The 68368-nt window shown below is 38.8% G+C and overlaps 2 protein-coding genes across 3 annotated transcripts; both read right to left on the bottom strand.

Moving 5' to 3' along the window:
• Window positions 1-7477: 7477 nt before the first annotated feature.
• map1lc3b (microtubule-associated protein 1 light chain 3 beta) lies at window positions 7478-16167 on the bottom strand. The gene is made up of 4 exons (XM_058646360.1): window positions 15868-16167; window positions 12760-12815; window positions 9804-9910; window positions 7478-8982 (listed from the first exon to the last, which is right to left on the bottom strand). The coding sequence occupies exons 1-4, from the start codon at window positions 15905-15907 to the stop codon at window positions 8805-8807; spliced, it is 381 nt and encodes a 126-aa protein (XP_058502343.1). The 5' UTR covers window positions 15908-16167; the 3' UTR covers window positions 7478-8804.
• A 12782-nt stretch (window positions 16168-28949) lies between these two features.
• det1 (DET1 partner of COP1 E3 ubiquitin ligase) lies at window positions 28950-39989 on the bottom strand. 2 transcript variants are annotated; one of them, XM_058646508.1, is made up of 9 exons: window positions 39720-39989; window positions 38211-38542; window positions 37813-38079; window positions 37502-37714; window positions 35970-36193; window positions 33839-33968; window positions 32842-33032; window positions 30965-31156; window positions 28950-29745 (listed from the first exon to the last, which is right to left on the bottom strand). In XM_058646508.1, the coding sequence occupies exons 2-9, from the start codon at window positions 38457-38459 to the stop codon at window positions 29556-29558; spliced, it is 1656 nt and encodes a 551-aa protein (XP_058502491.1). In that variant the 5' UTR covers window positions 38460-38542; window positions 39720-39989; the 3' UTR covers window positions 28950-29555. The 2 variants fall into 2 exon arrangements, with proteins under 2 accessions (XP_058502491.1, XP_058502492.1); XM_058646509.1 differs by having other exon boundaries at window positions 39805-39989.
• Between the last annotated feature and the right edge of the window lie 28379 nt (window positions 39990-68368).

Raw genomic sequence — 68368 nt, 5'->3', positions numbered from 1 at the left:
TCTGTCCCCCCGGAGGGCACAGCGCGGGGACACGGGACGTTTATTTAAAAGTGGCAATTTTCATTGTTTATAAAAGCTTGTGTTTAGCTGAAACTTTATTCAGATTTCAATAGTGCGACTGCATTGAAATTTAACTTTGTTACTTTAAACATATCCTACCAAAGTACACTTTGTTTTAAGTTCTTTTTTTTTAAGGGAAAGACTCATCTTTTGTACGTTTTTTTGTTTGTTTTCTTGTTTTTATGAGTCTCCATCGTGCATGTGGCTTCATTTTCACTACGTCAGGTTTTATATCAAGGTTTCGAGTGTTTTTACGACGTTTTGGTTTCACGTGACAAAAGATTGTTTTGAGTAATAAAATGTTTTCTGCTTCTGCCTCTTGTCCACATTGTCCGTGTGTTTTATTCATGACATTAAATGTCCTTTATCACAAGTTCAACTTCAAAGTATACACATTTGAAAAAGGCTCTGCGATGAAACATCCAGTTTACGTAGCTCCAAGAAATGGAATTCAGCCTTTTTGATTGAATTAAAGATTTTCAATATGACATTTTTCTCTTAATCTTAAATTTAAACGTTTATCTTACTGTACTTTAACACACATTTTGTCTTTACCAACATTTTGGTATACAACTATGTTCCGATATTTTCTTATTCCATAAACCAACATATTCATGTCTTAAAAATGTCATATCTTACACGTGTAAAAATTATCATAAAATATATAGAAAATGTCACAGTATAGTCAGACAAATGTGTAATTTTTTATCTCATAATTTTGACTTTTATCTCATAATTTCTACTTTTTCAAAACGTGACAAAAACGTCATAGTTTATAGTATGTCTTCCAAAATGTGACAAAAACGTCATAGTTTAGTATGTCGTCCAAAACGTGACAAAAACGTCATAGTTTATAGTATGTCTTCCAAAATGTGACAAAAACGTCATAGTTTAGTATGTCGTCCAAAATGTGACAAAAACATCATAGTTTAGTATGTCGTCCAAAATGTGACAAAAACGTCATAGTTTAGTATGTCGTCCAAAATGTGACAAAAACGTCATGGTTTAGTATGTCGTCCAAAATGTGACAAAAACGTCACACTTTAGTATGTCGTCTAAAATTTGACAAAAATGTCATAGTTTAGTATGTCGTCCAAAATGTCGTAGTTTAGTATGTCGTCTAAAACGTGACAAAAACGTCATAGTATAGTATGTCGTCCAAAATGTGACAAAAATGTCATAGTTTAGTATGTCTTCCAAAATGTGCCAAAAACGTCATAGTTTAGTATGTCGTCCAAAATGTGCCAAAAACGTCATAGTTTAGTATGTCGTCCAAAATGTGACAAAAAAGTAATAGTTTAGTATGTCGTCCAAAATGTGACAAAAAAGTCATAGTTTAGTATGTCGTCCAAAATGGCTTAGTTTAGTATGTCGTCCAAAATCGGAAAAAAATGTCATAGTTTAGTATGTCGTCCAAAATCAGACAAAAATGTCATAGTTTAGTATGTCGTCCAAAATGTGACAAAAACGTCATGGTTTAGTATGTCGTCCAAAATGTGACAAAAACATCATGGTTTAGTATGTCGTCCAAAATGTGACAAAAACGTCATACTTTAGTATGTCGTCCAAAATTTGACAAAAATTTCATAGTTTAGTATGTCGTCCAAAATGTGAAAAAAATTTCATAGTTTAGTATGTCTTCCAAAATGTCATAGTTTAGTATGTCGTCCAAAATGTGACAAAAACGTCATAGTTTAGTATGTCGTCCAAAATGTGACAAAAATGTCATAGTTTAGTATGTCGTCCAAAATGTGACAAAAACGTCAAAGTTTAGTATGTCGTCCAAAATGTGCCAAAAACGTCATAGTTTAGTATGTCGTCCAAAATGTGACAAAAAAGTCATAGTTTAGTATGTCGTCCAAAATGGCTTAGTTTAGTATGTCGTCCAAAATCGGAAAAAAATGTCATAGTTTAGTATGTCGTCCAAAATCAGACAAAAATGTCATAGTTTAGTATGTCGTCCAAAATGTGACAAAAACGTCATGGTTTAGTATGTCGTCCAAAATGTGACAAAAACGTCATGGTTTAGTATGTCGTCCAAAATGTGACAAAAACGTCATACTTTAGTATGTCGTCCAAAATTTGACAAAAATTTCATAGTTTAGTATGTCTTCCAAAATGTCATAGTTTAGTATGTCGTCCAAAATGGCTTAGTTTAGTATGTCGTCCAAAATCGGAAAAAAATGTCATAGTTTAGTATGTCGTCCAAAATCAGACAAAAATGTCATAGTTTAGTATGTCGTCCAAAATGTGACAAAAACGTCATGGTTTAGTATGTCGTCCAAAATGTGACAAAAACGTCATGGTTTAGTATGTCGTCCAAAATGTGACAAAAACGTCATACTTTAGTATGTCGTCCAAAATTTGACAAAAATTTCATAGTTTAGTATGTCTTCCAAAATGTCATAGTTTAGTATGTCGTCCAAAATGTGACAAAAATTTCATAGTTTAGTATGTCTTCCAAAATGTCATAGTTTAGTATGTCGTCCAAAATGTGACAAAAACGTCATAGTTTAGTATGTCGTCCAAAATGTGACAAAAATGTCATAGTTTAGTATGTCGTCCAAAATGTGACAAAAACGTCAAAGTTTAGTATGTCGTCCAAAATGTGACAAAAATGTCATAGTTTAGTATGTCATCCAAAATGTGACAAAAATGTCATAGTTAAGTATGTCGTCCAAAATTTGACAAAAATTTCATAGTTTAGTATGTCTTCCAAAATGTCATAGTTTATAGTATGTCGTCCAAAATTTGACAAAAATTTCATAGTTTAGTATGTCTTCCAAAATGTCATAGTTTAGTCTGTCGTCCAAAATTTGACAAAAATTTCATAGTTTAGTATGTCTTCCAAAATGTCATAGTTTAGTATGTCGTCCAAAATGTGACAAAAATTTCATAGTTTAGTATGTCTTCCAAATTGTCATAGTTTAGTATGTCGTCCAAAATGTGACAAAAACGTCATAGTTTAGTATGTCGTCTAAAACGTGACAAAAATGTCATAGTTTAGTATGTCGTCCAAAATGTGACAAAAATGTCAAAGTTTAGTATGTCGTCCAAAATGTGACAAAAATGTCATAGTTTAGTATGTCGTCCAAAATGTGACAAAAATGTCATAGTTTAGTATGTCGTCCAAAATGGCTTAGTTTAGTATGTCATCCAAAATCGGAAAAAAATGTCATAGTTTAGTATGTCGTCCAAAATCAGACAAAAATGTCATAGTTTAGTATGTCGTCCAAAATGTGACAAAGACGTCATAGTTTAGTATGTCGTCCAAAATGTGACAAAAACGTCATAGTTTAGTATGTCGTCCAAAATCAGACAAAAATGTCATAGTTTAGTATGTCGTCCAAATTGTGACAAAGACGTCATAGTTTAGTATGTCGTCCAAAATGTGAGAAAAACGTCATAGTTTAGTATGTCGTCCAAAATCAGGCTAAAATGTCATAGTTTAGTATGTCGTCCAAAATGTCTAATAACTATGACATTTCTGTCTCATTTTGGATGACATACTAAACTATGACGTTTTTGTCACATTTTGGACGACATACTTAACTATGACATTTTTGTGATTTTTTGGACGACATACTAAACTATGACATTTTGTGATTTTTTGGACGACATACTAAACTATGACGTTTTCGTCACATTTTGGACAACATACTAAACTTTGACATTTTTTTCACATTTTGGACGACATACTATACGATGACATTTTTGTCAAACTTTGGATGACATACTAAACTATGACTTTTTTGTCACATTTCCAACGACATACTAAACTATGACATTTTTGCCTGATTTTGGACGACATACTAAACTATGACATTTTTGCCTGATTTTGGACGACATACTAAACTATGACATTTTTGTCACATTTTGGACGACATACTAAACTATGACATTTTTGTCACATTTTGGACGACATACTAAACTATGACGTTTTTGTCACATTTTGGACGACATACTAAACTATGACATTTTTGTCACATTTTGGACGACATACTAAACTATGACGTTTTTGTCGCATTTTGGAAGACATACTAAACTATGACGTTTTTGTCACATTTTGGACGACATACTAAACTATGTAATTTTTGTCACGTTTTGGACGACATACTAAACTATGACATTTTTGTCACATTTTGGACAACATACTAAACTATGACGTTTTCGTCACATTTTGGACGACATACTAAACTATGACTTTTTCGTCACATTTTGGACGACATACTAAACTATGACATTTTTGTCACATTTTGGACGACATACTAAACTATGACATTTTTGTCACATTTTGGACGACATACTAAACTATGACATTTTTGCCTGATTTTGGACGACATACTAAACTATGACATTTTTGTCACATTTTGGACGACATACTTAATCTATCACGTTTTTGTCACATTTTGGACGACATACTATACTATGACATTTTTGTCACATTTTGGACGACATACTAAACTATGACATTTTTGTCACATTTTGGAGGACTTACTAAACTATGACTTTTTGTCACATTTTGGACGACATACTAAACTCTGACAATTTTGTCACATTTTGGACGACATACTAAACTATGACTTTTTTGTCACCTTTTGGATGACATACTAAACTATGACATTTTTGCCTGATTTTGGACGACATACTAAACTATGACATTTTTGCCTGATTTTGGACGACATACTAAACTATGACATTTTTGTCAAACTTTGGATGACTTACTAAACTATGACTTTTTTGTCACATTTTGGACGACATACTAAACTATGACTTTTTTGTCACCTTTTGGATGACATACTAAACTATGACATTTTTGCCTGATTTTGGACGACATACTAAACTATGACATTTTTGCCTGATTTTGGACGACATACTAAACTATGACATTTTTGCCTGATTTTGGACGACATACTAAACTATGACATTTTTGTCACATTTTGGACGACATACGAAACTATGACATTTTTGTCACATTTTGGACGACATACTAAACTATGACATTTTTGCCTGATTTTCGACAACATACTACACTATGACGTTTTTGTCACATTTTGGACGACATACTAAACTATGACATTTTTGTCACATTTTGGACGACATACTAAACTATTACATTTTTGCCTGATTTTGGATGACATACTAAACTATGACATTTTTGCCTGATTTTGGACGACATACTAAACTATGACATTTTTATCAAACTTTGGAGGACTTACTAAACTATGACTTTTTGTCACATTTTGGACGACATACTAAACTCTGACAATTTTGTCACATTTTGGACGACATACTAAACTATGACTTTTTTGTCACCTTTTGGATGACATACTAAACTATGACATTTTTGCCTGATTTTGGACGACATACTAAACTATGACATTTTTGCCTGATTTTGGACGACATACTAAACTATGACATTTTTGCCTGATTTTGGACGACATACTAAACTATGACATTTTTGTCACATTTTGGACGACATACGAAACTATGACATTTTTGTCACATTTTGGACGACATACTAAACTATGACATTTTTGCCTGATTTTCGACAACATACTACACTATGACGTTTTTGTCACATTTTGGACGACATACTAAACTATGACATTTTTGTCACATTTTGGACGACATACTAAACTATGACATTTTTGTCACATTTTGGACAACATACTAAACTATGACATTTTTGTCAAACTTTGGATGACTTACTAAACTATGACTTTTTTGTCACATTTTGGACGACATACTAAACTATGACATTTTTGCCTGATTTTGGACGACATACTAAACTATGACATTTTTGTCACATTTTGGACGACATACTAAACTATGATGTTTTTGTCACATTTTGGACAACATACTAAACTATGACATTTTTGTCGCATTTTGGAAGACATACTAAACTATGACGTTTTTGTCACATTTTGGACGACATACTAAACTATGACGTTTTTGTCACATTTTGGACGACATACTAAACTCTGACATTTTTGCCTGATTTTGGACGACATACTAAACTATGACATTTTTGCCTGATTTTGGACGACATACTAAACTATGACATTTTTGTCACATTTTGGACGACATACTAAACTATGACATTTTTGTCACATTTTGGACGACATACTAAACTATGACATTTTTGTCACATTTTGGACGACATACTATACTATGACATTTTTGTCACTCTTTGGATGACATACTAAACTATGACTTTTTTGTCACATTTCCGACGACATACTAAACTATGACATTTTTGTGATTTTTTGGACGACATACTATACTATGACATTTTTGTGATTTTTTGGACGACATACTAAACTGACATTTTTGTCACATTTTGGACGACATACTAAACTATGACGTTTTTGTCACATTTTGGACGACATACTAAACTATGACGTTTTTGTCACACTTTGGACGACATACTAAACTATGTTTTTGTCACATTTTGGACAACATACTAAACTATGACATTTTTGTCGCATTTTGGAAGACATACTAAACTATGACGTTTTTGTCACATTTTGGACGACATACTATAAACTATGACGTTTTTGTCACATTTTGGACGACATACTAAACTATGACGTTTTTTTCACATTTTGGACAACATACTTAACTATGACATTTTTGTCACGTTTTGGACGACATACTAAACTATGACATTTTTGTCACATTTTGGACGACATACTAAACTATGACTTTTTCGTCACATTTTGGACGACATACTAAACTATGACATTTTTGTCACATTTTGGACGACATACTATACTATGACATTTTTGTCACTCTTTGGATGACATACTAAACTATGACTTTTTTGTCACATTTCCGACGACATACTAAACTATGACATTTTTGTGATTTTTTGGACGACATACTAAACTGACATTTTTGTCACATTTTGGACGACATACTAAACTATGACATTTTTGTCACATTTTGGACGACATACTAAACTATGACCTTTTTTGTCACATGTCATTTTAATAATATTTCTATTTTTTTCTTTTCTTGCATTGATATTGATTTTGAATAGGCTACTGTGATTTTTATACATCTCTAAAGTGTTCTATACCATATTTATTGCCAGTACTATGACTTCTTACTACACCTTTTTACCATGATATTTGTCAACATATATGTTTTTGGCCATAGTTTCCAAATCTGACTATATTATGACATTCCAACAATACAATGGCATTTTATACTTATTGTTTTTGTAAAATGTTCTATACTGTACATATTTTACATACAATTTTATTTTCACTTTATTTTTCATGACACTATATATATATATATATATATATATATATATATATACATATATATATATATAGATAGATAGATAGATAGATATACACACACACAGACACACACGTATGTGTATGATTGTAATGACACAAGACACTTTTATTTCCCATACTTTATTGTTTATTCCTGTTTTATTTGTTTACAAAATACCAACATAAATACATAAGAGGAGGCTGAGTGATATTGCTATTTGCATGTGGGTTTGCGAGTGAGAGCAGAGGAGCAGGCAGAGGAGGAGGGCACTGTAGCAAAGGCTCCGCCCCTCTGTCACAAATACACAGTGGTGAAAAACACTTCACGTACGGTAGACGGTGACAAACCAGGACATGGAAATGATATTAAATAAAAACAAGATGATAAAATGACTGCGATATAAAAACAGCTAAACATCAGGTCTGTTAAAGAGGTGATGATGAGGATGATGAGGATGAAGGAGTAAAACAGCAGCACACAACTATTGACTAACAGGACACTGAAAATAGTTTTTTTTAGAGTGCACTCCTTTAGAAACACACTGGGAAAGTGGAAGCTGGGAAACCTTCATCCATTTACAGCTCACACGTTTGTTTACCTGCTAAAAAATAAAAAAGGAGAAGCAACCGTGCCCCCCCCCAAATCAGCATTAACCATCCATCACACATGCAGTCACACCATGCGCCTGAACACTCGCCTCCAAACATCGACTTGGTTCCACTCTCACTGTATTCAAAGCCATAAAATCCACACTATCTGTACAGCATTCTATTCTTCTTCTTACAAACCTACAATCATGTGTTTCAAGAGCAAAGCAGTTTCCTAATAACTTTGTCCCCCGTTTACAGTTAAAGAAGACGTTTTATAGGCTACAAGGCAGGACACACACAGACACACAGCAGGGACACGCTGATTTACAAGGGTCGTGTTTACATTTTTCTCTGGCAAACGTTACTGTAACAATAATAATAATAATAATAATAATAAAAATAAAGAAAAAATAAAAAAAACTTAAACCTGTGATAAAAAGCTTCATTTAAAAACAACTGAATCTTTGAACCCTTAATTCTGTGGCGCTCGTCTCAAACTGCATCTGTGTGTATACTGTGGATCTATAGACGGCAAGTTTACATTACAGCCTAGGAGACACGTAACCATAACACTGAAAAAAATAACTGACACCACCAGCAGGCGGCGCTGCCACCGACTCAGCAGAAGAGGACGACGACGACACAGAAGCAGAGACACACAGTTAGAGAGTGTTGGCCCGAGTCATGGTCTGATTTGAGGGGGGGTTTTCTCTCATTGCAGAAATGATCGTTTACCGTTAAAGACTCGTGGCAAGAATCCCGGAGGTGTGGGCGGGGCTTAAAACTACAATTGTCCAATCGCCGGCCTGGTGGAAGAAGACGAAGACGAAGAAGGAGAAGAAGAAGGAGAAGGGCGTGGGTTCACTGGATGGTCGTGGCCGAGCCGAAGGTTTCCTGGGAGGCGTAGACCATGTAGAGGAAGCCGTCCTGGTCCCGCTCTCGCTCGTACACCTCTGAGATGGCGGCCGACACGGACACCATGCTGTGGCCGTTCACCAGCAGGAAGAACGCCTGGTTTGAGTTCAGCTGGAGGCGCCTCCTGGTGGGGGAAAACCAAATGAAAGGTCAATAAAATGTAAAAAGTTAAAAAATATAAATGAAGGAAATGAGGGAAAAAAAAGGAAAGGGAATTTAACTGGAGGAGATGGTGAAAGGAAATTCAAATTATAAGAGAAAAAAGGGATGAAAAGCAAAGAGGCAACAGAAAAGAAAAGAAGAAATACAGTATAAAGAAAGGGAGAGGAGAAAAGAGGAAAGGAACAGAAATTTAGACAAAGAGGAGATGGTGGAAGGAAATTCAATTATAAGAGGAAAGGGGGAAGAGGGGAAGTAAAAGAATGGAAGTAATACAGTATAAAGAAAGGGAGGAGATAGGAAAAGAGGAAAGGACATTTAGACAAAGAAGGAGGGATGATGGAAGGAAATGAAAGAGGAAAAGGGGAAGAAAAGTAAGGAGGGAAAGGAAGACAAAAAGAGCTAAAGGAGCTGGTATAAAAGAAAAGGTAAAGAGAAAAATATGAAAGAGGGGAGGAGATAAGAAAAGAGGAAAGGAAATTTAGACCAAGGAGGAGAGATTATCAGAAGAGAAAAATGAAGAAAAGAGACAAAGAGTTCAAGGAGATTGCATAAAAGAAAAGAACTTTGATTAAGATCTTTGACCAGTAGAGGGCAGCATTACACCTCTCAGTGCACAGCCTGTCAGAATATGGTGGTAATGATGAACAAGGAAGTATAAGAGGAGGAAGGAAACAAAGGAAGCAACAGAAAGTGATGGAAAAATCAAATGAGGCAAAAAGAAGAAAGAAACAAAAGGAAAGAGGAGAGGAAAGGTGACAAGGTGACGAGGTGAGAGGAGTTGACCTGATGATCTTGATGAGCTCACTCATGTTGACATGGTCCGGCACCAGGAACTTGGTCTTGTCCAGGATGGGAAGCTGTTTCTCTCCCTTATATCTCTCAATGATCACCTGCAGGAGAGAGACATCATCATCATCATCATCATCGTCATCATCGTCATCATCGTCATCATCGTCGTCATCAGTCAACTTTTCTATTCACTGTTATTAAAAACCTGATGTTATAACAGAATTGTTTAGTCAGCAGGACGTTTAAATCAAAACATTTGATTGAAATGAACCTTAACCTTCAGAAACCACAGACTGTTCCTAATCTCTGCCACGATTAAATCGATTATTAACCGATTTATCAACAACAAAGATTATCATTATCATCAATCATTTTTAGTTTGTGGACAACAGGGGCGGGTCAAAGTCAAACTATTGATTTGGTAATAAATCGTTGCCCTTCCTCGCGCAACACGATAGGATAGACGCTCTAGAGCAGAGGTTTCAAACTCGCGCCCCCCCCAATCAATTTCATGCGGCCCGCCACTTAATATCAAGTCATGTGTTATTTCTGTATGTTTTTTGCATCATAAATTCATTTATATTGTGACAGAACACTTTTATTTTGAAATGATGTGAAATATTATTATTATTTCCATTTACTAACCAAACTCGACAGTTGTTGGCCCCTAGGTCATTTGAGTTTGAGACCCCTGCTCTAAAGTAAACACTCGCCGGGCGTCCCTACTTCACGTCTCCTCACCGTGGCAGAAAACGGGTCAGATAGAAGCACTATTTTTTTGACAATTCTACAGCCATAAAATCTAAATAACTCCAGGCGGCCTGATTGTCATGATCAGGTCATAAGAGGGTTAACTAACAGCAGAGGTGGAGTGAAAGTGAAAGGCTGCAGTTGTGTGGAGGAACGCTGCGCCCTGTGTGCGCCCTGTGTGCACCCAGTGTGCACCCAGTGTGCACCATGTGTGTGCTGCATAAACCAAAGCAGATACAGTTTGAGCGTGGAGCGCTGTAATCAGCCTGTCTTGTTGGAGTCCTCTGCTCCTCCCTCCCCCACACTCCTGTCTGGATGGAGTTATGTTACAGTGACACAGCGCATCTGCCTCTGGTCTTAACTCCTCACCATGACATAGCAATTTATAACCCCAGGAGGGGGAACAGGAAACACACACACACACACACACACACACACTCTTTAAAGATGAGAAGAGGCCTAACATGGGGCAGCAGATGGAAGGCTGCTGCCGCTGCTGCTGCTGCTGCTGCTGCTGCGACACTCGTATCACAAAATGACAAAAGTGTCAGGTGAAACTTGAGGTGTGTTTGTTAATGAGCGGTTGTTGCTGGGAGCCGCATGACATCTGACATGTTAGACCCAGTTACACCCGTTTCTAATGAGCAAGAAAAATGTCTTGAACTAAATGATACAATAATGTAGAGCTGCAACAATGAATCAGCGATAAAAATGAATTGCCAACAGTTTGTTTTCCTGATTTTTCAGCTTCTTAGATGTGAATATGTTCTCGTTTCTTTGCTCGAGACATTGATAATAACAACAATAATGACTCTTGATGGACCGAACAACTCATCATCTAATCCATAAACATGTACTAACTCTCTCAATTATCATTATATCAAATAGCACTTGCAGTGCAATTATAATCACCATATAAACAAAATATCATACACATGCAGGTCATCAAAAAGTAGAGAAACTTTTGGATGAAAGAATAAAGTTTTAGTGCCTTTTAGCAACAACGTGTGAGAACAAAAATGCTTAGCGTGTTGTGCAAACAGCCTCTGTGACACAACGCATCATTGCAATGAATGTTTTGTCTTTAATTTTGTGTTCAGTAAGCAAGTACTTCTCTGTCTGATAACTGGTTTATCCAACTTTTTAAGAAAATAATTATCAATATTGACTGATTTTTTTTTTGCCACATTGCCCAGCACTAGATGGCACTTTATTTTTTGTTGTGTGTGTTTTATTTGTGGCAGAACTTTATACATGTGTATTTATATGTTATTGTAACATTAACCTACCTAGGGACTACAGATGGGAACCAGCCTATGGCTCCACTGTGGTACATTTACATGTGAATGTTCACTAAATCAGTGGTTTTCAAACCACTTTTAAACCAAGCAACACCATTGATGTTAAAATACATTGCAAAGCTGCAACTAACGATTATAATAAATTAATCTGTCAATTACTTTCTAATCAATAAATCGTTTGGTCCATAAAATATGAGAAAACCTTAAAAAATGTTGATCGGTGTTGGTCAAACCTGGAAATGATGATGTTCTCAATTGTCTTGTTTTGTCCACAAACCAAAATGATTCACTTATAATGATTTCTTTGTTATCCAGAGCAAAGAAATGAAGAAAATACTCACATTTAAGAAGCTTAAACAATCAAAAATCTTTTTTAATCATGAAAAAAAGCTTTCGACTGATTAATCGATTATCAAAATTGATGTCAATTAATTTAGTACTCGATTAATAACCGATTAATTGTTTAAGCTCTAATACAGTGGTATAAATAGGTCGAGCAAAATCAGCTACAGACTTTTCCCAGGAGGCAGATTTATTCCCAATCAGATAATTTGCTCTCTCATCCTCCTCCTCCTCTTCCTCCTCCTCACATATACTTGTGAAATGAGATTAAGATGGAGCGAGAGATAATGTGACTCTAATTATTATCATTTTTTGGTAATTTGTTAAATTTCCTACAGTCAAAATTCCTCAGCTCAACTTTGATCTTTGGTTTATAAAGGACGAGAATCAGAAAGTACAACCAGAGGAAGCCCGTGTACCACAGTTTGAGAACCATTGAACAAATGTGTAGTGTCCCTCAGTGATGCACATTGTGAAGATAAATTTCCTTTGGTGATCACAGGGGGATTAATCATCAGTGTCAGTGTGTGTGTGTGTGTGTGTGTGTTTAAACTCACAGGTATCTTGTTAGGGTGCTGCTCTCGGATCAGACGCACATCCTCGGCTCTTTGTTCTGCAGAGAAAGAGAGGAAAAAAAAACAAGTAAGGTTATTTGTTCTGAGACACACTGTCACTGACACAGACAACAGAGAGACAAGGACGTCAAGAGCATCAGCTGATAAAACACTAAATCAGGTCAACGTTTGCACAGAAGATACAGACACACACAAAAAGAAAAATCGTGACAGGAAACCGGAACAAACATGAAAAAATATATAATAATAATAATAATCGCATCCATTTTAACAACAGGTGTTAATGGGAAGGTTAACCTGTTCATCGGTGACCTGGGGCAAAGCAAACTGAGGTTTAACTGTATTTAAGTGCTTTGTAACCAGAGCAAAAATAAACAACAGATAACACAACACGTGCTCTCTGCACTTTGAACGGACAACATCAACTGTAACAGTGTTTCGTGGAATCAAAAGAGACCAGTCAAGAAAACATCAGCAAGTCAACATAAGTGATGATCAAAATGACTCAGTTTCAAACATTTCTTTGTCATATGGTGAAAAGAAACCACTGAAAAAAGAAGCTGAAAAGTCAGAAAACACCCACACCGATTAACAAGTAACTGTGTTTTAAGGCAAACTAAAAAGAGATCAGTAAATAAAGCTGATTTTAACACAGGCCCCTGTCATCTGTCAGACAGCTGCAGCTTTCAGTGACCAGTATTGTGTTCTGTGTGTTTGCAAAGAGGACAATCAGTGTGGCCACTGTTGGGATGTCTGATTCAATCTACTCATTACAAATGTTTATTTCTACATCTACTTCCCATAGGCGGCCATTTTCATGCTTTACTTGAGGAACAGTCTCAGCAACAAACAGCCTTTGAGTCAAGAAGGGTAGAAAAAAGGAAAATGCTAAATGGGAAGCAGTTGACCTGAAAGTCTGTGCCACGCACACACACACACACACACACAGAGACACACACATTTCTGTTGTGTCACAATCTGGAAATTAATCAGAATCACCTGACACAGCTGGAAGAGGCTTTGCTCTTTCCTTGTTCATGAAAATATGCGACTTGAACCGATTTAGGGGTGGAACTGTTAACTGAGGTTCAGAACACACAGGCCCTGCTGACAAGGACGACATCTACACGGACAACAATAATCCTGTATTAACCTGATTAAAACTCTTTTAGGACATAAAATCAACAGGATTTTTTAAAAACACAAGACTACAAAAAAGCCATCAACGCATCTCACATTTCCAGTAAAGGTTTTTTTGTTTCTCCTCCAGTGACTCATGCCTAACATCACGTAGAGAGCATGATGGTGGTTCCACTTTCACTTCAGTCCCGCTTTGAAACTCTACAACAACCGAACAAATGTAGTCGGCTGGACGATGCACATCGAGGCATCACAGTGGAGAAGATGCAGACTCCGTGACAAGAGTGGCAAAAATGACCACGGTAATCTGGGCGTCGGTCACAGCTGTAAAAACCTGGCTCTTTTGCAAACATGTGACCCAGGAGCCAAGTGTGTCTCGACAAAAAACAGATGTTATCGTGTATTTGCTTGTGTTCTTTTACCCAATAGCACAGCACAAAACAGCATAAAAATAATGTTTTAATAACTGGACAACAATAATCCAATTACTGACGTGAGTCGCTAGTAAAATATTGTCTTCCTAATTCTCTTCACAAATAAATCGACCGATAAGGACGTCATAATGGGACTAATATCAGAAAACTCCTCATATCTTCTGTCTGATCAGTACACATTGAGTCTAAGTACATAGTCACTCTGTAGCAGAATAGACAACCTGATCCTTCACTGTAACCCAATTTGTTCAACGCATGTGCAGCAGTGCTGCTACTTCCCATTACTGCCAGTGTTACCGCCAAGGAAAGAAGAAACCTAACTGGGGCTCAAACAACGACTTGATTAATTAAATATGAACTCATTTTTTGGTTTGTGGACAAAACAAGACATTTGAGAACATAATCATTTCCAGTTCTGGTAAACACTGATCAACACTTTCTGACATTTTATGAACAAACAAGTACTCCATTAATCGAGAAAATAATAAACAATCGATTATGAAAATAAACATATCCCTAAACCCATCCCATTGCGTGTATTTATTATCCAACTGCTAAAACGAAAACAATATAATTTTGTTTAAAAACTCCACAACTGTCGACAGGAAGTAGCCTGTTACGACAGGAAGTAGCCACATTTCAGTTATGGATCGGGTCGCTAGATCCAGTCTTTAGGAGTTACAACTTTAATTGTGCGTTTTATTTTTGACTAAGTGAGATATTTAGTGGAAGGGGAAGTCGCTCAGTCACCGTTAAGTTTTTAAACGCCTCCTCGTGGATCATGAGTCCGTTACAGCAACTTACGTAAGGGACGTGACACATGGTTCTCCAGCCCTCACGTGCACTGCTCGGGTAAATTCGGACCCATAACGTGAGAAAACGGAAGGTTTTTTTTTGAAAGTCACGCTAAGAAAATGAACACCTTTATAAACAAAACTAAATTAGTGACACATTTATGGTCTTACTGTGTACTAAGAGGTAGATGTTTCAGAAACAGTGCTACAGTACGGAAGCATGTGGCGCATTTATTATGAAACCACAGACTCGAGTTTAACTTTAAATGTGTTTAAACTTTAGATTTAAAAAAGCTGTCTAATGTCTGTGTCCACACAGATACTCGGCCCCATCCCCCAATCCTGCACCTCCTGCATTTCGACACCAACACTTTTTTCCCTCTACCACAGCTGATAAAAACATCATAAACACACTCAGTGTGGGACACAAACATTCTAGTCTTGAAGCTGAGTGTGTGCAGTCATGTTATGTAGTGTTGTTCTCGTCTGTTTGACATGTCAACACAGACTGTCTTCTGTGTAGAGACACACACACAAACCTACAGTGTGATGTTTACCGAATTAGCATTAGCACTCAGAGCTAACATCGCTTCTCTCCTCCGGGACAAAGGCAGCTTACAGCCGTGACTCGGCGATTAAAAATAAACCCCCAGCGTCACAAAAGACGTCAACTATCATAAAAACCCAACTGTTTTTGAGTGTGATATTAGGTGACACCTCACCGTATGTCCGTCTTTGTTTGAAGCTTTTCTCTGAAGGCATCCTGCGTCAAAGTCAGAGGCTGCTGCTGCTGCTGCTGCTGTTGTTGTTGTTGTTGTTCTTCTTCTTCTTCTTCTTGACGGCTGGGACACAACAACTAAAAATAAAATAAACGTATTATATAAAACGCTAAAATAATTCGAAGAAGAAAGGAGATCCGGGGTTAAAGACGTTGCCGTGGAGGGCGAAAGACAAGCCGAGGACAGCTCGTCAGGAGACGGGTGTTTTAATGTCGCTTCCTTCCTTTGCCTGTGTTTTTATCTCGAGCGAGCAAAACAAACCAGGTCAGCTGACCTGTGACGTCACCCTGTGAACCAAAGACTCCACAGAGGGACATTAATAAATTCCACCTTTTTTTTAATTAAAAGACTGAAAATTAAACGTCGCCATAAGTGTAAGAATGTATCATAGAGATGTAAGACTCATCTTTTTTTTCTGTGTGTGATGTCGCCCTTTGATAATGCGTGTGACGTCACCAGACTGGCTGTGAGTCAGAGGCTTTATTTATTTATTTATTTTATTAAAGTAAAGCACTTGTTGGGAACTGCTAAGTCACTATTCCCACTGGAAAATCTAGGAGGATATAGCAATTAAACAAATATGCCGACTCAGCATTTCCAACTTTGAAAGTATGAGGATAAAAATCATCTGAACAGAAACAAAACAACTTTGAGCACTGCTACTGCTGCTGAGAGCTCAAATAAAACAAGAAGAAAAATAAGGAAAAGTGCACTGTTCAGTCCAAATACACTGAAATACTACAATTAAATAAGAAATTATGATATGATAAGTTGTGGCACATCTGAGTAAAAGTACCAACTCTGGTCCAAATCAATTAAAAAATAAAGGAAATAAAGGAAATAATAGAAGAAATCCATTCCAATTCAAATAAACTGAAATACTAGCATTAAATTTAATAAGATTATGATAAGAAGTTGTTATACTCTTGAGTAAGAATACCTACTTCAATCCAAATCAATGAAAAATTAAAGAAAAAAGAAGAAATTAAGAGGAAAAGTGCATTTTTCAGTCCAAATGTAGTGAAATGCTAAAGATTATGACAAGAAGTTACAGTACTTTAGTGCAAATTAATTCAAAACTAAAATACAATGTAAAGTAAAAATACTTTGACCTACAATTGAATTAAATGAATAAACCTGATTATTACATTTCTTTCATCTCACCTTTATTAGACCCAGGTTCTGATTCACAAGAGAGACCTGTATACCTGTATATTGGTGATTTAGGTCCAATGGTGACTCTCACTGTGACCTACATTTAACATAGAAGAAACAACAAGATAGGATAGAAATCCACACAATACCACACGACAATAAAAGTATGCAATTTCAAGATCAGTGGTTTGAAACTCATGGCCCATGGGCCACACGTATATATCAAGATATAATAATGAGCCATTTCTGTATTTTCTTTAATTAATAGATTCCTTTTGCATCATAAATATGTTTTTTTATTATTGTTGCATATTAAACAAGCTTTTATTTTTAAATGCTCCAATTCAACCTTGTTTTTACTGTCTTTATATTCTTCTTTAATCTAGAATAAATAAAGGACATACAATCTCACACAAGGCAATAAGACACATAAAAAGGAATACAATTGGCACAGTGTTATATAATTTCATGTATTACCAAGAATCTTAATGTCGGTATCAAAAAGTTCAATTTCTCACAAATAAGAGGAAGTGACCAACACAATATCTGTGTCTGCGTTTGCAGACACTGTCATATCTGAGCCGATACGGAGGAGGGTAAATGATTATAAATAAAATATCCTTATTTATTTATTTATGTATACAGGGGAAAAAAAGGAATGAATGAATACACATATGCAAAATGAAATTTTTTTATAAAAAATAAATAAATGCATAAATAAAATAATAAATGAATGAATGAATGAATAAAATATTACATTAATTCAGAAATATAGAAATGGAAGGTGCAGTTCTTATTCTTGTCCAGCAGGTGGAGTGCTTTGATCATATGTTGCTGTCAGTGTGCTGCGCTGTAAGTTTGTAATAAACCCTTATCCTAACATTAACCATTACAACTAAGTGACTTAACTTAACCCTTACACTAGCTCTAACCTCAACCCAATTCTAACCCTAAAACCAGGTCTTAACCCTGACAGAACATGAGGACCAGTCAAAATGTCCTCACAAAATACCCAAAAAAGAATACACACACACACACACACACACACACACAGACTTGTTTTTATATCTTAATGAGGACACATCATTGACATAATGCATTCCCTAACTCTTTACCCCAGTGGTCAGCAATTGGTGGCCTGTGGGCCAAAACTGGCCCGCCAGCATCAGTATCATGGCCCCGGCAGATGATTTAACAAATCTGATGTTAAATTATTCCGAGTTCAGAGCTTTTCTTCTGAAAAAATATGAACTGATTGAAATTGCTAGAATTGACAGTTAACCTAAACTAAACGTTTGGTTTGAAAACACTGCTGTTGTCATGGTGACAGCCAGGTTGGGGGACTGCACTTGTTATGGCTTAAAGGAGAAGAAGCAGTAATTCTTAAAATTGAAATGATGCACAATAAATATCAACAGTAACAATTTCTTTGTAACAAGCTGCTGATTAAAAACAACGTCCACATTATTGTTAGTTTAAGGCAGCAAACGTGCGTTGTCGGAGCTATTTATTTATTGTTAGTATTTAGTGCTGTTTAGTTTAGTATTTAGTTTATTGAGTATTTAGTTTTGGTTATTCTTAATTATCTTTAATCAATTTATTTGATTTAATTATAATTACCTTTTTATTAGTATTCTAGTTTATTATTTGTGTTTTAGTTTCATTTGGGCATGTTAGAGTGGGACCTAAGGCTACATAGGTAGGCTGTCGGTAGGGGACCAGCATGCACCTGGGTGGAATGATGTTTTTTTTACCGCTGAGCGGGAGAAACATGGGACTTCCTTTTGTTCTTTGTTTGCTTGCACTTTTGGTTGAATAAACCACCTTTTTGTTGACTTTGGATATTCGTTTGGACCTCATGTTTTTTCCGATGCGCGTACACCACAACCCATGGTGCATCAGGGGCCTTTTGATTGGGATAATTTGAAGTTTGATTTGATTTTCATTCAACTACATGCGTTTTTACCCAAACCTTAACCATTACACCTAAGTGCCTACACATAACCCTTAACCTCACCCTAACCTTAGAACCAGGTCTTAACCCTGAAAACTGAAACAGCCCTTTAAAGGTGTGAGGACCAGACAAAAAGTCCTCACAGGTTTGAATGTTTTTTTAGACCTCACAAAGCCAAACACACACACACACACACACACACACACACACACACTGTGATGCAAGCCACAGGGACTATGTGTGTGTGTATGAAGCTTCATTTCTTTCCAGCTTGATCATCACTGTAGTTACAGATAAAACACAAAAATGTGTGTATGTGTGTGTGTATGAGTTGGGGGGGGGGGGGCCTCTACCCTCCCCACTGAATCAAATATTTGCTGTCAATATTTGGCCCCTCTCTCCTGTTCCTCCTCCCCGAGCCTCCGCCTGCTCCCTCCACTCATTAGGTGGCAGCGTTGTGATTCCTGGGCTCTCACCGGGAGGCTCCTCGAGAGCCGGCGTGGCCCGCGTGTGTCTGTGCGTGTGTGTGTGCGTGTGTGTCTGTGTGTGTGTCTGTGCGTGTGTGTCGACGCCTCGAGTGCTAATCCATGTGATATGAAATGTTGACACTGCTACAGTGTGATATGTTACAGGAAGTGCGGTCGATAACAATAACAAGTGAGGGATATGAAGGGGCCAAAGGTGAAGTCTCTCAGTGTGTGTGTGTGTGTGTGTGTGTGTGTGTGTGTGTGAAATAATGCATCCTGCACATACACCCCTGCTTATTCAGTACATCTAAATTAATTATTGATTATACAACGTTCACACTAATCACAAACATAGCAACGATTTACCCACCCCCCCATTTGTGGATGTAATTACTATCAATATCTGTTTTTAATATAATTAATATAAATTTACTGTTATCGCCTGATAATGAAGCCGTATATTCCCAGTGAGATTATTCAAAGAAAGGTCTGTGGATTATCAGCAAACAGCAGCTGACGGAAAGTTTTAGTCCTGCGAGGAGCACAAAACAAAAGTCCATTTACCTCAGATATCTCAGAACATCCGGAATGTTTTGTTTCTCACTACGACCGACGACAAATGCGGTGAATTTCATGTTGGGAATATGTTTTATAATCCCAAACATCAGGAGGTTGAGGCTCCTGAAAAAGGTTAAAAAGAATGAAATTGCAATGAAAGTATTTGTCCTTACAAACAATCGCAATATTCATCAAAAATTATTACAATTTTAAACAAAAACAGAGCGAGATCCTGTGTCCATGTTTACAAATACATATCATACATATTAAAATGAGATTATAAGATTATTCTATGTGTGACTTGTCATTTAGATCAACCCCTCACACCCCAGAACAAAGATTAAATGCTTCAAGGCCACAAAAGTGAATTTTGTAACCTACTCACTCTCCTGCACCAAACTCCATAGAAAAAAATCAGCGTTTTTAGTTCACAGGGACACAGACGCTGCTGTCTCACTGCTGCCTCACTGCTGTCTCACTGCTGCCTCGTGTGGTTAAGTTTAAGTCACTCGGATAAAACGAATATAAAATTTTAAATGCCATCGTCACATAAATAACACATTTGAACTCTGCGATGGAGGCAGCAGTGGATCATCGGCTCCTGCGTGCTGCGATGTCAAATCACAGATTTTCTCTATGAGAGTAAGGGGTTTATAAAGAGACTTAAAGAGGTTTTCCTAAGATAAGGCATTAAGGGTAACACTTTACATTACACAACAAGGGCAAGGACAAAAAGTTATCCATTTGGCAACCATTCACCACGAAAAAAAAGGAAGTAGTCTGTGACTCTGCCTCGAAACTTCACATGTGACACAAGAAACCAACTGTGAACACATTTAAGTTATTGTTCCGTGGCTTTGCGGCCTTGGTATACGTCTGCGCACATGCCGCACACGCTGAAGTGCGTAACGCATATTGGGGACGCGTCAGTGTCCCGTCGTATCTGACTTCACCATCGAGGGGCGGTACAAGTCTTGACGCAGGGAAATAGGACGCATTCCTACCAAAGAAGAAGAGAACAATGCTACAGCTCGCTGTTCTAGACCATGAAGAACAAAAAAGTCGTCTTTGAATTTGGCCATCCATGTTGGCGATTTGCACCCTACGTAAATGAGCGAACTCGTCCGAGCATGTTTGTTATACCAACATAAAAACACTCCAATTTGTACTCAAAGGTGAAAAGTTATTGAAAGGTTTTGCGGATTTCAACCATTCGCCATGAAACAGGAAGTGCCATATAAATTCGGCATACATTGAGTTCTACCGAATTTCCTGAAACTTGGTGGGAAAGTGTTACAGACAATGATGGAAAAAAAAACGCCGACCGTACCCATGGCAGTAACTCAACAGGAAGTCGGCCATTTTTAATTTTGGTGTCCATTTTGGCGATTTGTACATAAATGACCAAACTCGTCTGTGCACGTTTTTCGTACAGAAATAAAAAAGCGCGCCAATTTGTACTCGACACATCGAAGGTAAAAAGTTGTTGAAAGGTTTTATGGATTCAAAACTGCATGGCCACGGCAACCCTGGGCATTTTGGCAAATTTTGAACATTCACCACGAAACAGGAAGTGCTTTATAACTTCAATGGCCTCAACAACTCAGGAAGTCGGCAACTTTGAACTTTGGCGTCCATTTTGTTGATTTGCAACCTACGTAAATGAGCTACACACATCAAAGGTGAAAACTTGGCGATTCAAAAGTGAGATTAGGGAACTGCTGCACTCTCCGACTTGCTCAGGGACACTTGCATCTGGATGCGAGGGCCCTATCATGACTGCATGCAGTCCTAGTTATTATCATTAATATTATAAACCAATTTGAGTGCTAGAAATGTATAATGGAAAAGAAAACCCTTAACTATCCCTTTAAAGGTCTGTCATATATTGTGTGACAAATATTCACAGGGCCCCTTCTGTGTGACAGTACTTCAGCTTTCTCTACTTTACTTCAGTTTTTATTTGACCGTAAATATCACAAGAAAACAGAGAAAACAACACAAGCCTGATGTTCTTTTATGTTGTTTTCATTTCAATGTTAAAATAAAGATTTTTACAGTGCAGGGCCATGTGTGCTGTTACTACGTCTGCGTATGTCAGTGTCGACCCTGCCATTAGTGTCCTCCAACAACAAAAAGTGCAATGACCTCAAACTCAGCGTGTGTCCGCTTTTTTTTCATATTTTACCTACATGATCAAATGTGTGTGTGTGTGTGTGTGTGTGTGTGGCAGAAGCCGAGCCACTGCAACACAAAACACTTAGGACTGTGGCCTTTTCTAGATTACATTGCTTGCGCTGTTGCCAAGACGACAGCAATTAGAAAAGACTAGGTTACCAAGCAGAGAGCGGTTATGTTTCCGTAGCAACCAAGGTCAGGGAGAAGGCTCTAGGTTGACGTGAATCTTAGGAATAAGACAGATGCAGCATTTTTCTTTTTTCTTTGTGTGTGTGTGTGTGTGTGTGCGTTATTGTACTTTGAATGTATTTACAGTGGAGGAAACACTGTAACGTCGTCAAAACACTTTATCTACTCATTGTCACTGTATATTACTCTTTCATGCCTCCTCATTGTGTAATTATCTAGATCATATTTTTCACAGTATTTTATTCTATAATCTTGTTTCTGGCTTCTTCTTTTTTTCTGTATTTTTTATTGTTTAATGAATTTGTATGGTTTGTATTATCAAATTTTACTTTAAAATAGTTTATTCTATTCATAGCCACGTGAATTTCCGTTTGCCGATCAAAAAGAAGACAAAAGAAAAGGCCACAACAGTTACTGCTTTTGCTTCTTTGCCTTCTTTTTTAAAGTAGGTTACACACGTCCATAAAGGGACATAGGACATAATATAACATAAAGAGACATATAACATAAAGAGACATATAACATAAAGAGACATATCACATAAAGAGACACATAACATAAAGACACATATAACATAAAGAGACATAACATAAAGAGACATATAACATAAAGAGACATATAACATAAAGACACATAACATAAAGAGACATATAACATAAAGAGACACATAACATAAAGAGACATATAACATGAAGAGACATATAACACAAAGACACATAACATAAAGAGACACATAACATAAAGAGACATATAACATGAAGAGACATATAACACAAAGACACATAACATAAAGAGACATATAACATAAAGAGAGACATAACATAAAGACACATATAACATAAAGAGACATATCACATAAAGAGACACATAACATAAAGAGACACATAACATAAAGACACATATAACATAAAGACACATATAACATAAAGAGACACATAACATAAAGAGACATATAACATAAAGACACATAAAACATAAAGACATAAACATAAAGAGACATATAACATAAAGAGACATATAACATGAAGAGACATATAACACAAAGACACATAACATAAAGAGACACATAACATAAAGAGACATATAACATGAAGAGACATATAACACAAAGACACATAACATAAAGAGACATATAACATAAAGAGAGACATAACATAAAGACACATATAACATAAAGAGACATATCACATAAAGAGACACATAACATAAAGAGACACATAACATAAAGACACATATAACATAAAGACACATATAACATAAAGAGACACATAACATAAAGAGACATATAACATAAAGACACATAAAACATAAAGACATAAACATAAAGAGACATATAACATAAAGAGACATATAACATGAAGAGACATATAACACAAAGACACATAACATAAAGAGACACATAACATAAAGAGACATATAACATGAAGAGACATATAACACAAAGACACATAACATAAAGAGACATATAACATAAAGAGAGACATAACATAAAGACACATATAACATAAAGAGACATATCACATAAAGAGACACATAACATAAAGAGACACATAACATAAAGACACATATAACATAAAGACACATATAACATAAAGAGACACATAACATAAAGAGACACAACACAATCCACTATCACACACATGTATGTAAATATAAACCGTTTATATTCAGAATCCCGTGTCTCTCTCGTCCCAGTTCAGTTAGCACAAAACCCCAGAAACAAACCCTGAGCTTGTGTAAACAGTCTGAATGGAGAAGAGAACATGAACACATGAATGTTCTCTGCTTTTCATTCTCTGGTTGTGGATCCAACCTGCACCTTACACCAATTCTCTCAGCTCTGGAGCTGATAATTGACGAGGGGCAAAAAGACGGTTTTTGAAAAATATTTTTTTTATACATAGGAGTCTGAAAAAAGAGCAGTGCAGCAGCAAATGTACAGAAGTAGGACATACAATCGATAGAAATAGATGTGGGAATAGAGAGAAAAGAATATACAACATCAGACTATATTAGAGAAATGTATTTCATTTAATTTGAAGATTAAATGACAGACAGTGGAAATCTATTGCTCTCAACTCCCTTCTCTTTAACTGCCACTGTTTTACTTTAATTTATTGTTTTATAATCTGTTTCTTGTATTTGTGATATTTATTAACCTTTAGAACACAGGCTTTAGGCTGCTTTTATTTCCATTACTATGTTAAAACGTATATACATAGGCTATAAGAATGTGCAATGGAGAGTGTCTTATATTCATCTGTCCAGCACAACCTATAGGCCATCTGATGAAATTATTTTTTCACCAACTATATAAACACGATTTTTGATTTAGTCTTGAACAGTTTCCAAAGCTTGAAATTGTTAAAAACATTCATTCTGACACTGAAAACCTGAAGAAATATATTATTACGGTTGTCTAAACACCAGGTCTCAAAGCCATTCTGCAAAACTCTCTCATGCATGCTACTGAAAAAAAAAATAGATAATAGATAAAAAAATATATAGATAAAGTGACAATATATCAAGGGTGTGTCTGCGGCACAGCTCTGTGCCACGTGAGCACTAAAAAATTAATAAAATGTACACACTGAAAAGGTACAATTCTTTTTTTGTTATTTTTTTTAATAGTTGTTCACACAATAATCAGATTTCGTTCATAAAAACTGTGACGTATTTCCAAATTTCACAAATTTCACAAAATTTTGTTTTTGTAATTTTGTTTCAGATTGAGGAGATAAGACACTCCCATATAACACAAATAGCCTCTGTATATATATATATATATATATATACGTTTTAACATAGTAATGGAAGAAAAAAGAGCCTCAATTCTCTATGTTCTGAAGGTTAATAGACGTTGTAGCCTCTGAAATAATCAAAAGCTACATTTCTGGCATCTCCAAGCACAATATTAGTACTGGTGAGAGAACTTTCTCCAAATGTCTACCTTCAGGTATAGAAATGTTTCAAATATTCATATATTTAACACTTGTAAATCAACTCACACTGTTTTTTTCTCTTCAAATTTGATGCAAATGTAAAATGCTTTGACATAAACACAATACTTTGCTTGTTTATTGTTTGTTCTACTCTGCTCAAACACGCGCGCACACACACACATACACATTTCTTCCTCCATCTCAGTGGTTCTCAAACCTGTTCCACCAAGTATGTGGTATAAGGTTGTGCAGTCTTGTATAAAGTATCTAAAAGGAATACTTGAGTATTTTCTGGTAAGTATCCAGAAAACGACTTTGGTAGAAGTTGAAGTCACTTTTTTTAATATAATATTATTTAAATAAAAGTCTTAAAGTATATGACATTTAAAAGTAGTGCCACCAGAGGAAGCCTGCGTACCACTGGTGGTACACGTGCCCCCACTTTGAGAACCGTGCTTCATCTAATCCAGAACTGAGCTGATCTAAGAAACACATTTTCTGGAAAATATGTCACGAAACAATCACAGAATATGACGTATGAAATAAACTGCTACTTTTTTTTATCTACTATGTCTGTGTGTGTGTGTGTGTGTGTGCGCGCACACAAGGACACAGCGGTGCGTCCTCCAGTACAGTATGTAGGACTGTACGTCCCCTGTCGTGTGCACCTTCCTGTAATTAGCTGATTATCACAGCGTGTTGTCACTCAGCAGCTTACACAAACAACAATGACACACAATGGTCCTCCTTAAGCCTCGATCTCGCAGATAGTATTCACCGTGCTTATGTAAGACGGAGGAGCAGCAGCAGCAGCGGCGTCACACACACACACACACACACACACTCGTCCAATCCCCCTGAAGACCTCCTCCACCTCCCTCTGTCCTGTTTCTCACCAACTGTCCACTCCTTTTTCATCTTTCATTTGAAAATACCAGTTTATCTGTCTCTTTAACACACACACACACACGCCGTCCACTCAGGTGTGTAACCAGAAGCTAGGAGGACACTTAATCCCACAGCACCTGCCGTCCGTCGGTCAGTCCATACCTCCATGACCTCTCTGCAGCTGCCTGTGTGTGCTTTTATGTGTCTTTAAATCTGTTTATTACACATGTAAACATGTTCCTGTATTCATAATTGTGCGTTTATATCAGTTCTAAAGGAGGATTATGGTCAATTTGGACACTTCGTGTGGGTGTTTGGTGCTTTGACATCAAATTACTGCAAAATTAATCCCACAGATTGGGTCAGGACTACAGCCGCACGATTATGGACAAGATGGTTTATTACTCGTGAATTTGGACTTGACCAATACCATTTTTTTGTGCCTGACACCGATATCAAAATCTTGAGTATCTACCGATACCTACAGTATATTATTGCGATACAGTCGTCTTTGAACATTTATGAGCGTATGAAGCTGTTAACAACACATTTGTGTGTGAGTCATTTTTGAAGATATAATTCTCCAACTGTGTAACAAATATTGTTCTCCCAAAATAGAAGAAACAAACAGCCGAAACATGACTCAGCTAAAATTTGTATTTACATTTTACAGTCACAGTGAATAGTGAAGCATGTGATATATAGGATTATTTTTGGATTGTATCGGATTTTATGTTTTTATCTGTCCAATATCAGACCAGTATCGGAACGATCGAATACAATATCATCACAATATTTAAGTCCCAATACGATATTATCATGATATTTAAGTCACAATACGATATCATCACGATATCATCACAATACAATATCATCACAATACAATATCATCACGATATTTAAGTCACGATACGATATCATCACGATATTTAAGTCACAATACAATATCATCACGATATTTAAGTCACAATACAATATCATCACGATATTTAAGTCACAATACGATATCATCACGATATTTAAGTCAAAATACGATATCATCACGATATTAAAGTCACAATACAATATCATCGCGATATTTAAGTCACGATACAATATCATCACGATATTTAAGTCACTATAGGACATTATCACAATATTTAAGACACAATACGATATCATCACGTATTTAAGTCATGATACAGTATCATCACGGTATTTAAGTCACAACACAATATCATCACAATATTTAAGTCCCAATACGATATCATCACGATATTTAAGTCACAATATGATATCATCACGATATTTAAATCACAATACAATATCATCAGGATATTTAAGTCACGATCCGATATCATCATGATATTTAAGTCAAAATACAATATCATCACGATATTTAAGTCACGATACAATATCATGACGATATTTAAGTCACAATACGATATCATCACGATATTTAAGTCACAATACAATATCATCACGATATTTAAGTCACTATATGACATTATCACAATATTTAAGACACAATACGATATCATCACGTATTTAAGTCATGATACAGTATCATCACGGTATTTAAGTCACAATACAATATCGTCACAATATTTAAGTCATGATACAATATCATCACGGTATTTAAGTCACGATACGACATTATCACAATATTTAAGACACAATACGATAGCATTACGATATTTAAGTCATGATACAATATCATCACGATATTTAAGTCACGAAACGATATTATCGCAATACTTAATACGGCCACTGCGTTGAAAATAGCTGGCAGCCAATGAAGTCGTAATTCTTTTACCAAACGTATTTCTCTTGAAAATAGGTGAATTATTCATAATCCATTTAAAGTTAAATTAGGTGTTACAGAAAAAGGGGTCCTCCATTTAAGAAAAAAAAAAAAAAAAAAAAAGATTTATGAAATAACACATGCACAAAAAGCATGTGATTAATTAATCAGACCCGGATCTCTTGAACACTGTATGTGAACTATTCACAATCCGGTCGAAATGATTTGTGCTCCCACTCTTATTTTTAAAAGTGGTCAGAATTATAGCCTACACTCACAGGGACTTATTTTATTTCTTTATTTCTTTATTACATGTTCCAAAGGTGTGGACAGAACGCTGTGCAGCTTGGAATGATTGGAGAATCTTAAAGAGATTAACGATCTGTGTATTTTGATAATTTAATCATTCTGTATGTTATTAATATTCTATTAACGGCATCATTATTTGTAGTTGTATTACTATTATTATTATTATTATTATTCTTTGTTTTGCTCAAGAAGTCACCTGGAACAAAAAAAGAGATTTTTCCTCGTAATAATGCTTTCTTGGTTAAGAAACGGCAGTAAAAAATAGTCCAAAACGTTCTTTTAAATATGCTCTTGTCACAATTTTGTGTTAAAAATGTGTAACGCTTTGGGAAACACTGCGTTCAAATTAAACACGATGACACCTTCACATTTAAAGTTCATTATAAAGGCACATGACTGCTGTCCGGTGTCTGTACAGCCAGTGTGGACTGTGATGGAAGCTTGATTTTCTAAATTTGTGTGTGCAAAATAAGACACAATAAAAAACCCTTTTTGTTGAGTATGAAAGCAGGAAATTCACTGTTGAATATTTGGAGGTGGGAGGCAGAAAACACCAGGATTCTCCCTGTTCTTATTGGCCAATTAAAAACAAAATTGGCGAGTACAATTTCAACAATTTTATTGGCGTAAAATATATACAGACAGTAAAATGTAAGAAAAAAAGAAAGCAGAACAACAATATAAAATTACACGTTCCTTGGTTCCAGGAAAAGCAATCCTGAAATGAATGCACAGTTTCAGAGCTCGGAAGAAAAAAAAAAACACCTTTGGTTTCGTCTAAGAAGTCTGGCTACCTACAGCTCCCTCCTCTGTTGCACATCAATCACCCGCTCTACATCTCCATTTACACTTATTCCAGCTTCTCCTCCCCACAGGTCCCTCTTTGTTCTGCGGAGGAAGTGGGGAAGAGGAGGAGAAAGGAAAAGGCAGAATTGCTGCCTCCTTGCAGATGGGGAGGAGGGGCGGAAGCGGAGTGACCACTGCGTGATGGAAGGAGGAAAGAGAAGAGAAACTGTGGCTCCTATTAAACAGAGAATGACTGCTGTTTTTCTATGGAGGAGGAGGAAGAGGGGCCACACACTGTTTTGTGCCTCCTGATGGAGGACATGTTTGTTGTATTGTCACCAGTAACAATCTGAAATTGTGATTTATTTTTTGAAGTATTTTTAAGTATGGAAACCAGACACACACTCACACAAAGTGGCTCCTCACGCGCAGACATGCCTCATGTGGAAGTTGACCACATACTCGGCGTTGGTGCGCTGCACAGAGATGGCAAAGGGCTCAAAGGGGTGGAAGGTGAAGGCGACCAGGCGCCGCACGGCGTGATTCACGGGCCGGCCCAGCAAACCCGCCTGGATCTTGAACTTCAAGAGGCCGGAGTCACGTGCGTAGAACCTGGTAGAAGAGACAGAGAGAGACAGAGAGAGAGACAGAGAGAGACAGAGAGAGAGAGAGAGAGACAGAGAGATGTTTTTTTCCATTTGGAGTAACTGCTGTGCTTTTTTTTTTTAATCACAGGAACAAGACTACGTATGCTGAGAAATATCTGAGGTACAATCGATAAATCTGTTGGTAATTTTCTGGATTAATGGAGTGGTTGTTTTCGGTCCACAAAATAAAAGAAAAATTTGAAAACTGTTGCTAAAACCTCAAAATACTGATGTTTTCATATGAAAACAGAAAATATTCACATTTATGTTGCTGAAAAATCTGCATATTTGTATTAAATATTAAAGTGGCAATTCATTTAAAATCGATGAATCGTTGCAATCGTTTGTTTTAAAAATCTATCTACAAATTAAAGTGAGCAAAAGATTATAATGTTGTTTCATCTGTCAATAACAAATAACAGCACATCTTGGTTTGTTCATTTAAAAGTATTTGTCATCGACTTCTTGGGCCACATTTTTCTGACCGAGCCCGTCACAGGTCCAAGATTATTTTCATCTGTGGCACAGGTGGTTTCTAACCTTTATTCGTAGTTACGAGACGGGACGGAAAATTATTGTTGATATCCAGGAGGACACACAACATGAGTTATCATTGGTTGACGTTAAATTCAAGCACTTTCCAGGACCATATTGCCTTAATTCATAGGCCGAATGTGCCGACACGGCTTAAAATGGCAGGGCAATTTAAGAAGAGCCGCTTTGCCCCATGATGGAGTCCACTTTTGACTTGCAGCACGCTCTGCATCTGGACAAGGGACTGTCCTTTTTGGGATTTTGGGACAAAGTCAGTGTTTGTCATTTTATTTGGTGAGACAGAGATCGTGGGATTTTCATTTCCCAGGCGTCACGTCGTCATTTGCTCTCTCCTGCTTAACTTCACTCGCTTATTGTTCTGAATGGAATCTCACGTCAACGGCGGAGAGAGGGACAGTGGTCAGTGTCCACAACACTAATTATAACTCCATGTTTGTTCTGCGTAGGCCTAGTTTACGTACATCAAGCAATGCAGGGCATGGAACAGTAGGTGGCGTTGTAACAAACATGGGAGACATTTACCTAAATATCAACTTCTTCCTTGCACAAAACTCAAGCACTTTCAAGGACCAGTGGGAACCCTGATTAGAGCTCTGAGGTGAACAGACATTTCCAGGATGAGTTAGTACCTGATGGGGTGGTCTCCGCAGGTCTTGGGTCTCTCCATCACTGACACCCACTTGTCGTCGTAGCTGAAGAGGGAGAGGTCGAGGTAAGGGCTGCTGCTGTACGACTGCGCGCTGATGGGCAGCTGACCCAGCAGCCGCCGCACCGCCTCCGTGTGGCCGCCGTATTTGGCGTTTACTATGGTGTCCTTAAATCTGAAGGCACAGACAGGTGATGGAGGGAGGGGTGTGGGAGGGGGGGACATCAAGTAAAATTAAAAAAAGTTGATAATCATCAAAGCTCGAGCTTTTGCTCCTGATGTTTGGTTTTGAAAACAAAGCTCCAACCGTCAGTTGTAACATGACTTAGGTCGGAGATTTTCTTCTTTTATTCAAGATTTTTTGCTTTGTATTTAAAACGTGATAAGCTTTAAACATGTCAGGTGATTTACTCAGGACACCCGTGTGTGCAGTGTCAACTTTGACTGTGTTTGGACGAGAAATGATGAGCGATATCGCTAAAAAGGCCGATTCCACCCACTCTCCCACAGAAACGATTGAATGATTTCATTCTGTCATTACATTGTTATTATATCAGTATTTCAATACCAACATTTTGTTGTGGAATTGTAACATTGACCATTCAGACACACAGAAATACACAAAGAACAGGCACAGACACGGCACTAGCATTTACAAAACACTCTTTACCTGTTTTCTATTTTGGGCTGGGCAATAAATTAATAATCAATATTGTGACACACGACAAGGTATAATCTTAAATGTTGGACAACGTGGTTTTCCTGGTTTTTAAAAGCTGCCGTAGTCCAGATATTTATGATATTTAATTAAATATCAATAAACACAAATATTATATGAGGAAATCTTAGTCAGCAATGATTTAAAAAGCAGAATGTGACCACATTTATAGGCAATGTTAAAGTAAATATCCCTAACTAAATACAGTGAAATGCACCAGATATCATCTTAAGTTAAACAACTGTATTTGAAGTACGTAATGCAGACTGTGGATATTTTATTTTAGACTATACTGCTGTATTAAGGATGTTTTTTCAGTGGCCTTGAGCTCATTGAGACAGCCTGTGTCTGTCTTTATATTGAGATTTATCCAAATATATCTGCTGTATCCAGATATTATGTATAAACTTAATCACCCAGCCAAGTTTCCTTTTACTCGTCAGTGCTAGATACGTCCATATTTTTCCTCTCACCTTGTTTTGTGCTATAATATCTTCAGTCCTAAGGCTCTGCCTCTTTCCTGCCTGGGAACTGAGCTTCGCTCTCTGCAAAGTTGTAAGTGACACAAACATGGTTTTCTCAAAGTAACTGCCGGCTTTCCCTTCCTCCAGCTCCTCCTCCCAGCATCAATTTGAACGCTCAAATCCAATTCTGAGCTCTTTTTCCTCAGTCGAACCTTTCTCCTCCTCCTCCTCCTTCTCCTCCTCCCTCAGCTCACTGCCTCATACTCTGTGCTCCTCTCTCTTCGCCTTCCACTGAGGATAGTGTCACATGCGCTGGTGAGTCCGCAGAATTCAATCACAGCTCTGCTGCTGCCACACTGACCACCTCAAAATCTCACTTCTATATCCAGATTAAGTCCTTAAACTCCTTCCTTCTCCTGCAGGCGATCACCGCTGATCTACTTCCCCTTTCTAACCAGCCGACTTCAAATCCTTCCTGACATTTAGCTGCACAACATCAGGCTTTTTTTCTCCCCTCCCTTTCATACAGCAAAAAAACACCTGACTCGGGTGGTTTGTCCTCAGAATTAAAGTCAAACTGGGATGTTTTCAGTGTGTTGGTTTCGTCTGCAACAATAATGTGACTCTATAGCACAGGGGGGGGCGTCGCTCCTGTGCGTTCTCCTCTGCCGTCCGTACCTTCTCTGGACCTGCCGAGCGTAGTTGTTGGACGAGGCCGAGCAGGGGAACTGCACGGCCTGGCTGTGCAGCGTGGCGTTTCTGAAAAGGTCGCAGAAGTTTTCAAACAGCTCCAGCAGCTGGTCGGAGGTGTTCTCAAAGACGGCCAGCACCTCTGTGGACACCATGTTGTACACGACAAAGAACGACGGCTGACGGAGAAAAGTGGGACAGGGAGGAGGAGGAGGAGGAGGTGTGGAGAGGGACACAAAGAATACATATTTTGTTGGTTCTTGTTGTTGTTTTTTTCCATCCTGTAGGTAAATTATCTCCAACCATGAGCACAAAAATATATATTTATATATTCAACACTAAAAAACAAACAAAAAGGGAAAGAAAATGCAGATGAATGCAGAAACAATTACTCGATTTGAGGATTTTTTCCATAATTAAACAAAGTTTTCTGATTTTTCAGCTTCTTAAATGTGAATATTGTCCTGGTTGTTTTGCTCCATATTACAAAGAAATCATTAAAAGTGAATATTATTGGTTTGTGGACAAAACAAGACATTTGAGAACATTGTCATTTTCCAGGTTTGAAAAACACTGATCAACATTTTATTGACATTTTATGGACTGAACGATTATTTCGAAGATACTCTAAAATTAAAAATTAAAACAAACACACAGTCAGTCCAGAGACATTACAACTAAAAAAATATAAAAAAAATATCATGTATTTAATATTCATCATTTGTGAGGGCGTCTAAAAAGCTAAGATCTTATCTAAATAAAACGAGGATTAATTAGATCTATTTTCCTGTCACCGGGAATGAGACACAGGACTGAAGAGAGTCCTTAGAAGAGACGTGTCCGTGGAAACCTGAAGAAAGAATCTCTTTCATGCAACATGAACGACAAAAGACACGAGAGAGGCAGGGGAAGGCAACTGAGAGAGCAGGGGGAGGAATTCAGCGCACGCACGTGTGCATGTGTGTGTGTGTGTGTGCGCGCCTACCTGCGAGGGGTCGGTGACTCTGAGCGTGACCACGTCCTCGCTGGTGTATTTAATGAAGAGGTGATGCTCATCCAGCAGCTGCATCTTCCACATCCTCAGCCTCCTCAGCTGATCAAAAAACTGGAAGAATCTGACGAAGAACACGGAGAAACACGAGCGAAAGATGAAGAACGTGTGTGAACTGAACTCATCGGTGCGTGAACGTACCCGTGAACTTACTACCCCTGCAGTTTATGTTTGTAGTGTATATGTTGGTAGCTTGAGGAATAATAAGTCTTTTGAATGTACTTCAGAGCAAGGTTCTGGTTTTTTGTGCCGACATATTTCTACAGCTTCGCTTGAACAGAAAAAAAAGCAGGTGGACAGAGGGTTATGCATTTTGAAGCGAAAAGCTTTCTACGCAAACAAAGGACGGCGACATACTTTCTGGTATGCGAAGGCCACCGTAGTTTCACCGACACAAAGCAGAAAGAGAGGAGTGTCCAGCTTTTCTACAGACTCACCACGTTAATTCTTACACATGAGGCCTTCAAAAAAGACTAATTGTCTAGTTACTCTATGAACAAGTTACCAGTAGAACTGAAATCAGCACCAAATGTGACTACTTTTAAATCTCAGCTCTGTTCTCATATCCGTCTATTTTTCTGTATTCATTTCTATTACAACTAGGTTTTCTTGTGTCTCAAGTCTTTTTTTATTAGAGCTGATTGACATGATCATACAGATGCACATAGACATGGGTTTATATTGCATATGCTGTTACAATATGCTCTATTTTATGAACGCTGTAAAAAATAATCACTAAGGAAAGTGTATAAACAAAAAGACAAAAAAAACAAAAATCAATTATTTAGACAAGTAGGTTAAACAACTAGATTTTTAATATTTCCACTTTTTAACTGTTATTTTGTCTATATGTGAAGAGTCTACATTAAATATTGACAAATTTATAAATATAAAAAATGGAAATTAAATAACATGATTTGTCAGTTAACGGAATTTTTTTTCTTCTGATTTTTAAATCCAACCAGAAAAACCTATTGGCAATAGTTTTGCAGAGAGAAGGATTAAGAGGTGCAGATGGCAGTGAAAAGACCATTAGGGAAATTACATTATGTATTTAAATTGGAAACAACATAAAAAAAATATATATTTATAAAGAAAAAAGGCATATGGAAATCAAATGCAGTTGTGAATATGATCTAATGAGCAGCGATACACCAGCAGGTAACAGCCAAGCTCATTTATAAAACTCTCTCACTTTACAGTGTCTTTGTTAATGGGTTTTTCAAGGCTGCTTTACAGACGGAGGACAAGGGAAGTCTTAATGCATTTTCTCTGCACGGCAGTAAAACGTCTCCTCACATTTATAACACTGTAAAAAAAAAAAAGCAGCTCTGCTCTGCTGATGCATTGACAGCCCGGCATTAAATGAGCCTGAAGGAGACACGGACACAGGTTGATATGATTTCCTCGGGTGTAAATCTGCCGCTGGTTGTTTTCCACGGCAGTTTGATTCGTTCGGGGATGTGTAAATACTGCAGTTATTCTCAGGCACGACCCAAACACAACATCCACATCATTTCGGTGACAATTTTGAGTTCAGCGGTCAAGTGCACATTTACTGTCTGGCCCCTGCTCCTGACAAATGTGTTCCTACTGCAGTGATGTACTTTTTTTTCCCTTGGAGCTGATTCATTTTATCTGAAACTTTGATGCGTTAGCTACGTTTTATGAGGTCTTTCTTGGGGCTGCTGTCAATAAAACTCAGACTAAACACAGTCAGACAGTGGGTTGGAGGGGGACAGTGGTGAGGACTGTGAACACAATATGTGATTTATTATCTATACAAGCCATTCTATAATTCTAATGTAGCACATAGTGTATATATTGTAGATACATATTCCCATATAGAGTTGCTCAATAGAAGTCGAAATTAAGTACAAAATGGTCCTAATTCATTTTAGGGTCATCTTTACCACAACGTATTGTATCAGCTTTTTGTTCTACAGAAGATTCAAGAAGAAAATATGTGAATACGCGAGGAATAAATACATACATGAATAAATAAATAAATAAATAAATAAATAGGATTGCAAAGAGGAGTGTAATTTTGTGTCATTTTTCATACCTCCTCTTGGCGGTGGCGCTGCCGTCCTGCTCGGCTCTCCTCCACAGGTAGACGAGCAGCCGGTGCTTCAGGGAGTTGATGGTTTTGTCCGTGTACAGGCGGGGGAAGCCCGGCTGGCTCTCAGCCTGGGCCTCTGTGTAAACTGCTGAGAGAGTGAGGAGGTCGTCCTCATAACAGAAGCGCCCGATAGTCCTCACATCCAGGAACGTTCCCTCTGGAGTCACCTGGTTGAAAGCAGAGCGTGAAGAATTTAAATTCTGGATTTAAAGAGATTCAGAGATGCAGCTGCTCACATTTAACACCGAAATGTTTTCTAAAAGGCAGATAAACATGTTAAAGCTACAGTGTGATTTTTGTTTTTAATGTTTCTATTCTGCATCATTCATCTGAAAAGACACCCCGCCAACAGTACTATCACACCTAACTGAGGGAGTTCGGTGTGTATACAGAGGCAGCACAAGGATGTAGGGGAGCAAGAAGCATTTATCCCGTGAAAATATTAAAAGATGCAGGATTTTTAACCCTAATTTAACAGCTTCGGAGTCATTGCCATGGTTAAATCGATGTCCCCACTCCCCCTACTGTCTGTTAGAGGAAAGCCAGTCTTGCAAGGAGTCCTCGGAATTAGGAAGTCTCGCGGGAAAAAACAAATTGCTTCCCTAGCGAGGTATCAGCTATAGAATCTAGGCAGTGAGCAGTCAGCAGTCTTCAATTCATCATGCAAAAAAGAAGAAGAGAAAACTGTTGTAGGAAGAGGAAACTGTTTGAATGAGCGGGGGGCCACACAAAAGTAAACGTAGGATCGCATTTTTCAAATGGCGAGAATTGAAAAACACAGAAGCTTGCATGCCCGACCGGCATGGCTTGGGTTTGCCATTGAAAACAAATGCACATGGTCAGGAGAGCGGAGAGAATTTACAACAGTGAGGATAAAGTGGTCGATAATGGATGGATGTTTACTGTGGTGTTAATAAAATATGTACTACAAAAACAGTAAGCGGAGCTCTATAGGGAAAAAGGTGAAAAGGTGAAAAAGCGGCCAGACTTGCAAAGATCCGCTCTCAATTACTGTGTTTTTTTTTGAATAGGAATAATTTCTGAAACCTTGTGTGAACAGTTCTTTGTGTCACACTGCAACCTGTCTGAAGACATTACGCTTGATCATAATTGACATCATCATTTACTTAAAACGAGGAGAGGCCACTTTTCTTTTTCAAGGTGCCAAATGCCGAATTACATTCAACATAAAGACATCACATAGTAAAAACAGTAAAATCCTATTTCATTTTCAAAAACATCAGGTAGAGACCCAGTCAATGAAATCACATATAATCACAGAAAAACAATCATTCAACTCATCAACAGCCACAGGGCCATTATTTGTATTATGTGTGCAATGTTGCCTCCGACTGTCGAGACATAAAACAAATCACTTCCTGTGTGCAGTACGGTAATATCCAAAGTCACGAGATCTGAACACAGCTATATTAAGAAACAGAGAGAGTGCAGAGACACTACAACACACTGCTCACCTGAAAGACGTGTATGGTCTGCTGTTGGACTGACAGCACAGCCAGGATGTTCCTGTAGAGGTAGAGGCCCTGGTTGTGGGACAGAATTATCTTGTCACACTTGAAGGACCTGGTGTCACATAGCCTGCCAGTGTGCAGGTCAATAATGTGGAGTGAGTAATCTTCGAGAGGGGACCGAGGATTTGGAGTCACAGACTCGTTGTTACGATACACCTAATGAGAGAATAAAACATGATATGAAAGAAGCAGTCTGACCCAGAAAGCTTAGTTTTTGTCTTTCGAGTTGACTCTTTCAGACCGAGTGTTGTTACCTCAAAGAAATATGGCGGCGGCTCCTCTGGGACGTACACAGCCGAGCCAACAATAACATATCTGCAGTCATCTGTAAAAAGGCTACACTCGCGGTTCAGGTGCTCTCCATTTGAGGCCACATTAGTAACATGGAGCAAAGAGAAGAAGCGCTCAAACAGACGGCCACGGATGTTGAGAGAGCGCTGGTCATTGGCTGTAAGAAGAGTTTCTCCCTCTTGGCCTCTGAGTAAGTCTTGAGCTGCCTGACAGCCTTGGTATTCATATATCTGGAACAGGAAAATTAATATTACAATATTTTCTCGTTGGTAAAACTGACTAAATCTGTCCAAATCTTCAGAGAAACTCTGTAAAAAAAAGGACACAAAGACACACAGCAGTGAGGTTAGTCTCCTCTTACCTCCAGAGAAGTCTGGTCAGAGGAGAAGGCGATGAAACAGCGTCCATCGGGTGAAAACTTCCTGAGGAAGCAGGGGGGCTTCTCCACGTTGACCACAGTGAAGTTGGGGAACAGGTTCTGATGGAAGCAGCGCACTCTGTACCAGTGTGCTCCCGGTTGACCAGAGCAAATCCTCCGCCTCTCCAGACGATAAACCACATTCTGATTCTGGATCCGCCTGGGTTTCAGGGTTGGGGTGTCCTCATCCATCGCTGTGATCAGAGAATGACCTCCTCAGGAGGCAGTCAGGCAGGTATGATGAAACGACTACATCACAAGAGGAGTCTCAGTACCTGTGGTTTCAGGGGGAAGTGAGAAGAACAAATAAAGACTCTGTTGCTTGAACTTTGGAACTGGGCAAATGTTGTGCATAAAAGTAAAAGATTAATTAATCACTTTGCCAAAACAATTAGTAATTAAATCAATTACTTGACTAAAGGCAAATTAATTAGACATGATCAATATTTTCAGATCAATCCATATTGTTGATTATTAAAATAAATGTCAAATAACTTACACAACTCAGGTAAAGTATTTCAAACATTCATATGTAAACGGATCCCACAGTGTGCAATATCCTAAAAATTAATATGATTTATATTAGGGCTGCAACTAACGATTATTTTCATAATCGATTAAGCTGTTAATTATTTTCAAAACTAATCAACTACTTATTTGGTGCGGAAAATGTCAGAAAATGTGTGTTTTCCCAAACCTGGACATGAATGTCTCGTCTTGTCCACAAACCAAAACAATTCAGCTTTAATAATTTTGTTGTTTTTTGGAGCAAAGAAACCAGAAACTATTCCCATTAAAGAAGATGATAAATCAAAGCTTGTTTAAATTCTTTAAAAAAAACAACACTCAAACCGATTATCAAAATGGCTGACTATTAATTTAGTAATCAATTAATCGAATACTAGTTGCAGCCCTAACGTATATATTTACGACTACTTGTGCAATAAGTGTTATTGTTTACAACTCCAGTTGAACAGGAAAGACAAGTACAGATTTAAATTAACAGGAGGAACACAGTTAAATATTGGAGTGTATGTGTGAGCATTTGTAATAGTTTAGGTTCAAAACCCAGGCAACGTTTAGACATAAAATGGCATTACAATAATGCAATGTGGTAACATAACCATACGGATGTTCTTGGCTGCTGGTCTGACTACACGCTGGTGCATCACGCCCACTAACTAGGACCAGGTTTTGGTTACCAATGGGGACTACTGGTCCTGACCAGGTCTGTAATTAAGCCAGAGAAGGTCATTAAGAGCTGCCAAATACAAGTGTATACACATACACACGATGAAAAGTACACAAAAGTGAGACTTTTTGCTCTGTTCACAAGAGTCTGATTGAACCTAACGTCTAAACTGAGGCTGTGGTGTTTGGACCATAGACTTTTACACACACGAAAACAGTCACATTTGTACAACATTTATAACACAACAAGCTGAAACTCACACTCTGGCTGACACAGAACTGTCCCACAACAACAGTGTGAGTCTCGTCCCTCCGCGCACAGATTCTCGCGTTAGCAGCGACAGACCTTTAAGTTTGCGTGAGGAGCTCGTCTGTTAGCAGCTAGTAGCACTTAGCAGCTGCCGCTACACGTCCCGCTGCTTCTCTTGTTTCGTAGAGTACAACATTCACTGTGAACCTGTCGCTTTACTCTAAACCTCGTTCCTCGACACAGGCAGCAGCAGTTTGTTTTTGTCAGCGGCAGCCGGTCATGGAGAAAACGAAGAAGACGGAGAAGAAGAAGAAGAAGAAGACAGCGGCGGGAAGTAAAGCACAGAGGTCGTATTTTTTTTAAACAGCGCCACCACAGCTTCCTCAGGTGAAAAGTGGTACTGCATCTTACAACACCTGAAAATTAAAGGAAGTGGAAAAGACTTACATACAGACACCCTTCTACATCATTGTTATCAATTAAATCAAATAAAACAATAAATAAATGAAAAAAAATCATCATTAATAAAATGTATAATAATAATAAGAATAAACGAATAAATAAAAGTAAAGGACACATTTTGTTTGCAAATTTCTGGGGATGGGACGCACAGTTGATGTAGTAATTATCACTCTCACCTTTGCTGCAAGAAGACCCAGGATCAGCAACATCTCTCTGTGTTCTCCTGTGTGACCTGTCCTGGATGTTTCCCCGCCTGTTACCTGCCAGCTGAGTATGGCACCAGTGCACCTGCAACCCTTATGTGGAGGATAAAGCAGTAGGAGACAGTAGGAGAGTGCCATGAATCCATCAATCGTACTTGACAGCACTACCATACAAAGTAGCAGAAGAAAAAGAAAGGACGAATAAAGATCTGGATTAAATTTTTTATTTTTTTTTTTTTACATTTCAAGTTGTTACGAGTCAAGTTCTTCAATATACAGCTCCATCTCCGTGGATTTCCTCTGACAACTTGAAACAAGAACTTCTGCCATTCATTATTTTGCAGAAGCTTTTCCTGCCAATATGGTGGAGTGAATGAGCCGTGTCACATGACAGCGCCCGGAGCTCGACAAAGAGACACATCTACAACATTAGTGGAAAAGACCGACCTTTCAAACTCTTACACCTATGGTCAATTTAGAGTGTCCAATTTACCTAATCCCCATATCAAGAATCAAGATTTTTTTTTTTTTTTTATTGCATGTTTTTAGACTGTGGAGAGAAAACCGTATATGCAGTTCCCAACCAAATCAAACACTCTTATTGTGAAATTGTGTGGAATATTGTCATGAATTTTGTTATCTTTCACTCCGACTGAACATTGAGAGCCCTGGTCAAAGATAAATGAGTTTAAACTGCATTTTGAATCAGTAAAAAATAAACATAAAACGCAACAGAAACAAATCATTCCATGTGAATTTGTATTCTTGGAAGTTGCTATCCCAGATTGAAGTTCACATTTTACGTTTTCTGAAGAGAGAGAGAGGAATAATGTCACAAGGACTCCACTGCACTATAAATACAGTTCTTTGTACCCCATGTGCCAATTTACTGGATACAGTTTTTTGGATAATTGCCATGGACTGAGGAAACTTGCTTGGTGGCCACACATTAAACAAAAGTCCACCTGCTGATCTCAGTCAAGTGCCAATTTACTGATCAGTAGGTGGGTTTGCAGGTGCTGCGGCAAACTTTGAACATGATTATAATTGCTTTCACTCAATTGGCAGAGGGGAAAAAATATCCCAGAGACCTTTTGGCCACCACTTTACCCACAGTGTATTTGGCTGTATTGTTTGTTTAGCCAATTTCGGCTAATTGATTTGTTTATGACGGCGTGCTTGAAAAAAAATCTCCGAACCCTAGGTGACTGGCTCTTTGCTCCCACTAATGACGGATAATTAAATTATGATTATCCTCTTTCTTAGGAGACATGTTCTTATAGATTGACAATGGCATTATAAAAAGAAAAGAGGGGAAAAAAGAAAAGAAAAAACAATAACGCTCGCAGTACATTGGTTTTGGAAGACTGCTAATGGCTCTTTGTGCAATTATCCCTGACCAAAGAGTCTCATTCAAATGTTGTAATTTTCCATAAAAGCACATGTAGTGGGCATAAAAGGCCAGTTTGAAAAGAAGAAATGAATGGAAGGAAGGATGTGAAATTATCCACTTAAAAATCTAATGGCATTTTCCTTTTCAACTATGTCTGATTAAACCTGTGCCTCATGACATGTGTGTGTGAGTGTATGTGTGTGTATGACTGCACATGTTCCAGCGCTGGCTGCCATCCTGTGCCTCCAGAATTGTGTGTCCTTTGCGTCGACGTTGCTTGTGTACAACAACAATAAACCCACACAGGAGTAATTCAGAACAGAAACTCTGTACTATCTTCTGGCTGTTCTGTTATTTTCCCCACTAATAAAGCGCTCAGTGCACAGGACCCTCGCCTCAGCTTTTAGCATCAGCCCATGAAGTAGAGGAGTGATGGAGTGTCCATCTGAGTGTTTTTACACAGTGTTTATTTACGAATCTCTCTTTTCTTCCTTCTCATCCTTTTTGGGCTTTTTGCAGCCCAAAGTGGACCGTTTCTATTCTTCCTCCTCTACTTCACATCTACTTGTGTCCGAGTGAAACAGCGGAGACATTTTCCCTCTTGACTTTAAGTTTTTGCTTCATGTTATTTTTTTCTGCTCCGAAATTATATCTTCAATGTCTCCTACTTTTAACATCCAGGAGTGAAAAGGGTGGTTTAAGAGAAAAGAAAGAAGAAAACCTCTACGAGTCTTTTTTAAAAAAAAAAACGCATGAAACAAACGGAGCTGAACTGAGTACAAAAGTCTGCAATTGCAGTTATTATCGTCATTATAATGAACAGAATGTTCTAAAAGAGCATTTGCATTAAGGGTCGTCATGGATGAAAAGCATAAAGCAAATTCACTGACACGATATAACTCCTATGTAAAAGCCACTTAGAAAAAGGTTATTCAAAGAGTGGAGAGTGAATAGAAATACATTGTTTTTAACATTTCCTCCATCTTATTTCTTCCCCTGCGCACACATTTGTGTTTGGCATTTAATAAAAAGCTTTTTAAGTTTTCTATGCGGCCTAATTTCAGAGCACAACAGGATGTTTTAACACTGTAACTTTGCCGTCCTTATGCACCTGAACTTCTCTTGTGTTTTGTCACAGTGAATGATTTGGAATCCCCCCCCCCCCCCCCCCTCTATTATTCAGGGAATTACAGTGATCACAGATGCATTATTGTAGACCAGTACTGCACCGCGGACTGTGAAGTGTGGAGAAAGTGGAGAGAAAGACGGGGGGAAGAAATGGCTTGAGTGGAATTTGCAGCTTTGTCTTTTCTCCTGCATGGACGGATTAATGATGGACCAGCGGGGGATCAGGAGATCCCACAGTTGTCTTTCTATTTTGAACTTGTGTTTATGTGCAGAGGAAACATGTGAATTTTAAAGTGCACATGTAAATACTGGAATTCGACATAAACAAGGAAGTTACAAAACCAATACACTGACAAAAAATCTGAAGATAAATACACCAAAACGTCACATGTTCAAGTATTAAAATGTACCTCTTCTTTAAAAAATGTTGTCAATTTTGAGGAAAATAGATAATATAATTGGACAATAGTGTGACTGAGAGCTGGTATCATCCAACATTGTTGCAGGTGACGTCTGTGAACTGTGAACTGTTTCCAGGACGTCAGTATGACAAGGGAAAAATGTCGCGATTCTGGAGGTTTTAAAACAGGAGACCTAAGACTTGGTCAAAACCTCCGGTCCTTCACTTTTGGCACTTTTCCACGATACATGCCGAGGACGAACTATGCAGAGCCGAGTCGTGCTTTGAAACTGTGAAAAAGCGCCATTTCTTTAGTTATGCTGCTCACAAACAGACAGACAAATGGACAGACGGGCAAAAACATAACTTCACTGTCCTTTTCTCCAGCCTCCTCTTGTTTACGTCAGATGAAAATGGTTCCTCAGCCTTAGCCGTAGATTCAGGGGTTCTTGAGTGTAATTGGTGACAAGGGAACTCTCCGGCTAAATGTCCCACTTTTTTTTATTTCAATTTACCTCAAGTGAGCACAGATCTGGAAAGATGGTCTCCACTTTACCTCTCATTATGGGGAAAAGTTAATATTATAAAGATGAACTGTTCTGCCAGAGTCAATTATCAAGCTCAGTCTCTCCCACTGAATATCCCCATAAAATACTTCAAAGAATTTGATTCACTCTGAAACAAGTTTTTTTGAAATGGTAAAAGACCAAGAATTCATCTGCGTAAATTGCAAAATCCTGTCGCGAAAGGTGGCCAGGGACTCCAAAATTGTTTGATAGATATGCTTCGTACACTGGGCATTACCTCCAGAAAGAGTACCACCTTGGTACGCAATAGAACAGTCAATGTGCATTTCCTTACCTCCATTGCTATTCTTATCGGCAAGAATGCCTCCGAATGTTCGATCCCACCCTGTTGTCTCTCATCTTTCAGGGACTATGGAAAAAAACTGTCTCGTATATATTTAAAATCAACCCCTTTCTAAGTTTATCCTCTGGTTTATGGGACAACCCCAAACTCCTTATTAATAAATTACCACCTATATGGAGGGAGTGGGTGATTAAGGGGGTACATACTCTGGGTGATCTTTAAAGATGGTGTCCTCAAGTCATTTGACAATTTGGTTGGACAATTCAAACTACCCAACAATCAATTCAGGAGATATCTTCAGCTGAGACACTTCCTTATTACTATGTTTGGCTCTACACACACACCACCTCAGGGCATGGACCTCATTAATGAGATTCTGTGGATCGCATAGATTGGACATAGGGCTTTCCATTATTACTCTATGCTTATGAGTTATGAACCATACTGGTTACCCATCCAACACAGCTCTGAAAACCCTATGGGAGAGGGACCTGAACATAACAATTGAAGAAAACGATTGGGATTTATTGTTGGGGTCACTGAGTCTCTAGGGATATCAAAATAGGATTCACTTCAAAATCCTTCATCGTTCCTATTGGTACCCAAGTAGGCTATTCAGGCTAGGTATAAAAGATACACCAGACTGTTGTGAAGGGGAGCTGGGTACCCACATGCCTTATGGTCATGCCCAAAGATTCATACATTTCTGAAAAGGGTTCATGAGATTATATAATGAGATCTATAATGTGTGTTTATATGTATGTATATATTTTCTTCTATATATCATCTATTTTATTATTAATTTCCTTATTGTTTGATTTTAGTGCCCGTACCCTTAAGAATTAAAAATCAATAAAGTTTGAGTCATAAAATCTTTTATTCACGAGTGAGGGACGGATGTAACGGGAAGGCAAAGCCCTCGATATACAGGTCAATCTACATTCCAACTCTCACCAATGGTCATGGGTTTTGGGTAACGATCGAAAGAACAAGATCGCAAATCGCCGGGCTCATCCTTATCCAAGATAACACGAGGAGCCCGGACATCCTGGAGGGGCTCAGAGGAGAACCACTGCTCCGCCACGTCGGGAGGAGCCAGCTGAGACCTCGGGGACGACCCAGGACACACTGGAGGGATTCTCTCAGTGGCCTGGGACCGCCTTGGGATTCCCTCAAAGGAGCAATGGCTGGAGAGGAGTTTCGGGCATATTCTTCTGGTAGGAGACCTCAGGGCCGACCCTGGAAACGCTGGGGGGATAATATTTTGGCCCTTGCTACGGCTGCTACCTGGACATAACCACAAAAACACAGTTAATGCTAACTGAAGGCTACATAGATTCTCCAAAAACACATGGAAGGGAAGGGTGAGGTACATGGAACTTTACTGATAAAGGCTGCCAAATTGTAGACACTGTACCTTTAATGTGATGGAAAATAGCCCATTAGTGAGAATGTGTGTGTGTGTGTGTGTGTGTGTGTGTAACAGTATTGATCATGATGAGCTGGACGTGGTCAATTCACTCCACAGGGACAAACACTCCCCTCTCTTGGGTCAGAAGCACAAGAGAAAAAAAAGACAGGGAGACAATAATACCCCCCCCCCCCCCAAAAAAGGTCACCTGAACCTGCCTCACTACCCTCTCATGCTCCTGATTCAGTCGGAGGCGAGCGGCCTTGGTGGGGGTTTGAGCGGCTGTACACATTACAGACAAGTCTCAACAGCTGGGCCTGTAATTTCTGCCATTTGAGTGTGTGAGCTGAAAAGCAGAGTGATGGGCACTTTTCTGTTATTATTCCTTTGGCAGAGTGCTGGCTGAAGGAAACAACCACGTTTTAAGAACATGTCCATCAGTCGCTGGGAGTATTTGGAAATGGTATTTGTAAAAAAAAAAAAGTAACTCTCCCATGTCGTATTGTTAAGTTTGAAAAGCATTTGCAGTTGCACGTTACAGCGGATTATATAGCAGCGTTATACGGCAGCGTATGTTGTTGTAGCACCACAGCATAATTTCAGGTTTTAATACACTTTGAGACCAAAATACTGGCCAGTTTGTCTGTTGCTGAAACAACCACGCAGCACTAAGACATAGTGAATAAAATCGAATCCCAAACAATCACCCCACCCCCCATCCAATTTTTTGTCACATCACATTTTGTGCTAGCGGTGGGAGTACATGAAAGTAATTTGTCAAACATGTTTTCAGTATTAGCCAAAACAAACATTTGAGAATAAATGACAGCAGGACTCCACACTGCATTTCTCTATAATTCATGCCATAATTAACTTTTGTGGAGTCTTGTCTCTGAATGTGGAGGCACGTGTATATTGAATTTTATTTTTGAAATTCACTGCATTTCATGAAAAGACTGAAACTCACTGATATTCAACTATAATTTGGAGCCACGAGCCACATGAAAGTACACACACACACACACACACACACGGTGGATGGAGGGGCAGTCAGAGAGATAGATAGATAGATAGATAGATAGATAGATAGATAGATAGATAGATAGATAGATAGATAGATAGATAGATAGATTAAATGGAGGGTTATCCAGAGTAGAACAGCATTTCTGATTTTCCACCAGAGGAAGCTCACGTAACACTGGTGGTACACGTACCACATCTTGAGAACCATGGGTGTATATAATTACTCATGTGGAATCTATAGGTACTTTTGCCACCTCTGGTGATGAGGTGTAAAAATATACAGTGTGTCATTTGGATGTTGTCATTATGATTGTGGTACCTCCTGTTGAGCTTCAGCTGCATGGCTCCACCTGCCTTTTCTTCCTCCTCCTCCTCCTCCTCCTCCTCTTCATATCATCTCTCACTTCTGGTTTCACATTTGCAGGTAAACGAGTTCTGGTGAGTATTAACTAAGATCAGGGGTGGCTATCTAATCAGAGCAGGTCACATGGAACAAAGACCTCTCCTGTTCCTGCAGCCACCTGCACTGACCACTGCAGAGGCCCAGAGACCTTTGAGTAAATGCACATGAGTGTGTGTGTGTGTGATTCATGTGTTCATCATGTGGAGACTCAACTCTTTACCTCTTTATTAGGACAATTACCTTTTTTTAAGTACCTTTAAGTAATGTATGATGTTTCGAGGTGAAGTTTATGGTTAGGTTTAGGTGAGATTGGGATGAGGATTAGGCAGGAAGTCTGTATGATTAGTCTCTAGAGAGTGGATGTGTGACGTGTGTGTGTATGTGTTGGTCCTCTTTAGGACTGTTTCTGTCATTAACACTGCCCTTGTTAGGACCAGTTGTCCTCATGGAGACCAGAAAACATGGTTCTAATGTAGTATAACCCAAGTTTAGGCCTAAGATTTGAATTGTGGTTGTGGTTATGGTTAAGGTTAGGGTTAGACATTGACTAGTGACTTCCAAATGAATCGAAGTCAATGCAGAGTCCTAAGAAGAATAGCTGCGAGCATGTGTGTGTGTGTGTGTGTGTGTGTGTGTGTGTGTGATACCTGCATTTTACACACATGTGACTAAATGTTCATGTAAGTATGTTTATCTATGTGTCTAACTCTGTGTGTGTGTGTGTGTCTCCAGGGCCGAGGGGTCGACAGATGCTGCTTCTCAGTGAACACAATGAATTACTTAAAGGTCGTTAAGCCAAACACGGCCGCTGTGGCTGCTGGTTTACCCAACACTGATAGGACCATCTGCCAAAGAGACTGTGGCTTCCTCGCTGCTCTTTACAGACACGTAACCAGACGCTTATCTGCCAGGTGGGGGTGGGGCCCACACTGCTGATTAAAAACATCAGAACTTCTACAATTGTCTGTGTGGATTTGTTCAGGTGTGTGTGCAGGTGTGTAGAACCTCCATGCCTTATGAAGAAAGAAGACAAACAATGTGAGGGGTTTGTGTGTCTGTCTGTGTATGTGTGTGTGTGTGTGTGTGTGTGTGTGTGAATTATTGTATTGTAAGTTGTTCACACCTCTCAGCTCTTTGATTATGTCTGTTTTGTGATTATTTATCTGAGTTTGTTGTTTGTATAAAGAAGAAGAAAGAACAGATGAGAAAACACGTGTAGGAAAACAAGATCCGAGAAGCCAAAATCAGGATTGTGATTGTAAATGTGTTCTTCTAAACGTCCAGATTTATCTTTAGCAGTCAAATTCACCTTTGAAAATGTTTCATGGCTGCTTTCAGCCACAGTCCAACAATAAAAGTCATTACATGCATGTTAAAAGTCCAATTTTAGTCAGACTAAGGTGATAATTTGGTTTTCTTAATGACGTTTGTCTGACTAGAATTGAGTCTTAGTTGGACTAACATACCTGGATAATGTAATTCATAGTCTGATTACTCCTGCATGTATACGCTTAGTCGGACTAACATACCTGGATAATGTAATTCATAGTCTGATTACTCCTGCATGTATACGCTTAGTCGGACTGGAGTTGGACTTGGTGTTCTGTGCATTCACCAAAAATGTCCTTGGAGGTCTTTGACCCAGAAGTAAAAGAAGACGTTAGATAAACTGTGGCAGCATTGGCACAGTGGTACAGCAGGTATGAAACTTACAGGACCACAGCACGAACCATCTGACCGTATAAGTTATGCACCAAAAATGTAATGTTTTAACTAGTTTAACCAAGCTCCAACACTAAAGTGGCATCGTAAGAGGTGCTGACACATAGTAAATGTTTTACATAGAGATGACAGTGGGCGGACATGTGCGACCTCAGTGAAACAACAGCAAAAAAAATAGATTCCCAGATTTGAGAGGCAAAAAAACCCTGCAATTTTAGCTCACAGGAAAAGGGAGCTCCTGGTTCGGTGTTGCCTGTGTCACTGAGGTAAATCTAAACAAAGGCTTTTAGACATTGCAGTAATAAAGTATAATTTACTGATCGAGGCCGCTGCAGTAAACCAACAACTCCTGAGTCCGGTGAGGTAAAATCTGCAGTTTTGTCTGGCCATTTTTCCTGTTGCTTAAAATAAAAGGGTCTAGGCAAGTTTATTTATATCGCACATTTTCACAAGGCATTTCAAAAGTGCTCTCTAATCAAAAGAAAGAGAAACAAAGCAGCAGCAGCAGCAGCAGTGTAGCGCACTCAACTGGACCCAGATGCAGGACGGTGGTGAGTAAAAAGTCTTTATCAAAACGATAAGCACAAAACAGGCTGACCACAACGAGGATCCTCAAATGTGCCCTCACACGCAGGCGCAGGATCAACGTGGGAATTAACACTGACTGTAAAAAATAAAGAAAAACAAGAAAAACTTCAAAATAAGAGAGGGACCTTCACAATAAAATGACATCGAAAACAGAGCATGACAAGCAGCAGCATAAAATATATAAAAGGTTTAATAAAACACAATAAAACATTTAAATAGAGAAGAAAATACATCAAATTACCCATGTTTAGTCCTGGTTCTGGGCACATAAGTGGTCTGGATGGTTCATAGTGAGTCTAAACTCACTAAACTAAACTAAACCATTTAGTGTTTAATTTTTTTTAAATCAAAATCAGTCTCAACAAAGTCTGTAGTAGAATTAAGACGTTAATAATAATGAGAAAGAATTACAAATTCATATGGTGTTTTAGAACACTATTCGATAAAAATAAACATGTTTTCAGGATGAATTCTTTTCTGTTTTTTTTTGCCTTTGTGTTTGGAGAGACAGGTGAGAGAGTGTGTGTGTGGGGGGGAGGGGCACACAGCGAGTTAAACAGGGGTGCGTTGTTATGAGTCGGTGTCGTATGTGACACCGACTCACAACAACGTTTTGTTTTTGTTTTTAAAAGAAAGAAAAAGTGCAGTAAAGCATTGAAAATGATGCCTGTAAACGGTTAATTAGTATCCTATTGTAAACGATAGCTTATTGTTTCTCAGTTTAGTTTCTGTTATCTCCTGAAGGATTTCACAAAGTTGTATTTTGCATGTGTGTGGGTGAAGTCTGTGTGTGTGTGTGTGTGTGTGAGTGTGTGTCTGTGAGCGTAGGTGTACAATATGCACCTGATGGTTTGGTATGTGAATGTGTGTGTGTGAGATATTTGAAGTGGTTGCTATGCTTACAGGTCCCGCTCTATAAATGGTAGAGACAGAGTTATAGATTTGGAAGGTCTCTCTCTCTCTCTCTCTCTCTCTCTCTCTCTCTCTCTCTCTCTCTCTGCAGTGCTGTCTGGATTTACTTCATATAATCTGCACTGCGGGCCACACGGTTGGTGTAGTGGTTAGCATTCTTGCTTTTGCCTTTGCAGCAAAAAGACCCAGGTTTGAGGCCGCGGTTGGAACAAGGGCGTTTTTGCATGTGTGTGTGCGTGGGTTTTCTCCGGGTTCTCCGGCTTCCTCCCACAGTCCAAAAACATGCAATATGGGGATTATGTAAATTGGACACTCTAAAGTGACCGTAGGTGTGAATGTGAGAGTGTTTGTGGTGGTTGATTGTCTCTATGTGTCCCTCTATGTGATGGACTGGCGAACTGTCCTGGGTGTACCCGCCTATCGCCCCCTATGTCAGCTGAGATTGGCACAGCATCCCTAGGATAAAGCGGTAGAAAATGGATGGATGGATAAACTGCACTGTCATGAGTATGAAGCGGTCTGTCGGCACGACCAGTTTATGAAACTAAAATTGACATTACTAAAGTAAACTCATAGGATTCATTCACAAACCAAAAACAACATTTCACGACACAAAACTAAAGAAAATACCTCACACCTCCACACAGGGCTGCTCCAAGCCTCTACGGGGGCCCTGGGCTGAATCAAAATTCAAGTCAACCCTATAGCTCCCACCACCTCATTGTAGCCGGTGCTTGACTCTTATTGATACAAACTTTAAATTGCATTAATTAGATCTTTGTTTTGTTTACAGCAAACCACTGTCACTGCAGTGTCCAAGTATTCATTTGAAGTTTAATGGCTTTGTTTTTTAAAACTTTAAAGAAATAAGTGAGCAAACTGCAAACTACAAACTGTAAACCAAATAATGTGAGTCAGCTCAACACTTAGATATCTTAATAAACTCTGTCTAAAGACATCTAGACTTCTTTAATATGTTCTCCACACACTACTGGGGCCCCCCCAGGGGCCACTTGGTTCTCATATTATGCCTTGAACTGACTTTGTGTCCACATGACTGAAAACACTTTTCACACTTTTAATGTTCCTGTTTTCTCTTCTCTGCAGCACTGGATGTCATTGTAATAGATACAATAACACTGTGTGATGCACTACACGAGAGGTGTCAAACTCGTGGCTCCAGGGCCATTAGCAGGCCACTGCTTAATAAGATGTTTTGTTTTCAGTAATATACTAATCATTAATCTTAATATTTTGAAATTCTGCAGAATAAAAAAAACACAACACAATTTTGAATAAATATCTAATTGCGATTGTGATATGATTGGCGATATCAGAGGGAATGCTCATTTTCACATGATTCTTCTCGTTTTCATGAGAAAAAAGCGTGTTAAAATGATTAATGTGTGATATTTGTGCAGATCTGTGAGAAATAAACACGTTGTCTTCATACTGTAGAAAAAAACGTGTACAGATCGAGACAATAATTCATCTAAAATGATATTTTTTGACATTTTGCACCTCCTGTGATTTGAAAATTGCAGTAGGCTATATTGCGATTTCGATTAACACTACTTTTTAATTTAATTAACAGTTAACAGTTGCTTTTGCCTAAAAAGTTCGATGTTTTCGTCACATGACCGCCCCCTACTGGCCAGACGAGATACTCTGAGAGGCCTGCACGACATCATTTTTACCACTTTTCTGTAACGTGGAAGTGTTTTGTGTTTTCAAACTGAGCTTTCTTCCTGCGCGGTGACACATGGTTGAAAATGCATCTCCCAAAACCGTCACTTTTTTACCTTTTTACTATTTCAGTGCCCACACGTGTTTGCTTTGTCATCCTCTGCCTCATTTTATTACCTCACTGTCAACATATAGCACGCTGCGCTTTCATGGTCATCTGCCGTGAGCCTCGTTGTTCTCTGCCCTCGCTGGTTAAACTACTACAATCCAATCTGAAAAGGGTTCAGACTTGACCTGGATGTATGTGAAAGGGAAAACTGAATAACAAAAACCACAACTACTCCCAAATGTCTGTGTAAATGTGTGTGTGAGTACAGACCCATTTCAAAATACACGCAAATACAAAACCCACGGGGGGGGGGGAAGCGCACACACAAAAACAAGCACTCGACAACATAATAGCGTTTCCCCACAATGGTTTCTGAGTCTGTGAAATTAGAAAGTACAATGTTGCACACCGCTCACAATGGCCTTACAAATCACTCATTTGTGTCTGAAAATACTCCTCTCCTTCACCAGGGAGACACGCGCTGACAGACTGTGCATATAGCTGTCATCTGTCGAGCGAGTAGAGCTCATGTGAAATGTGACATCTTTTTTTTCCTTCTTCTTCTTTTACTCACTTATGAGGCTGCTGTTTGAAGCCGGAGAGCAAGAGACACGTTTATATTTCTGCGAGCTTCATATAAATACATCTCAGTGCTGAGAAACGTGCAGTTTTAATACAATATGTACAAAAAAAGCAAAAAAAAAAGCTGATTTGTGCAGAATCAGCTGGTTTTAAGGTATTACGGGAAAATTATCCTGTGAGTAAGCGCTTTTGCCCATTTTTCCAAAATAACTTTCAATATTTGGCAGTTATTTACAATTTACTGCATGTTAAAATAGTGTATTAACAATTTTAAAATAAGGAAAACCAATGTAGTTCCTGAAACAGCGCGAGTGAAATTACAGTAATAACCACACGTCGGTTTTGACGTGCAACTTCTCAGCTTTCAGAAACCGTCACGTATTTATCACTTATTAAATCAGAAATAGGGAGTTCTTGAAAATTGGATATATTTTTTGTAAAATCATCAGTGGGAACATAAAAATGTCCGATAAACCCACACCAGTTATGTATATATATCTATACAACATGGTTCTCAAACTGTGGTACGTGTACCACCGTTGGTTCGCGAGCTCTACTGTATATATGTGATCGAGGTGTGTGTAGAAAATGAAGCAAATAACCATAAAATAATAATAATAAGTAGAGTGAACTTATTTCTTGCTCCATCTTAATCTAATCCCTCTACACCAGTGTGTGAAGTATATGTGAAGAAGAGGAGGAGGATGATGAGAGAGAGAAATTGCCACTGTATTTTAATGGTGATAATGGTGTTACAGCAGTGTTTTGTTTCCATGTCCGTGGAGACATTCCCTCACAGCAGTGAACAGTCGGAACATGGATGTAGAATCATCCTTTCTGAGAGCTCGACATACTCCCGGGGGCGGAGAAAGCCTGATGTCACCGCCCGCTTCCTTAGTCCCGCCTCCGCCTTTGCCTCAGCCTCTCACAGAGCTGGAACAAGAGAAGACGACGTGTCTTCCAACACTTCATGTCTCTTTTTCTAACGTCCAGCAGCTTGTTTTTTTGAGCTTTAGATCATGACATGAAGAAACTATGAGAAAAAGTGTCTTTGATTCTCCTTCTGAGAGTCACTGTCCCAGACACAGGCGCACAAGGTCTTCTTTCAAATCTTTAGAGACACCACCAGGCAGCACATTTAGACGCTCAAGTCAAGTCAAGTCAACTTTATTTCTATAGCACATTTAAAAACAACCAAGGTTGCTTTACAGAGTTAAAGGCACAGCAACATAAAAGGTATACAGCATAAAATCAATTTAAAAAAAAAGAAAAGCAAAATAGTGACATAATAAAACAGTAAGTAAGTGACTAGTTGGCTATTTTTCACCAAACCCCAGTTTTATCCTGGCCCTGAACCTTAATCTCGGACTTTTATTTTACCCCCTTCTCTGCTCCGAGCATCTAAATGCACTGCCGGTGGATTTTTATATTGGAGTCATTTGAAACTTGCGTCTCTTTCCGACGTGGAAGGGACACCTTGTGCGTCTGAAACGCTGCGTTTACACCAAACACACATTTTGACTCACGCTGTGCAATTCACCATTCGCCACACTCTGTGCTTTTTGTTTTGTCCAGGTATAAAGACTATGGTCCCAACTCACCTCGGCATTTTTTCGGTTGGTTTTCCACAACAAAATAGTACCTACTCAACGGTGGTGGAGTCATCACTTGAGACTGCTGTGACTTCGGTTTACACACAAACGAGTGAGTAGTGACTTGTAAAGCAGTTGTTTTCAGTGTAAGTGAATCATTAGGAGCATCTCAACAATGATTGGTCTTCGCATGATCGTGTGTCTTGACATTGGTGTGAATGAGTCGAGCCAAAAGTGGCCGTTTGGACAGAGCACGGCCGTATACGACGCTCTCAGATGAGAAACGTGTTGCTTTAATTGCCTGCTCTTCTCGTTCTGTGATACTCGTGTTCACAAGTACAAATTACACACCGGAGCTTTAAATATTCAATTATAATAAAAAGCAATTATGATAAACACTTGGCAAAAACTATTTTAGCCACTTAAAGGGCCAGTATGTAAGAATAAGTCAAATCAGAACGAAGACTCTGCCGCTCACCTTTCCCTTTTCATGGAAAGTTCCAGTGGACCTGATTTGTGAGACCAGATCCACTTTAAAACACACACTCTATTTTTTTGTTTGGAATTCTGTAAAAACATGCGCCTAAAGTGCTGTACTGATTGAAGGCTACAAACCCCAAAAAGTTCTTCTTTTTAAGTTCATACATTTATAGCTCGTTCCCAGTGGTCAAAGGACTTGTTGAAAGCCCAGGTTTTAATTATTCTTTCACCACTGAGAATCATCATTCACTCACAGGTCAAATAGCTTTGCAGAGTGCACAGGCTATTTATCAGCTGCAGCTCCAGTGAGTAAGACTGCAGGACACAGGACGCAGGATGCAGGACACAGGACACAGGACGGATGACGGAGGACGCAGGACGCAGGACGGAGGACGCAGGCCTGGACAACAAGCAAATGTTGTGTTTTTTCCCCCTCAGGTTTTTCCTTCATACTAAAAAAGTGCTCACAAATCACACTATGTGGTTATAGAGTGTATGTTGACCATTGCATTGACGTGACCTGCAGTACAGAAATATAAAATATGATTAAAAGGATAAAAAAAAATATGGATCTTTGTCTCGTTGAAGTCAATGGGGCTGTTTGTTTTTTACACCACTGTACAGAAAAAAGCTATATTAACATTTTACATTTTAGCATCAAATGTGCAAAAAAATATGTATATACAATTTAAGGTGCCTCATCCATCATATACAGCATATAATGTTTTATTAAGCTGCTGATGTGACATGAACTGCAGCATTTTTGCCCTTTTTTACATGGAGTCAAATCTCTGCATGTGTTTGTCATTAATATCACATCATTTTTTCACTATTCTGTGTAGCAATGATGACTATAGCTGTTTGTAATGGAGTAAAACACAATCATGTATATTTCCATAAATTAATTTAAGCAAAATGACACAGGAAACAGGAAAGTGGCACAAAAGAAGGAAAAAAATGAAAAAAACTGGATAGATAGATAGATAGATAGATAGATAGATAGATAGATAGATAGATAGATAGATAGATGTGGAGCTGACGCCTGTTGCACAGTCTGCTGAATTTGGCACTGACCTGTTTCTCTTCGTCTCCCGTGTCTCATTGTTTCTTCACCCTAATAATGTGTGTAAATGCAATAAAATATAAAATCACACAGCTCACAACTTTGTGTTCATCAAATATATAGGGATTTAAAAAAAAAATACAGTTTTATAGCAGATACAGATGAGAAATAGAAAAGTGAACAGTGTTGAGTGGAGAGCGAGGCACGGAGACTAAACGCCATCCGCGTCTCTCGTCGAGGAAATAACGCTGATATAATTTCTCCTATAGTTCAAATGGAGGGTGGGAGGGAGGGGGTGGGGGGATGGGGGTGACGTCAGGTCTCATCAGGCGTACAGACCTCCTATTGGACGACTGGAGGCTTTTTAAACGAGGTGGCAGCGGCTCACCGGAGACTCGTTCCCTCTCTCCATGACGCGCAGCAGCAGCCGCCGCCGCCGCCCTCCATCTTTCTCCATCTCTGTCTCCATCTCTCCGTCCTGAAGCGACGGCAGCGCGCGGAGCAGCATCCAGGTGAGACCTGAGAGCGTTTTGCATGTTAGGAAAAAAAAGAAGAAAAGAAACAGAGTGAAGACTGTAGGAAAGGAGCGCACTGTCCGTGCGCTTTGGATAAAAATACGCAGAGAAGAAGAAGAAAGGAGAGAGGAAAACAGTCACGTTAGGCAACTTTGAATGTATTAAATGAACTAAACTCATTTTTTCCCCTTTTTTTTCCCTCCTTCGTGGTTCAGACGTGAAGACGCAGCAGCAGCAGCATCAGCAGCAGCATCCACGGTGCCACCCGACCCGCTCCAAATCAACAGGTATGTGAACCCACCTGTCTTTGTTCAACACTGACAGTTGACCTGCATGACTTCAAAGAAAGTGAGAGTCAGTCTCGCGCCACATTCCACCGTTAACAGCCTTGTGTCGATGTGAAGACCGTGTAATTATCGGTAATGGCAAACATGTGTAGGATATCATCGCACATCGCGATAAAAACATGTTTAAATGGTGGATGGAGGAGAAAATCATTCATATCATTCAAATCATGTGTTCACCAATTGAAAATTGTGAAAAATTAACTTTTATAACACTGTGAGGCAACATAAGTCATTTTTCCCAATTTCATTTTTAAGATAAGTAACATGTTCTTGTAGCAAAACAACAATTTCCTATCTTATGTTTTTTTTCATGTCACCTGATTCCCCTGTCTGTAAGCTTATATATTTGAAAGAGAAGTCCATTTCCACAATTATCACAATTATATTAAGAATCACGTTTATTTCTGCTCAGTATAATCAATTTTGATTTAATCACAGAACAAATGGCAAAAAAAAAAGAAAGAAAAAAGTTCCTAATCTTGGCTCCGCCTGTAGATAAAGAATCCACCTGCGCCTCACAGCCTGGTTTTTTCACCTCCTGGGGTCAAATAACAACAGCTCAATGTTCGAGCCCTTTGACTGAATCGATAAGTGGGTCCTCTGCTTAAAGACAGACGCACACAGACACCGGGTCTGAAAAGTTCCTGTACACTCAGTCATTTCCTGTGTGCAGACACATTTCTCTACTAAAAAGCTGTGGTGCAATCATAGCTTTATTATGAGTGTGAAAGTGTGTGTGTGTGTTCTAAACTGAGGCAGGGGCGATGATTTCAGCACCAGAGCCGTGGACAGCTCCACACATCTGGCCTGATGCCGCCCACCAGCTCTGAATCTAAAATGGGAAAAAAAAGGGACACAATTATAGCTCTGCTCTCACCTCACAAAGCTCATAGGATCTTGAGGCGAATTGGATATTTAACACATTTTTATTTTTAATTCTCTCAAACAAACTCAGCCTCAGATAAAAAAATGCTTCAGTTTAAGATGGGTCCAAAACGCAAAGACTCAAAAAAAAAAAGGGAAAAAAGGAGAGCAGTGATGACAGCATGAGGAATGTGACAGCCAAGACTCATCATGCATATGATTCATTTTTGTCAAAATTCCCAAATTATTCCGGGTGAATTGCCCTGGGACGTGTCGGTGACAGGCAGCCTCCTTCTGGCACGGTCTGAGGTGTCAAAATGAGAAACTGGAGCGCAGCCAGGATTCACTATTTACATAAACCCCCCCCCCCCCCCCCACCACCACCACCACCACCACCACCTCACCCCTTCACAATCTGAGGCTTACACGGGATACATACACCCACATTTACACACACACACACACACACACACACGCACAGAGCAAATGGTGTTACACAGCACATACAATCTGTAGCCATGAGAGAAATTCAGTGCTAACAGGTGTTCAAACAGGCCGCTCGGTACGTCCTTCCAATTATTGCAATTAGATGCTGCCTGGTTACCACTCCATAATGTACAACTGCTGCTGTGTGTGTGTGGAGGAGACAGAGAGACAGAGAGACACACAGACAGAGAGACAGAGAGACAGAAATGGTGTCGTGTTCGTTACTATCTGTGGAGAATGAAAACAAGCAAGAAATATGAATTAGATACCATTGAGTGAACGCGCTATGAATGCATAACTAATCCCCCCTTCTTCTTTTTTTTGCCCCGAGTCATTATCAGCTTTAGCAGAATGTCTGCAAACTGAAGGCGTTTTTTTTTTTCTTACAGGTGTTTGACTCCCTGGGTACAGTAGACTGATTTCAGTATCACTGGCTGTGTGTGTTGTGCGTGTAGAGGCACTTGAATGTAAAGTTTCTTTCAATTATTATTTTTTTTGGATTTTTGGAGGTGATTTCTTTAAAAAAAAATCCATTGAAATGATTAAAATGCAACAATGTCTTCTTGTTTTTTTTAGTCAAAGTATTTACATATTTGCAAAAATGAACACTGCTTATTATGCAAAGTGGCATCATTAAACATTTAAACGTACACTTTTTCATATGGAGACAAATTTAAACATGTGTTTTCACACTACATCATTTTTTTCATATTCTGGATGACAGTAATTTGTGTGTAGGGGGGTAAAACACTATATTTTCTTGATTGTAAGCTCAAATTGTCACATCTCCGAGAAGCTTCGCTGGCCTCGTGGCTCGAGAAGGAGGCTTTGATTATGTCATTCTTAAAAAAAAAAAAATTAAAAAGAGGAGGAAAGGGCTCGGTTTTTTTCCATCAGCCCCACGAGAAGGAGGCATCTCAGCGTGGTGATTGACTGAGCTGTCAGACTTTACAGGGAGCAGAGGGCAATCACAGCGGCCGCACTCTTATCACAGAGCAAGAACGAGAAGGAAAGATAACAGGGTGCCATAAAACAGGACAGCAAAGAGTGACATCTGAGCAATATCTCTGTGTGTGTGTGTGTGTGTGTGTCCATAGGTGAGCGTTCATGTGTGTCATATTAAGCAGGAGATGTTTGTGGCAGCTGTCGGCCTTGTTTGAACAGCAATCACAATCAGTGGCGACAGCAGCTGAGTGTGTGGTTGTGACAGCGCTGCTTTTTGCTCCCCCACTCTCCGCCTTGCACTTTCTGCCTCTCCTCCTCCTCCTCCTCCTTCCTCCTTCTCCTCCTCCTCCTCCCTCGACCCTTCCTCCCACACTTCCTGTCTGCCTCCTGCTCTCGTCGATGTGACAATGCACAACATTATTGCGTATCACGATAAAAAAAGCACTCACAGAAGATTCTGGGTTTTCATCCTTAAGATTTTCAGCAAACAATATACTCAGTCAGAGACATCATTTTTGGTAACATCCATAATGTTTTTTGCAACATTAGTTTGTCTTGTTTCTCTTGAAAGAACATTACAGATGTTGAACAGAACAATGACTTTGCAACAAAACAACATTTTGTATCTTTTTTTGGGAACATCCAAAATGTTTTTTTGTAATATTAGTTTTACTTTTTCATATCCACATTTGTGCGCATTTTCTTAATGTTTTTGTAACAAAACAATGTCTTGTGACTCCGTAATGCAACAAAAACACAGCAAAATAACAGCACATTTTGTAACATTTTTCGGGAGCACCTCTGCACGTAAGCTTTCAGGACATGTGCACAAAGACAAAACTGACAAATAAATGCGAGAAAAAAACAGTCCCGATGTTACTGAAAACTGCTACAAAATGATTGTTTGTTTGTTTTTGTCACAAAACAAAGACTTTGCAACAAAACATAATTCTGTAGCTTTTATCGTGACATTAGTTACTTCTGTGTCTATTAGTTTTTGGGACATGTGTCAAATATTATGTGGAAATATCTGTAACGTTTTCAAAATGATCTCATGGATGCGCGCACATATTGATTAATGTATTTTGTAACATCTTCAAAATTCCATGGTCATTTCTGATCGGTAATGTTTTTAGGCTAATATAAATATATATTAAAGCATACTACTCTATACTATACTATAATACTTCTTCACATCATCCCTGGCATTGCATAAGGCAGGACCTGGTGCTGGATCTTATTATTGAAATTTTTTTATAGCCTCTGATCTCTTTTAATGCAACTTCAAAAAAAAGAAGAAATAAAAAGAGAAGAGAAAAGGTTCTTTGTAAAGCGCTGAAACCAGAGTGTCCTTGTTCCTCCACAGTGGCCTTGTGTAGATCTTCTCCAACACAGGCTGAAAAAAACATTACTCTGAGCGACTGCTGCTTCACCTGATGATGACTGTGACACACAATGTGATTCGATTTCCGTGCTTCTTTGAGGGGAAATCTCTTGGTTTGAGCTAAAAAAACAACAAAACAACAACAACAACAACAAAAAAATAGACCAAACTGGAACAAATGAAATACAAAAGCACACAATGTTAAGCATTTATCATATCACACACTGTGACTATGGACAATAGTGCAAATAATCAAGCATTAACAAAAAGGTTCTTGTCCTCCATCCCTCACCTTTAACCTCCACCCTCTTGCATGCCGGCTTCATTTTTCTGTCTCCGCCTCTGTTGTTTCCTTTCCCCTGTACTTAGGGGGCAGCAGGCTTAATCCATTGTTTGATGTGGCCTTTTTCATTCAATGGAGGAAGGCACAGAAGTGGAGAGGAGTGGAGTGGAGAGGCGAGGGGGGGGAAAGAATGGAGAGGTGGTGGAGGTGGAGGTGGTGGAGGTGGAGGGGGTCACTTGAGGATGACAGAGAAAAGAGAAAAATTACTGGGGGTTGGAGGGTGAAGTGAGAGCAACAGGCTTGTTAAGGTTTGTGGTGATTCACTGACACAGTATTTTGGGGCCATTTTCTTCCACTGTCATTTTCACTGGCATCGCCGTCACAGTTCACACCGACTTAAGGACTTAAATATCAAATAGAATGTACATCATTTACACAAAAAGTCAAGTTTTATCTTGTTAATTTACTGTCAAGGCTAAAGAGTAAAGCATTTTGAAGATTTAAGGTTTTTTTTCCCCTTGGACCACAGTAGGTCTGCCGTGATTAATTGATTTCTATATTAATGGCCAATTATTTTCATACTCAATTATTGCTATGAGTCTAAGATTGTAAAACAACTTAATTGTAAAACAATGTGAATATAATAACCAACAGATTAAGCAACACAGTAGAGCCATGGTTCTCAAACTGTGGTACATGTACCATCAGGGGTATGCAAGCTTCCTCTGGTGGTAGAAAGTCAGAAATGCTGTTCTATTGTATACTAGGGTATGTGAGGTGAGTGGAGCTGAGGAATTTTTATCAGAGTGTATAGAAAATGACAAAATAACAATGATAATAATAACAATAATGATAATAATAAATAAAATAATAATAATTAGAGTCACCTCAGCTCTTGGGAGCGTTATTTTTATTGTGCTTGATCTGAAACGCGGCTTTCGTGGTGATAGAATGTAAGACTAGTGAATGTAAGGCGTCCCGTTAACGGGGAATATTACTCATTGGTGTTGCAGATGAAAGATTGATCCGTATGTTCGCTGCAACTTTTGACAACGTGCCTCGACAGATAGTCCCTCGAATCAAACCACAGCATCGCTCACATTGCTCTTAATGCTACCAGAGCAGTGTTTGTGCAACTCCATAGCAAAAGTTGTGAATGCAACTATGGTGAAATGGTGTCTAACTTTGTTGGGCGGACTGACAAAAACATCATCAGTGGGGTCTTAACTCAGAAAGAGCACCATTTACAACTGTGTAATGTTTGAGCTTAGTCATTTAAGCTAGCTCCTAAAGCTAAATACACTCTACTTTTGCTTTGTCATTTAAGCTAGCTCCTAAAGCTAAATACACTCTACTTTTGCTTTGTCATTTAAACTAGCTCCTAAAGCTAAATACACTCTACTTTTACTTAGTCATTTAAACTAGCTCCTAAAGCTAAATACACTCTACTTTTGCTTTGTCATTTAAACTAGCTCGTAAAGCTAAATACACTCTACTTTTGCTTTGTCATTTAAACTAGCTCGTAAGCTAAATACACTCTACTTTTACTTAGTCATTTAAGCTAGTTCCTAAAGCTAAATACACTCTACTTTTGCTTTGTCATTTAAGCTAGCTCCTAAAGCTAAATAGACTCTACTTTTGCTTGGTCATTTAAGCTAGCTCGTAAAGCTAATTACGCTCTACTTTTACTTAGTCATTTAAGCTAGCTCGTAAGGCAAAATACGCTCTACTTTTGCTTAGTCTTTTAGGCTACCTGCTAAAACTAAATGGACTACTTTTGCTTTTTAATGCTAGTGTTTGACCTGCTTCATAGCAAGTTTTCTGAACGTAACTATGGTGAAATGAGGTCTAACTACGTTGAGTAAACACTGACTGACAAAAACACCACCAGCTTTGTAACAGCTTTGAACAGTGTACTGTTTCAGCTCAAACACGATTAGCTTTAGCCAGCGTTTGTGCTGCTGTTGTTTGGAAAGTTCTCATTTCTCAGCTTCTGCCACACACACACACACATACACACACACAGCATTAGCAAAGCAAACAAGTGACACCGCCTCATTGGAAGTGAACGCTAAGTCTCTTAGTTAAAGCCACGTATGCAAGTGTAGCCTAAACAACTTAAGCATAACGAAAAGCCTTAAAACACTGCCAGGCCACAAATGTAGACACTTTAATGAAGTGTTGACAGGATGAATCATTATCTTGTCACAGTATTGTTTCAGCGACTGGGAGAAGAAAACAGAGGTTAGCGCCATTGATTATCCTTTAAAACGCTGCAATTTTGTTCTCCACTGTGAATTTTAGCCTTACAAATAAGTGGAAATGTCTTCTTTTTTTTTTTGAGTCATTACACGGCAAAATCGACAGATTGTTAGGTAGAAAATATTTTCTTGGCAAGGATCTGACTTTACAAAAGAAAAAAAAAGTTTTTAACTGAACTCAACTGTAAGGTGAAAAAGATATTTTGGAGAAGGGAAAAACACTGACAGATGGTAAACCATCCTAATTACGACAGGTATAAAAGGAACAAAACAACAACTTTCAACACTGGACTGGAAACTCATCATCCATCGTCTGTTCGGAGTGAGACAGTCATAGATTGATGATTGACAGATAGATATATATATATAGATAGATAGATAGATCTGACACATTTACTGTAACTCTACAGAGCACAGTAAAGTGAATATTGGTGTTGACTGACTGATTGATGGTCGAAGTCACACTCTGGTTTTTTTCTCTCCATCCTCAGAAAATGTGTGTTATGAAAGGCAAAAAAAGAAGAAAAGAAAACAGCGACGCCGTTTAGCTCGAGCATGTTTTTTTTCCTTTTTTTTGCTCGCGGAGAACATGCAGGTTGTGAGTCATTATTGGCTGCTGGAATAATAAAAGATGTGACTGTCTGTGTGATTGCTGACAGACAGTCCATAACATCTGAGCTGTCAGGCTCGGCCCGCTCTCCCCGCACAATCATACCAAATCATTTATTTCAACAGCGCTAACAAAGGACTGTCAGCATAAAGGAGAATACAGACAAATGCAAATAAGGGTTCACGCTTGAAAAAGGTCAAGATATGCATTTTACACACACGACTGCCTCTGTGTAGACTATTACTGTTTTCACTGCGCTACAAACAACTGGATCCTTTTTTCTTTTCTTCTTTTGTGGGTGTTCTTGTGTTTGTTATTTTAGGACCTTTTTCCGGCATAAACACTGACCCTGGCAGGACCTGAGGTCCTCGTGGAGACCAAAACCTGGTCCTAAAGAAGCAGAACCTAATTTTCTTTAAAGAATAGGTTAATTTAAGGGATAATATTTGAATTGTGCTTAGGGTTAGGCCTTAACTGGTTGTGGTTATGGTTAGAGATAAGTATTTGATTTGTAGGGCTGCAACTAACGTGATCGGTCAATTATTTTCTCGCTTATTGAAGTATTTATTTGGTCCAGCGTAAAATGTCAGAAACTGTTGATGTTCTCACATGTCTTGTTTTGCCGACAAACCAAAATGATTCAGCTTTATTATTGATTTATTTTTTATTTTGTTATGTGGAGCAAAGAAACCAGAAAACACTCAGATTTAAGAAGCTGAAAAATCAGAACGCTTGTTATAGTTTAAAAAAACAACAACAAGAACGTGACTGCAGAGTAAACTGGAGAAGCACAGTTTCTTATTTTGGTCAATGATGGGTAAGATTAAAAGTTGTTATTAGTTAATTGCTTAAATACAACATATACAGTGTACATAAGCAACAACCAACATCAAACATAGCCATCGACTTTGACGTGGCATTTAATTAAAAACCCTTCTCCAGCGTGATTGCCCCATGTATTTCCAGGATGATAATGTGAGGGGAAATATAATTAAAGATCTAATGATTAACTTCATTAGACAGAGGCAGACTAAATTGTTAGTAAATTGCTGTGAACTCAAGTGCAGGTGTTAAAAAAAAGAAGCAGAAAAAAAAACGGTTCATACGTTCCTTTAAGACCAAAACAACACAGTTTTATCCGAGCACACATATTACAGTATATTACGTCGGTGTGAAATGATGTGAATGAGAACAACACGTTTGTGTGTGTGTGTGTGTGTGTGTGTGTGTGTGTGTGTCGAGCGGCAGCACAAACACGTTCACACGTCTCCGTTAATTACCGCCGGTTGACAGTATCTGCTGGTAATAATTGTTGGTATTGAAATAATCACGCGTGGAACGTGTTTTCCTGTGCGCAGATTAGATTTGCACTCGCTGTTTTTTTTCCCTTCTTCTCTTTCCTGCATGAATGACTACTACAGTTAATGATTCACACGTTGTTGTTTTTTCTTCTTTCTCTCGCTCCACTCCAAGGTCGACGCAGAGCTCTAGAAAAGCGCTCCTCCGTCCACCTGCACACAGTGAGTAAGCGTCAGCATGTCGGGCCATCTGCCGCCTCGCTTTCCTCGCGGCGTTCGCTGCCTACGTGTTTTTCTTTCTTTCTATTCATTTATTTATTTCTGTTCAAATGTCAGACCGTTTCTTTATTTTTTTATTTACTTTTCATGACACATTTCTCCACGTGTGAACGAGTCTGTTACGAGCGCCTCGTTGTGTGATTGTGTGTGATTGTGGGTCCTTTTGTGCGCCGCTCCTCACAGAGCAGGTGTGTGCCGGGCTTATTTGTTCAGTGTGTGTCCGACTAAGTTTGTGTGCATGTGCGTGTGTATCCATGTGTGTCTCCGCATGTGTGTTTACAATCCAAGGCCATTCAATAGCACCACATGGATCCATCCCATATCCCCGTCGCCATGGTTACCGGGGCCACTTATCACAGAGGGTCCCGGCAGATCAAACAGGTGTGCATCCTGAAGATGTCTCTCCCCGACAACTGTTGCCAGGAACCTTTGTTGCACACAACGCACAGGTGCTTGTCCCCGCCGGTGACAATCAGCAGGAGCACAAAAACATTGTCTCCAGAATACACCAGTGTGTGTGTGTGTGTGTGTGTGTGCTCGTCACACACAGTGGGAGATGTTCGACTTAAGGTCCACATCAGACGACTTACGGTTTAAGTCCAGCTGAAAATGTGCTCTCGTATTTTCCTCCCCTCTTCTCGTTCCCTCTCCCTCTGTCTCTGTGACACGTCGCAGTAGGAGAAGCACAGGTGTAAATAATGAAATGAATTACCGGGTCTCTTGAATAAAGACGAGCCATTGTTAATGTCATCAGGAACACCTGGGTCTCTCCTCCTACCGCGGGATTTAAAGGGGCCGCGGCGACGTCTCCGCCGCACGAGAGCGGGGACGACTCGCGCTGCTTTGTCAGTCAAATAAATGAGCGGAATTGAAGTTTTGAAGGTTAAAAGCGTTCAGGATCCAATCACCAATCCTCCCAGTCAGTGAAATCAGTCACACCTTTCACAAGTTATTATCTTTTAAGAATGAAGTTGATAAATAGGGACGGCTTAATGACACAATATCACAACCTTAAAGGTACAGTGTAAAGTTTGTCCCTTGTGGGCTACTGTAAAAAAAACATCTGGGTCCAAAACGGCTGACCTGGCTCCTGACACTTAAAAATAAAAACAAGTGTCATTATTTATCTTCTATCTAAATGAAAAATAATTTCACCTACATTTTTACGTGCTGTACCTTTAAGTGTTTCAAACACATAATGTTCCAAACATGTAACTCAACACGAGTTTATGATTATACGATAAACACTGATCAACGTTTTCTGACGTTTTCTGACATTTTATGGACGATTCATCGGGAAAATAACGGACAGATTAATCGATTATGAAAATAAGGGTTAGTTGCAGCTCTAATGTGAGCACAAAACAGTTTCATGAGATCACAAATGATGAATGAATGATAAAGTAAGTCATGACGGGATTTCACTCACATGATATTATTGATTGTTTTTCTTCATTCAGATTAACACGATAATAGAAAAATACCACGATTAACTTAATCTACGTGCTCTTAATCCCGATAAGCGATAATATCGTGTATTGTCTGCCACGTACGAACAACATTTAGACGGCTGTTGAATCCATTTTTTAAGAAAAATCTTAATAAGAGCTCCCGTGTACACAATTCATTTATCACCAGTGATAAGTTAAACATTATTATATGTTTATGAGCATAAGTATGTGAGTATTCTGTCTTTTTTTCGTCCAAACATGAATTATTTCCATGTATTTACTTAATATTTGTATCTAAAACACAGAAGTGATTCCAAAGACAGACATTGAGTTATTTAATCTCACGCATTCATCTTCTACTGCTTTATCCTCCACATGGGAGGGGGCGGGGTCACTGGTGCCAATCCCAGCTGACATAAAGGACAGGTCGTCAGTCCATCACAGGGACACACATAGAGACAAACAACCGTTCCCTCGCTCACACTCACACCTACGGTCAATTACGAGTGTCCAATTGTGTCTAATCCCTCAAATCTGCATGTTTTTGGACTGTGGGAGAAAACCCACGCACACACACACACACACACACACACATTTAATACTAAATGATTATTTATTGTGCATTATTTGGTATTGTCAAGCATTTATATTCCAGCAGATGGAGGGAGAGATAAAGAAAATGATCCACGAAATGTCAAGAAAAACAAAGAAATGATCATAATATGAAAAAGCAATAAAGCGCGAGTGTTGACAGAGACTCAGCGCGGCTTCTATTCTCGAGATTCACGGCTAAACGTGTGAGATTCCAGGGTTAGGACAAAGTTATTAAAGACGTAATAAAGGAGGAAAGGGAAGGAAACAAAGGCGGTGAGACACAGGGAGAGAGACGAGGATGTGACGTCTGACCACAGAGACACAAATCAAAGGATTGTGTCAGATCTTAGACCTGGTGAGGATTCTGTGACTCACACACACACACACACACGAGGACCCTCCCTGCTGTGCGCCGCGGCGCGCTCCCTCCTCTCCTCTCCTCTCCTCTCACCCAACTCCCCCCTCCCACGACGGTGTCGACGGGTGCCGCCACACTCACCCTTTCACCTCACACCCTGCTGTTCTCAACAGCCTCCTCCCTCCCTCCCCCTGGCGTCCACACCGCAGCACCTGTTGTCCTTCTCGTCCATCCTCCTCCTTCCATCCACATGTCCTCACAAGGCGTCCTGCTGTTCATACACACACACATTGTGTCTCCCCCCCCCCACACACACACACACACACACACACACACACTTCTCCCCCCACCTCAATCTATCTAATAAACCCTGAAAGGACAAACATAAGCTCCCTCCAAAAGTTGCCCTTTTCCTCCTAAACCTCGTCTCCACCTTAACGAGAAGATTTGCTGCGTGTGACATTAAAAAATAAATAAATAAATAAAAAAATAACACACACACACACACACACACACACGCGCCCTTTTCTCCCTTTTCCTCTGCACATATTTCCCAATTTTGTCTTTTACTGGCTTTTACTTGTTGTCCCTGCCTCTGATAAAGACTCACAGGGATAATTAATATTGACAGGAAGACGGCGGGTCCTGTTCAGTCATCTGTTCAGTCTGGTGAATCCATATCGACGAGTGGGGCCGCGGTGGAGCGCCGGCCTCCACCTGTGCGTGAGTTTATTTACACTGTCAGGAACCTCGGGGTTCACCTCTCCACCTGCTGCTCGTCTGGTTTCAGAGTCACGAGCAGAATCTACATGAATCTGCGTTACATTTGCTCCTTCACAGTCAAACTAACACTGAGGAGAGTCAACGCACGAATAAAATAGAATATATGACATTTATGGGACAAAGAAATGAAGATTTACAGTATTTAACGATTCTTTTCACGACCAATTCATCCGCC

This window comes from Solea solea, chromosome 12, assembly GCF_958295425.1.
Source record: "Solea solea chromosome 12, fSolSol10.1, whole genome shotgun sequence".
Classification (NCBI taxonomy): domain Eukaryota; kingdom Metazoa; phylum Chordata; class Actinopteri; order Pleuronectiformes; family Soleidae; genus Solea; species Solea solea.
Note: the sequence above shows the minus strand (reverse complement) of the source record. Positions and strands in the feature narration are given on the sequence as shown.

Coding starts and splice junctions, on each gene's coding strand:
- map1lc3b (XM_058646360.1), bottom strand. CDS start 15,907: ATGCCTTCAGAGAAAAGCTTCAAACAAAGACGGACATACG. Junction 9,911..12,759: donor AGCACCCTAACAAGATACCT/GTGAGTTTAAAC, acceptor TCTCTCCTGCAG/GTGATCATTGAGAGATATAA. Junction 8,983..9,803: donor GAGCTCATCAAGATCATCAG/GTCAACTCCTCT, acceptor TTCCCCCACCAG/GAGGCGCCTCCAGCTGAACT.
- det1 (XM_058646508.1), bottom strand. CDS start 38,459: ATGGATGAGGACACCCCAACCCTGAAACCCAGGCGGATCCAGAATCAG. Junction 37,715..37,812: donor CGCCGCCATATTTCTTTGAG/GTAACAACACTC, acceptor TTCTCTCATTAG/GTGTATCGTAACAACGAGTC. Junction 33,969..35,969: donor AGCGCCACCGCCAAGAGGAG/GTATGAAAAATG, acceptor GTTCTTCGTCAG/ATTCTTCCAGTTTTTTGATC.